Source organism: Mobula birostris, chromosome 2 (genome assembly GCF_030028105.1).
Source record: "Mobula birostris isolate sMobBir1 chromosome 2, sMobBir1.hap1, whole genome shotgun sequence".
NCBI lineage: Eukaryota > Metazoa > Chordata > Chondrichthyes > Myliobatiformes > Myliobatidae > Mobula > Mobula birostris.
This window is the reverse complement of record NC_092371.1, coordinates 37,650,695-37,722,783: the sequence shown is the minus strand read 5'-3', so window position 1 is coordinate 37,722,783 and position 72,089 is coordinate 37,650,695. Positions and strand designations below refer to the sequence as shown.

At 40.7% G+C, this 72,089-nt stretch overlaps 1 protein-coding gene across 1 annotated transcript; it reads left to right on the top strand.

Moving 5' to 3' along the window:
* The first annotated feature begins 32,934 nt into the window (after positions 1-32,934).
* On the top strand, positions 32,935-66,782 carry pfdn4 (prefoldin subunit 4). The gene is made up of 4 exons (XM_072239773.1): positions 32,935-33,032; positions 40,958-41,065; positions 44,068-44,208; positions 62,049-66,782. Exons 1-4 carry the CDS (start codon positions 33,009-33,011, stop codon positions 62,178-62,180), a joined length of 405 nt encoding a protein of 134 aa, XP_072095874.1. The 5' UTR covers positions 32,935-33,008; the 3' UTR covers positions 62,181-66,782.
* Positions 66,783-72,089: the final 5,307 nt, after the last annotated feature.

The following is a 72,089-nucleotide window of genomic DNA, read 5'->3' as shown; positions in this document are numbered from 1 at the left end:
TTGTATTGAGCAGTGGTGCCCTGGGGAAGAGGCGCTGGCTGTCCACTCTATCTATTCCTCTCAATATCTTGTATACTTCTATCATGTCTCCTCTCATCCTCCTTCTCTTCAAAGAGTAAAGCCCTGACTCCCTTAATCTCTGATCATAATGCATACTCTCTAAACCAGGCAGCATCCTGGTAAATCTCCTCTGTACCCTTTCCAATGTTTCCACATCCTTCCTATAGTGAGGTGACCAGAACTGGACACAGTACTCCAAGTGTGGCCTAACCAGGGTTTTATAGAGCTGCATCTTTACCTCGTGACTCTTAAACTCTATCCATCGACTTATGAAAGCTAACATCCCATAAGCTTTCTTAACTACCCTATCTACCTGCGAGACAACTTTCAGGGATTTGTGAACATGTACCCCTAGATCCCTCTGCTCCTCCACACTACCAAGTATCCTGCCATTTACTTTGTACTCTGCTTGGAGTTTGTCCTTCCAAAGTGTACCACCTCACACTTCTCCGAGTTGAACTCCATCTGCCACTTCTCAGCCCACTTCTGCATCCTATCAATGTCACTCTGCAATCTTCAACAATCCTCTATACTATCCACAACACCACCAACATTTGTGTCATCTGCAAACTTGCCAACCCACCCTTCTACCCCCACATCCAGGTCGTTAATAAAAATCACGAAAAGTAGAGGTCCCAGACCCGATCCTTTTGGGACACCACTAGTCACAACAATCCAATCTGAATGTACTCCCTCCACCACGTCCCTCTGCTTTCTGCAGGCAAGCCAATTCTGAATCCACCTGGCCAAACTTCCCCAGATCCCATGCCTTCTGGCTTTCTGAGTAAGCCTACCGTGTGGAACTTTGTTACCTGACCTGTTGAATATCTCTGTCTTATTTCAAAGCTCCATGGTCTACGTTCCCTTCCATCTGAAGTACAAATGTTATTTATTTGGATGAGTCCCACTCTGGGAACTAGAACTTGGCTATATAATAACTTTATTTTCATGGCAATTTTGAGTGGAATAAAACTGTCATCATCTATAATGGTGTAATAGAAACATGAATATGGATGTAGGCATCAATACATTGATGTACAGGCCAAAATATCACTTACAATCATCAATCAAATATTAGATCAGGGTTAAGGTTGCTTTTTTTTTTACAATGAGCTGGGAATGACCAGTTATGTCTTAAAGAATGACGAAGTTCAGACATGAATCCATAAGAACACAAAAATCAGATACTGATTAAAGGCAGAAAATTATGATAATTGTCAGCAGGTCAGACAGCATGCATGCAGAGTGGAATAAAGTTAAAGTATCAACTCCATGATAATCAGATTAAAGGTCAATGACCTGAAACGTTAACAACGTTTTCTTTCTACAGATGCTGCCTGGCCTGCTGAGTATTTCTAGCATTTTCTCTTCTTGGTGCAATTATGCATCTATTTACATTCAATGATTCTAATCCACTGATGATTGTGGGACCAGATTCTGGTAAAACCTAATATACAAGTTTGAAGATGATACCACTGTAGCGTACCAACTCTCAGATAATGATGAATCAGAGTACAAGATGACAGCGAGCTTAGTAATATGGTGCCATGACAACAACTTCATTCTTGATGTCAACAAAAGAGTGGTGATTGATTTTAGGAAGGGGGTGGTGTACATGTCCTTCTCTTTATTAACACTGTTAAGGTTGACAGGGTTGAGAGCTTCAAGTTCCTAGGTAGGAGTGAATATCAGCAATAGCCTGTTCTGGATGCCATGGCCAAGGAAGCTCATCAATGCTTCTGCTTCTTCAATGGATAGAGAATTTTGACATTTCTCTGTAGACCATTACCAATTTTTATCGATGCTCATTAGAAAGCATCCTATCTGGTTGCATAAAACACACACAAAATGCTGGAGGATCTCAGCAGGCCAGGCAACATCTATGGAAAAGAGTAATCAGTCGACAACTTGGGCTGAGACCCTTCATCAGGACCGGAAAAAAAAAGATTCGATGTGCGTTGCTTGGATTTCCAGCATCTGCAGATTTTCTCATATTTCTACCATCCTGGTGCATAATGGCTTGGTATGGCAACTGCTCTGCATGTGATCATAAGAAACTTCAGGGAGTTGTGCCACAGCTCAGCATATCAAGGAAATGAACCTATCCTCTATAGACTCTGTCTATACACTCAGTAGCCACTTTATTGGGTACACCTGTACACCGGCTCCTTAAAGCAAATATCTAATCAGCCAATCATGTAGCATCAACAGAATGCAAAAACATGCAGACACAGTTCAGAGGTTCAGTTGTTGTTCAGACCAAACATTAGAATGGGGAAGAAATGTGATCTAAGTGACTTTGATCGTGGAACGATTGTTGGTGCCAGTAGGGGTGATTTAAGTATATCAGAAAATGCTTCTCCTGGAATTTTCACGCATAACAAACTCTGGAGTTTACAGAGAATGTTGCAAAAAAAAAACTCAAAAAGTCCAGAGAGCAAAATTTTGTGGACTATAATGCCTTGTGAGTGAGAAAGGTCAGAGGAGAATGGCCAGATGGGTTAAAGCTGACAGGAAGTTTTTACAATTACCTTGTTAAGAATTTAAACATTATTGTTTACCTGTACTTCACTTTCTCTGTAGCTGTTACACTTTATTATGCATTGGTATTGTTTTACTTTGTTGTACCTTAATGCACTACAAATAATTTGACCTGTATGAATAGTATGTAAGACAAGCTTTCACTCTTCCTCAGTACACGTGACAATAACAAACCAATTCCAATTCTATTTTAACAATCCGATTCAGGTTTTGGTCTTCTTTATACATGTCATCTCAACATAAAGTTATCAGAGAAAACTGTGACAGAATTCACAAGATGTAGCGGAGCAACTCACCAAGAATTCTTTGATAGTTCTACGCTAACCTACTTGTCTGACCACATTGAAGATCAAGGGTAGCAGCTAAATTGAAATACATCTACCTCCAGGTTATTGTTTCACATATCATACACTACCCTGATCTGGAAATATCTTGTCATTCCTTCAGGGTCAGGGCTAAAACGTTTGAATTCCTTACCTTGAAGCATTTCCCTTCAAATCAAAGGCCTTAGTGCCTTGAAGTGGTGACTCTCAAGAGTGATAAGGGATCAGCAATAAATGCTATCCTTGACAGAGGGGCCTGCATTTTTTAAAATGTAAGAACAATGTACTTCATAAAACAATACAGCCAAGATCCTTAAACGGTGGTATGTTCTGAAGTATGAGTGTGATACTTTTATAAAAAGGATGCCTATCCAGTGTTACTATCAGAAATCATTGGAAGCTTAATAGCTTGTTTCACACCCTTCAGATTAATGCATGGAGGAGTGTGAGCTAAGTGAATAAATAAAAGTGAAATAGGCAAAGATGAGGACAAGCAGCCAAATAAAATATCACCAACACAGACCATGGTTCCTCCAGTCTTCTGAAGATTTAAGTTACAAGTACATTTACAACATATTAACTACATAAATGATACTTTGAAAAATTGTAGTGGTGAGTATTATAATGGACCTTCTCTGTGTGGATATTCCAATCAGTCAGCTGAGGCATAAAATAACGGCCTGCCAAATGCCAGTGACAAGCTATAATTATTTAATTGCAGACTGAATAACACAGATACCTACCTACAACTGACACCTTACCAATGTGACAAGGCAAGTGATTAACAGAGAAACACAAGATCTGCCCACCCCACAGCCTCAGCATGGCTGCTCATTTTTCAAACCTGGATGTTAAGGTACTGTGCTGCCATCTCGTGTAGCTAAAAAGAAACAACTGAGACCAAAAGCAAATGACAAGAACTGAACTTTCAAATGAAGCTGCATCCGTAAGCTGAACACTAAATGTTCTTCCCTATATTTCCTCAGCATGACCTTCTTTAATAGCCCGCACACCAAATCATACTGACATTACTTAAAGGCCTGGATTTTACCAATGGACTAATTGTAGTGAAACTACAGGATCTCTGCAATTTTAAAAGAAAATCCTAAAGTTGCTGGCAGTTATTCCTGTATCCTCCACAGACAATGGTTTACAGCCTTTTTCTAGAAAAAGAGAAATCAAGGACCTGTTGATTTCAGGCATTTATGAACACCTCTAGCAACAAAATGCTTAAAAATGTTACAGTTCATTACAGGATGCAGATGGTGTTTTACTATTTTATTAAAGCATAACAACTTCTAAGCAACATCTCTGACCCAAAATACTGTTCATTTACATAGAATGTGATTCCATCAAAAATGTTTGTAGATATAATGGAATTTAAAATATATTATTTCTTCATTCGCAAGATATCTTTATAATATTTCAGCTTCTCCAAAATTCTGCGAGAATACCCCAATGTAGATTCAGGTTTCTGTAAAATATTTAAGTATGAGCAGGAATTTTATTCATTTTGCAGGAAGGCTTTTTCACTGTGAGAATGCTTCTGCCCATCTGATTTAATTTCATTGTTATGTTTCAACATCTTGGACTAATTCTGATATCTAATATAAACACCTATTATATTTTAACAAGATAGCACATGGTACAGCCTGAGTTGCTTCCTTTGGGAAGTCTATTTTTGTTCCATTCGAGTGCACGTATCTTCAAATGAAGATCTTCCAATGATCAACCAAAATGTTGTCTTCCAAAGATCTAAACAGTGACAAAAAGTAATTTACCAAAAGCTCCATGGTTCTTCCTGGCTTGAAAGAAACTATCAACAATATCAGCACATAAGTCATACACAACACTACATTATTACCCATCCCTGCAAACTAATTCAATGTTACTTTTCAGGTTTTTCAAATACACTGGAGATTTCCTCATTCTGGTAGAATATCTAATGATCCTCCCCCTCCCCCACTTCCCACTCCCTATCATCCTAGACATACAAGGCAGAACAGATCAATTGTCATCTACTTTGCTGTGGAAAACATTAATGACCCAGCCATTTCAGAAGATGTTGTTTCCAGGATAATCAGATAATTGACCCATCCTAAAGATACAGGGGATTAGAAATAGATAGAACAGAATTTTGTCCCCGGAGATTTGTGTTAAAGCTGAATAATAAATTGCAGCTTCGTGACCTTTACCATATGCAGCCAGTACAATAGACAATATTGTAGCAACTTGTGGTGGTTGCTGTTTAGAACCAAAAGTTGTATGTAGCAGATGACGCAGTTGAAGATATCTCCAAAATTGTGACCTAGAAATTTCATACTGTTGGATTAATTGATTAAAAGATTTTAAACTATCACCATTATAAAGGTCTCCCAATTTAATTATACCTTTCCCTTGCCATTCTCTCCAGAAGAAAGGGGACTTATCAATACACAACTTTGGTTTCATCCAGATACCCAAGGCTTCATTCAAATATGGATTAAATTAAAAAATCTGGCTAGTTTATTCCAGAACAAATGCATATGTGATATAATTGGGTGCGACCTTGCCTCAGGAGGTAACTTGATAGACAAAACATTGTAATGGAGGGATGGGAGGAAGAGCAGAACACTCAATACAATACCAAGGAGGCGCTCTCTCCGGAGGGAGAGACCAATGTGTTAAATGTTTAAGATTAAAGGCATAGTAATAATATATTAACTTTGGCAAACCTAAGCCCCCCCATCCCCTTCAACTGGCAATTGTAATTTGTTAAATTTTAAGTGTGGGCGTTTACCATTCCAAATAAGAGCCTTAGTTATTTTATCAAACTGCTTAAAATATGTTAATGAGATTTGCACTGGTAATGATTGGAACAGATAATTAATCTTTGGAATGCTATTCATCTTTAAGACATTTACTTTTCCTGACATTGACAAATACAATGATGACCATCTGTCTACATCACTTGAAATCCTCTGCAATAATGGATCAAATTTTACCAAATTCTGTTGGGTCTTAAAGGAGCATGGGAAAAAGAACTGAGTGTGACTTTTGAGACAAAAGAGTGGGACAAAATTTGCAAAAGTGTCAAAACAATGTCAAGAGACCTGAGAGTGTGCCTTATTCAGTTTAAGATTCTACACTGTTTTTATTGGACTCCAGCAAGGTTACATAGATTAGGGTTGAAAAACACCCCGAATGCTGGCGCTATGAGGCAGATATAGGGGACTCAGTACATGCTCTCTGGTCCTGTCCCAGAATTCAAGAATTTTGGATTATGATACATAAGTATATTGGTGAAGTTTTGGATATTCAACTCCCTTTCTGTCCCAGACTTCTTGTCTTGGGAGATACACTTGGGTTACTTGGGGATAAACACTCTCAAAATTGGATCCAGACAAGTATAATGGTAGGAAGACAAATTATACTTAGAGGGTGGAGGAGCTTGGGGGGGACCATCATTTCAGGACTGGGCCACAGAAATAGCCAAAGTGGCAGTTTTTGAACGTCTTACAAACAGTTTGATAGATTGGACATCTGTATACAAAAATGGGGCAAATATTTAGGTTTCCTGGGTGGTGAATGTGTGGTGAAGCATATTGCTGAATGGCAGCCTTTTCTGTTATCAGAGGTCTAAATAGACCCACATGATTAGTATATTGATATTTATTTCTGCCATGTTTGTTTTTATTTTATGGATAATTTTATGCTTTGTAAGCTATGATTTACATAATTCCAACACTGACTCAAGGGTTCTAGGTTAAAAACTTTTCTAGAAATAAAATTTGAAAAGAAAAAGAAATAGATAGAACATAGAGCACTAAAGCACAGTATAGCCCCTTGGCCTACAATGCTGTGCCAACATTTTAACCTCTGCTAAGATTGATCTAATCCATCCCTGTAACACAGCCCTCTATTTTCTATCATCCATGTGCCTATCTAGAGTTTCTTAAATGTCCCTAATGATTCTGCTTCAACCCACATTCTTGCAGAACATTCCACACACCCTCCACTCTTTGTGTAAAAAAATAACTCTATCATCACCCCGACACTTTCCTCCTATCACCTTAAATTTATGTCTATGCTGGTATTAGCAATTTCTGCCTGGGAAAAATGACTCTGGCTATCCATTCAATATATGCCTCATTATCTTGTACACCTCTGTTAGGTCACCTTTTATCCTCTTTCCCTCTAAGGGAAGAAGCCCTTGCTTACTCAATTTATTGACATGAGACATGCTCTCTAATTCAGGCAGCAACCTGGTAAGTCTCCTCTGCACCCTCTCTGAAGTTTCCACATCCTTCCTATAATGATGTGACGAGAACAGAACACAACATTCCAAGTGTGATCTAACCAGGATTTTATAAAACTTCAACATTATTTCACAGTTCTTGAACTCAATCCCCAATGAATGAAGTCCAACACACCATACGCCTTCATAACAACTCTATCAATTTGTACATTTTTATTTTGTTGTAATTGCAGGTTTTTGCTTTGAGCATTTGGTGTAAGACTGCACTTTCTATACTACACCAAGAGACCATATTGGGTCACTACATGAAGTATCTCAAGGTTCAAGTTCAAGTTTAATTATCATTCAACTATATGTGAATACCCATTGATACAGCCAAACAAACCAGCGTTCCTCTGGGGCCAAGGTGCAATACACAGCACCAACAGTCACACACAGCACAAGGCACATAAAGTACGTAGTAGTAAACATACAGTCACACAAAACATAATATAGTGCAAGTCCTTGAGTGACATGTCCTATAAATTGTTGGCTCTTGGCTGTGCAAGAACAAGCCTTTAGCAGCCCGTAGATGAACACGTGCATGCATTCCATCTTGTCTTCCACTGAGTGAACACTGGAGGGCAGCACTGATGGGAGGGGCCAGTCTCAAATACAGCAAGGATGCCATAATATACACCTTTGAAGTCTCCCCTCCTGAGCGGCTGCAACAGGCAAGCCCACAGCTTGAGGCCTAATCCATGCCACAACTGATGCCATATAGTTCCCTCACCATCAGTCTCATCAATAAACTGGTGAAACAGACTTCCAGTATTCTACATTACCAATGTCCAACAGTGTCTTGCAATCACAGAGGAGCACTCAAGACAGTCACTTGCCGTTATACTGTACACCAGCTTTGCGCTCCAACTCTGACACCTTTCTGTAGCAGGTAGCAACGTGGTCCGCACCAAGTCCAGCTCCTCCACCAATGAGCAACTTGCTGCTGTTGCACAGCTTACGTTACAGAGCTTACTTCAAGTTCTTAATATCCAGCAGTGACTTGTGATTGTACAAAGGGTGTTTAAAAAAGTCAGTAACACCTTTAGTTGGCTCTGGGGAGGCTGCTGCATATGAGTGCACTACCATATTACCGGAATGGAAAATTAGCTAAGCCCTTCATCCTGGACACAGCTAAGATGGTTATTTCAGAAGCAGTTCCAGCGTCATGGAGGAATGACAACTCTATCTTCTATGGATCCATACCTCTCACTTAGTTCTTCATTCCAGCAATGGTCAGGTAGTAGCACTGGTTGTTTCTGTAAACCACCCTTTCAAACCCTACCTGAGGCTGCAGAGGATCTTTTGCTGGTACCTGTTTAGCTTCCATCAAACTCACAGGAATAGAGTCCCCTCTAGTGCAAGTTCCAATGGTGGTGGAACATGACGGAGGGCAGTTGCATTTCCATGCATTTCCTCTGTTTTGAAAACATTCATATTCTCTCAAGGTCAAAGCCTATCTTCAAAAGAAGATTTTTTTAAAAAATCTGTACTAAAGTACTGATGTGTGAACTATAGGTAGGACAACAAGGAGTGCAGTTACATGACCACTCCAGTGATCCAGGTTCAATTCCGACCTTAGGTGCTGTCTGTGTGAATTCTGCATGATCTTCCTGTGGCTACATGGATTTCTTCTGGGTTTTCCAGTTGACTTCCATGTGCCAAAGACATGCTGGTTGTTAATTGGCTGCTCTAATGGGCAGTGTGATATTTTCTGTATTGTCCTCATTGGCCAATGAGTGCAATAGCACAACAAAACAAATCACTGCCATCTTATCAAAAACAACTAAAGAAGAATATTGAATACTCTCTTGCCAGCAATGTCACATCTTATAAATTACTTTTTTTTAAATGGAGGCATTTCCAATAAGGTTTCAGGTCCATGGTTTGCCCCAAGACGTTGACCGTTGGGATTTTACTGTGGTTATAGTACTGGATGCCAATGACAGATATTTGGGCTTTCTTTCACTGGTAATAGTCATTGAAATGACACTTGAATATCATGACAATTATTTGGCATTTATCTGACCAGGTCTGAATGTTGTCCAATTCTCGCAGTTTACATGAATTTATTAATCCAATTTGTTGTCATTATATCTAATTAGAAACTTATGTTTGATTTCGATAGCAATGGTATGATCATCTTTATGGAATTGGTGAAAGCAGAATTTTTCATTACATTTCTATACACTGAAAAGCAAAGGAGAAGAGATTCAGTGCATTTAAATGAAGAGTCAGTCAAGATAGTCAAAATAGAAATTATAATGATCACAATGAAGGTTATGAAAAAGCACGTTACTTTTCTCTGGAACAGAATATTTTCCTATTTAAAGCATATAATTTGAAGTCTTTGTATGGAAAAATTGTAAAACAAATTGCTCATACTGACTTTGATCAGGCCACTGAGAAAGGTTATCTTGAATCATTAAGTTTTAAAGCATTTAGTGATGGACAGGTGCCTGAAAATATAAAATTCTATCCAATTCAAAATAATGTCATTTTATAATTGAACGAGGTATTTTAATGGTTGCTTTCAGTGCCACTATAGGTTCAAAGAGGAGGCGACTAATTCTTTCACTGTTTACACCTAGAGAGGAAACCATTGTATGTGACTGGGATTAATTTGAAGGATATGACTTGAAATTTGTAACTAACCATCCCATGGCATTTTGCTAGAAAACTGTTTGGGGAAACTGTTTTACTGGAACTTTGTTCTAGAAAATCCATTAATTAACTAACTTCCAAATCTTTAGCTAATAGTGACTGGAGGAGCAACCAGAAAGGTCACATGGAGTTGGCATTCAAATAATGGGAGAATTATTAAAAACTGTTGTCACCAAGAGACCAGTCAAAGCTGATCTACCTGCACATGAATTTGGTGCAGATCCTACATTCTTAGTTGATGAGATTACCGGTAAAACTACATTTTGATAACAGAATGGCAGTTACTGGAAGACTTAACTAAATAACAGACTCGGTCCTGGTTACAGAATCAAATGATTATCCACAGGTCTAGCAGTAAATCCCAATTTTCTTTACAACAATGGGTGCATGCTATAACATAATGAGTGAAGTTCCTGAAACTTGGTTGTCATCACTGTTACATTCCATGTTTCTCAAAGATTAAAGTTCAAAGTTCAAAATAAAATGTATTATCGGAGTACATACATGTCACCATACACAGCCCTGAGATTTTTTTTTCCCTGTGGGCATACTTAACAAACCTATAAAACAGTAAATGTCAGACAGGATCAATGAACAACAAACTGAGTAAATGCAAATATAAATAAATAGCAATAAATAATGAGTATGAAACAATATGAAATAAAAAAGCATGAAATAACAAGATAAAGAGTCCTTAAAGTGAGACCATTGGTTGAGAGACCAGCAGAAATAAAATGAGGGAAGTTATCCCCATTTGTTCAATAGCCTGATGATTGAGGGGTGGTAACTGTTCTTGAACCTGGTGACATGGGTCCTGTGGCACTTGTATTTCTACCTGATGGCAGCAGTGAGAAAAGAACATGGCCTGGGTGGTGAGGATCTTTGATGATGGAGGCTGCTTTTCTATGTTTCTACATTTGTCTGCAATTCCCTGTTACCTCACTAGCACAATCCACATCTCTACTTACTAATTGTTAGCCCTCATAATTCTTTCCCCTACAACAGTGATGATGATATTTATTCCAAATAATCATTGTTCCATGTAACTGGAGCAATAGAAATGTTAGAATTACTGTATGTGTAATAGTTACCTTTCTTTCACTGTTCTGCATAATATTTTGTTGGTTCTCTGCTGAGTAATCCAAGCAATAGTCAGAGTGATGCTGGAGTCTTACAGTATCCACTAGTCAGGTTCTTATTACTTACAGGACCTCCAAATTGCAACTTTGAGCGATAATGGAGTAAATTATATAACTTGTGCCAGTTAAAAAAGGCAGTGAATAGGAAATCATTTTAAAAGCATAATGAAATAGTTAGTTTTGTCGGACTAAGAGAAGCAAAGTAAGGATGCATGGGGCACTGTCAATACATATTCTGAGTGCCCCACCTTTTTCACTCCTCCAACAGAGTTACCTACCTTCTAATTGGGTTGAACTTCATCAGTCAATATTGTGTAACCCTATGTTGACAAACTGTTTTTGGGCAGCCATTTAGGACTGCAGCTCATTCATGTCACAATAATCTGTCTTGCCCCTCTGGCAGAATGTTTCGTGCATTACATTAAAATCTTCCCTGAGCTCTCTAATAATGTAATAATGAAAGTGAAAGATGACAAATAATTGGACCAAAAATAACTCAGATGGGAATCATTTAATCTCTGCTACATGAACAATTGTTTTAAGATCCATGGTGATCCTACAGTGAAGTTAATTTCTTTGACTTTTGTTATATATTTGACTCTAATGGTGTGTAATAGACACAAAACCAGTGCCATATCTCCACAGCACAGGGATCAGAAGATACAGGAAAGCATCTTGAAGAAACATGATCCTATAAATATTAAACATCAGAATCAAAATAACAGATTTCTTTACGTATGGTGTAAATTTGTCTGTTACAATTTGAACACTTCAGACAATGCAACAAATAGATATTCAATAAAATGAACTGTTAATTCAAGAGGGAGTTTTCAGTCAAGAGACTTCAATTCCTAGAACCATAAATTGCAAACATGGCCATGTTGCCCAATGGAAAAGTCAGCAGAGACATAGACACAGTTATTTATTGCAATGTGAATGTTTGCAATGCAGCTTCTATTTAATTTGCACTGACATTATAACCAAAATAAATAATAGGAACTGATATAATCAGTGTCAGGATTATACAATCCCATCCATGGTTCAATTTCACATTCTTGCATACATAAATATGATAAAATGTCTTGAAATTACTGTACAATAATAAATTACTTCAAATTCTTTTTCATTATTTGTGTATAGATCACACTGACAATCAAAATGGTGCAGATATGTATTATAATATATGGCTCAAATTGTGTATTATGTTTTACTTCATTTCTGAACTTTATTCCCTTTGTGTATTACTCACTGATTGTTACACCCCTGATAGTTAGGGCAATGGCAAAGCTTTTCTACCTCTGCGCATTGCTGGAAATCATTATGTATTTCACTGCCATGCATCTAATGATCATTATCAATTTATACTGTGAAAAGGAAACTGCTGATGAATATTGTACAGTATGGCGACTATCATCCTGTAGCCCCATCTGCAATTCTATGACTAGAATTATGAGCTCACAATCTGACAAGCTGGGCACAGGCTCAAGTTGTTTCATTCATTGCACAGAACAAATAGGCTCCAAGGCATTGTGTCACTAAGATATTCTGTATCAACACTGTAAATGTTTTTAAAGTAATAGAAACGTCTAAACATATCATTCCTTCACTGTCTTAGATAGTTTGAGAGTGTGTTCATTCTCAAAGACCAACACTAAATGGGTATTCCAGGCATTTTTTTAAGACTTCAAACAGCATTTAATGGTTTTGATTTAAGCAATGAATCACTGAGGCATCTTGGTTGACAATTGACAACAATATGGCAGATGTACTGTTCTCTCCAGCTAGCCATTTCTTCAGTTTTTGAGCTTCTTCGGCACACAACAATTGTCCTTGTAGTTCTGAGTGTTTATGCTAGAAAATAAATTTAAAATAGCCTGTATCAAACAAGGATACCAGAAACTAAACTTCCAATTAGAAAAATATGCAGTTTGTCCAGAATCATTAATCTATTAACCTTTGATAGTGTCAAGTGGTCACAAGATCTGCATGTATCAAAAAAAGCAACACACATAAAAGTTGCTGGTGTCACAGCAGGCCATACAGCATCTCTAGGAAGAGGTACAGTCGAAGTTTTGGACCGAGACCCTTCGTCAGGATGAAGGGTCTCGGCCCAAAATGTCGACTGTTATGTGTGTTGCTTGAAATTCCAGCATCTGCAGATTTCCTTGTGTTTGTGTATCAAAGAAATCTGGGTTATAGATGTTATCATTATTGTATCATTTAAACTTTGTAAATTTTTTCATCATTTCATCCTGGAATTTTCACTTCTTACCTATCCCAGAATAGCTGAGAATTGAAGGATATATCAACTTGGCTGTGGCAAATCCAATCTCCTAGATATTGGTAATTGCTTCATTGAAATAATTCCAGTCTTCAATCATGTCAAATGGAAATGAATCTCAATGAAGATTCATTGTGTAGTTTCGTATGCAAATATAATATGTTTAAGATTGTCATCACAAATCGAAGAAAACCATTTAAGGCTCTCGATGCATGGCAGAAATAATATTGTATTTACCTTCTTTAAATAAAAGGTTCTCCTAAAGTACTGGTGCTTTACAGTAAACTGGTCTGTTTAACCAATGGTCTTCGCACTTTTGTTCAATATTTGTAATAAGGTAGTAATTCCTGGATCAAATCAAACTTGGTTGCCAGCAGAATGTATTTCCTCAGTTCTCCTTCCCAACAAGTTTTACTCACAACTGTTCAAGTTCAAGTTCAAACTTGTCATCATATATACAACCAAATGAAACAATATTCCTCCGGACCACAAAACAGATCACACACAACACATATAAAACAAAATATTACCACAAATAAAGTAATAAAATTCAAATATAGTTCAAAGTATAAACAGCTCTCAGCACAAGTAAACAGTAAATCATACAGTGAACGGTAAACAGCTTGCTGTCCTAGTAACGACACCCCAGTGGTGGTAGGGTATTCATCAGTCTCACTGCTGAGGAAAGAAGCTGTTACCCACTCTGACAGTCCTAGTCCTAATCCTTCTGTACCTCCTTTCTGAAGGTAGTGGGTCAAGGAAATTGTGGATGGATGTTAGGGATCCTTTGTATATAATGTTCCTGGTAAATGTCGCAAATAGGAGAAGGGAGACCCCGGTGATCCTCTTGACATTTTTTATTATCCTCTGTAGGGTCTTACGGTTCAATGCCTTACAGCTTTCGTACCACACAATGATGCAGCCAGACAGGACACTCTCGATGGTCCTCCTGTAAAATGTTGTTAAAATGAGGATGAGGAGACTTGCACTCCTCAAACTCCTCAGAAAGTGTCGATACTCCTGTGCCTTCTTGATTATTGAGGAGGTGTGTGTGTCCAGGTTAAATCATCAATAATGTGCACATCAAGGAACTTTGTGCACTTTCCTGCCTCCAAGCTAAGCCACATATGAAGGGCATGAGCTGGACTTGGTTGCCGGAGGCTATTTGAGATGCACGCCATTGCAAGTACTTACAGGTAGTGGGAGCTTAATCTCACTACCTCCCCACCTATGACAACTGTAAGGGACTACTGTTGCAATGTGTGGTTATTTGAGTTTCTATCCTTCCTATCAAAGGAGTAAATAAAAGTACAGAAGGAACGAGCAGAGCGGCCATTTTTGGAGTGGCTAATGTTGAAAGTTTCTGTTAAGTTTCCTTTTTTTCATACTGTGTCAGGAGTACTTATTGTAATTTAAATGACCATTGCGTGTTCTTCAAGCCAGATGTTGGAGTCCTGGGAGACCCAGAGACTTTCAGGGAACTAAATCTGTGTGAAGTGCATCCCGTTGCAGCTGCTTGAAGACCATTGTAGGGATCTGAAGCAGCAGCTGAATGACCTTTGGCTTCTATGAGAGAGTGAGGAGATCATCGATCGGAGTTACAGGAAGTAGTCACCTCTAAGTTGCATGAGGTGCTTAGCTGGGTGACTGTCAAGAGAAGGAATGTCCAGATGGTGAATAGACAGTTAGCACAGAATACCCCGTGGCCATTCCCCTCAATAATAAGTAAACCGTTTTGGATACCATTGCGGGGGATGAACTCCCAGTGAAATGCCATGGAGACCAGGTTACTGGCACTGAGCATGGGTCTGTGGCACAGAAGTAAAGAGGGGAAAGAGGTAGTGATAAGGGAGTCAATAATCAGAGGTACTAAAGACTTGTGCTGATCAACTGGTTTGTGTGTTCACTGAGATACCTAACCTCTTGCTTCGGCAGTCTGAGGTACCGACGTGCTTCAAGCAGGCTTCAGTTATACTGGTGCCTAGGAAGAGCATGGTGACCTGCCTCAGTGACTATCCTCCAGTAGCACTTACTGTACATCCAAGTGTTTTGAAATGTGTTCAGAGGTTGGTGATGAAACATATCAATTTCTGCCTGAGAAGCGACTTAGATCCACTTCAATTTACCTACCAGAGCAATAGGTCCGCAGCAGATGCCACCTCATTGATTCTTCGCTGAACTCTGGAACATCAGGACAGCAAAGATGCAAACATCAGGATGCTCTTTATTGACTACAGCTTAGCGTTCCATAACATCATCCCCTCAGAACTAATTAATCAGCTCCAAGACCTTGTCCTCAATATCTGCTCGTGCAATTAGATCCTGGATTTCCTCAGTTGCAGAAACCAGTCAGCTCAATTGGCAACAATATCTCCTCCACATTCTCCATCACTGCCTGGGATGGAAACGGCAATGCCCTTGGAGGAAAAATAAGTGGTGGATAAAGTGGTGGATATCATGGGTAAAGCCCTCCCCACCATTGAGCGCATCTGCATGGAGCATTGTCACAGGAAAGCAGCATCAATAATCAGAGACTCCTTCCACCCAGAAATGCTCTCTTCTCACTGCTGCCATTAGGAAGAAGGTACAAGAGCCTTAGGACTCACACCACCAAATTCAGGAACAGTTATTACCCCTCAACCATCAGGATCTTGGTGTTGCAAAGTGTTACATTAACTACTACACTACTTGCCACCCAGAAGCCATGCTTATGGCTCTGTTATAGTTCTTATATTTTTCTTTAATCATCATTGAAGGATGAAAATAATTTTGTGTATGAAGTGCATTAATGATCTGGAGACTAATAAATCATACGCAAAGATTCTCAATTGTAAATTATTAAATTCTAAGTCACAAAGATGACTTCTTTTATCACTTTCCTTTTGCTGAAGTTATCAATGCATGTTGGAACACGATTCTACCAGAATATTAAAACATTGAGCATTTCATTCAAGTGTCCATTGTGATAGATAACACTCAAAAAGTTTCAATTTTTATTTTGCTTTATCAATCTTGCCAGATATACCCTAATGAGCTTCACATCCAATGAATCATATTGAATTCGCAAGATGTAGATTTGTTTCACAATATTATTCCTAAATGTCACTGAACTAAGGATGCAGTCCCATTGTCTGAGGCCTTGATAAACCAAATCAGATAATAGTGTCAGATATCTTTCTCTGAAGGACATTAATGAATCAGATGAGTATTTACAACAATCCAGTAGTTTCATGGTTACCATTACTGAACTATCTTTAGTTCCGTTTACATCATTACTTGCATTTCATTTTCCCAGCTGCCAAGTCTCTGGATCAATGATCCAGAATCGAAACAGCTGGTCCAGTAACTTAACCACTCCACTACCATGCCCATCATCATTATGCAGGAAATTAAAATGTTTTGGCTCAATGAATAGTGTGTTTTATTGCAGCCACTAGCACATTTAAATATGTAGATGGATGAAAAAATAACTCTAAGTTAAGGCTTTATACAACAACCACCATAATTACTGAAAATGCATTTATGCAATATTTGTAAATTTAGGTTGCTTCTGTGAGAAACAGCTCTAAAACCAATCAACTTTCACTGTGAAGTAGATGTGTATGAATGAACCTTCAAATTAGATATGGGGAACTGTGATGGCTTTCCTTCCTTTACCAATCAATTTGTCATTACCATCAATGTACAAGAAGCATGGGGCATAAAATTTGTGGGATGCAATTTACTTTAATTCAAAAGCAGATACAAATTATGTATAATGTGGGTATCCTGATTTCCATTCACAATCAAGAGTGCTGTTGGAAAAGTAAGTATCCAATCACAGATCCCTCAATGACTTCCTGTAGTAGTTGCTGATAGAATGGAGATGTTTATCTGCTAATAATTTCCCAGATATATAAGCTATTTTTTCAGTTGCCTCCTACACAGACACACACACGCACGCACGCACGCACGCACACAGTTCTTGATGTAGGCACAATAGTAATCAGATGCAAGTAAACTCAGTAAAGCAGATGGAGTACTGCTTACAACTCTGGTCGTCATTCTAAAGGAAAGATCTGATTACACTGCAGAGGTGCAGAGAGATTTATCAGAAACTTACCTGGGTTGAGGCTTTTCAGTTTTAAGCAGAGTCACCCATGACTGTGTGGCTAGGCATAGCCCAAATAGCATCTATTTGCTGATGATACAGCATCTATTTGCTGATGATACAGCCATTGTTGGTAGAATCTCAGGTGGAGATGAGAGGGCGCACAGGAGCGAGATATACCAACTTGTGGAGTGGTGTCACAGCAACAAGCTTGTACTCAACGTCAGTAAGATGAAAGAGCTGATTGTGGACTTCAGGAAGGGTAAGATGAAAGAACACATACCAATCCTCATAGAGGGATGGGAAATGGAGAGAGTGAGCAGTTTCAAGTTCCTGGGTGTCAAGATCTCTGAAGACCTTATCTGGTCCCAACATATTGATACAGCTATAAAGAAGGCAAGACAGTGGCTATACTTTAATATAAATTTGAAGAAATTTGGTATGTCAACAAATACACCCCAAAACTTCTATAGATGTCCTGTGTAGAGCATTCTGACAGGCTGCATCACTGTCTGGTATGGGTTGGGGGGGGCGGGGGCTACTGCACAGGACCGAAAGAAGCTGCAGCAGCTCCATCTTGGGTACTAGCCTGCAAAGTACCCAGGACATCTTTAGGAAGCGGTGTCTCAGCAAGGCAACATCCATTATTAAGGACCTCCAGCACCCAGGGCATGCCCTTTCTCACTGTTATCATCAGGTAGGTGGTACAGAGGCCTGAAGGTACACACTCAGTGATTCAGGAACAGCTTCTTCCGCTCTGCCATCTGATTCCTAAGTGGACGTTGAAACCATGAAACTATCTCTCTTTTTAAATATATAGACGTTATTTCTGTTTTTTGCATGATTTTTAATCTATTCAATATACATATATTGTAATTTATTTATTTATTTATTCTTTTCTTTATTCTTCTTCTTCTTCTATGTTATGTATTGCATTGAACTGCTGCTGCTGTTAACAAATTTCACGACACATGCCAGCGATAATAAACCTGATTCTGATTCTGATTTATTGGGTAGATTTGCTTTCTTTGCAGCAGACATTGTGAGATGGAAGGTAACAAAGTTATGGGGGGTATAGATAGTGTAGACAGCAGGAATTTTTACAAAGTTATGGGGGGTATAGATAGTGTAGACAGCAGAAATTTGGTTTTATTTAAAACAAGATGGCGTAACAAAATGAAAGAGTTTGATGTTTTGGAAAGGGCATGAGAAAGAACATTTTTAGCCAGAGAGTGAATGGCATCTGAAATGTATTATTTAAAAGGATACTGACATCAGGCACTCACACATCTAAGAAGTATTTGGACAAGCATTTCAATTGCCAGGGCACAGCAGGCTATGGACTATGTGCTGAAAAAACAGACTAGTGTAGATTGGCAGACACGAGGAAATCTGCAGATGCTGGAAATTCAAGCAACTCACACAAAAAATGCTGGTGAACGCAGCAGGCCAGGCAGCATCTATAGGACGAGGTACAGTCGACGTTTCAGGCCGGTACCCTTCGTCAGGACTAGACTTCTTTCCTTTCACCACCAGACCAGATTTCTGCATTCTTCATAAACCAATGAACTCTACCTAACTATTCCTTTCTTTTTGGATTATTTATTTAATTGATTGTATGTTTATTTTTGTAAATTATTGTAATTCTCAAATTTCTAAAACAACAAATTTCTCAACATACGATAGTGATAATAAGCCACTAGTAGTAGTGTGATCAATTCAGTCGAATAAAATATTCTCCTATTGGTTCATCCTCTGGTGATTGTAGAGGCTGATCCAGGATCCACATATGGATCTTAATATCCACACCTTAATGGAGAGTGCCTGTTCGTGGCATTGTTTAATGCGGGAGGGGTTGATGCATGGGCATCCACCACACAGTCCTTGACAGATTGGAGTTGGGTCCAGTGGCATGGAATCCAAGACAACTGGAGACCCTTCACAGGTGGTCTTCACTGCCATTGTGATGTGTCATCATCTCCACCGTTGAGGACTTGGATGAGTCGATCTTTGTCTGGAACCTCCTTGACTTTGTCATGGGTGAACCTACAGGGAGCTAAGCACAAGATGGCTAAACTCCAGATGGCTTAGATCTTGGGACCTCAGGAACACACAAGCGTTTCGTGACAAGGGACAGTCCCCAGAGAACAGGATGTGCACGCATATTCAGATTTGTTCTTTTAGGGTGTAGAATTGTTATTGTTTTAGTATTTTCATTGTAGTTTAACTTTCCTAAGCTTGCTTACATTTAGAAAAATAATTTAAATAATCAAAGGTCAAACCTGTGATCAACGTCCTGGGGTGAAGTCCAAAGCTGGAGGCCCAAGAATCTGGGAGTAAGGTCTGGAGGCCCAGAGATGGCCTATCCTGAGGTTTGAGGCCTGACTGGGTGTGTGAGTGAGTGGGTGGATGGGAGGGTTGGGAAAGAAGCCCGCCCTTCTGCTGTTCATATTGTTACCTGCATTGCTCTGCGAAACATCATGGGCGCCAATATGTGCAGTGACACTCATGGTGATATATTCAGGTGTGCTGGTTGCCACTGCAAACAAGGCACTTCACTGTATCTGATGACTAAACCTGAACCTGAATTCACCAATAAGCATGTAATTGTTCAGAAAATCTTCCAGTAGTTGTAGTATAGCTGATTTCGTATTTTTCTAGAAGTTCCTCAGTTTCTCTGCAGCAGATGTCACGTCACTTAAACAGTCTGTTTTATAAGTTAATTGCTTATCTCTAGTCTGAGTATGAGATGACCATGACTTCTTTTTCTTTGTCCTTTTTTTTGCTTACACTTTGTTCTCATAGCACTTACTGAAGTGGATGTAATCAGTAAGTTTTATGCTTCATTCTTGACATCAGAGAATCTCAAATCAATATCACCGGATCCAACAGACTCTAAACCTTCATGAACATGATCTTGTCAATTTTTCTGAATAAACCTGATTCTGGTGGTTCTTATCTCATTCTTGAGCACAGACATCCTAAAAGTGGGGAGAGGATTAGGAAATGTAAGGACATTTGCCCCCTTTTGACGGGTTTCTGCTATGCCTTATGAAAGCCAACTTATACAACCAGAGACTCGGCCCAAAACGTTGACTGTACTTTTTTCCATAGATGCTGCCTGGCCTGCTGAGTTCCTCCAGCATTCTGTATGTGTTGTTTGGATTTCTGGCATCTGCAGATTTTCTCTTGTTAGAAGCAATTTATCTGTTAGCATCATGAAATGGCTATGTTATTTTGGCTGCCTCAAAGCCGCATGGCGGTATCTGTGAAGGCTGTAAGTTGTAGATGAGATGCTTGCAGCAGCACGTTAAGTTTGTGAGGATGCTGTAGAGTGTAACTGTAAGATATGAGTCTTCATTGATAGAGATTGTTGCGAGCTGGTTAAGAGGAGCAATACATTGATCAGTTGTGACATCAGTAAGTTACGGAACTTCAAAGTGACCTTGACTACTTTTGTAAGCTTATTTAATTCCTGAAGAAAAACACCCAGAAAGGTCAGGTGAGTCATTGCCCCTGCTACTTTCTGAGTACAAGCCAGAGGTGTTCTGGACACAGTTACACTAAACTATATTTTCCAACTTTCTAACTACTACACTTAAGCCCCTAGTTTGAAAAATATGGAACTTCATTTTGCCCATATTTCAACTTTCTTTGCATTTCCCTGGGCTATTGTTACTTGTAAAGTTTCTAACAGTACCTGTATCACCTTCAGTGTATATTCCCTTTGTGACTTTAACTTTATCCAGGATGAAATGCCCAGCCAATGAACAAAAGTTAATGTGGATTAATTGGTGAAGTCATCATAATTACCAAGTGGCATGTAAGTTACAAGCTTTCCTGCTCATCATCGAACTTATCAATTGATTTAATTTAATTCTGTTTACCTCTTGCTTATAAAGAAGCCATGTTTTGAATGTTGCTAAGTCCCCACATAATATCCACGTAGCAAACACAAAATGCTGAACGAACTATTCAGGTCAGGCAGTATCAATGGAAAAGAGTAAACAGTTAACGTTTCCGGCTGAGGACCGTCATCAGAACAATCTTTGCACTTTTCCATGGATACTGCCTGGCCTGCAGAGTTCTTCCTGCATTTTGTGTGTGGTGCTTGGATTTCCAACATCCGCAGATTTTCTCTTGTTTGTAGTATTCACATAATGTGTTTTTGGTCCAATTTTCCTGAAGGACTATTAGTTGGTTTATATTGAGGACAGAAAACTGAAGCAGTCTGCTTTTTCTGTGTAATCTGTCTGATTCCTTCTTCAGCATTTCTCTTAGCCCACACAACATTCAGCAGCTGACAATAAGGATTTAGTTTCCTGGTAAAAATAGGTGCTACAGATTATGTTAAATTTTATATTTTGTTAGAACATAATTATCTGAATTATTTTATTATTTTATTTTATAACTGAGATGTTGAAGGAAAAGTTATGGCATATTTTAAAGGGTTATGCATGCTAAGAAGCAGAGGATTTGCCTTATTCTAGTACAAAGAAATACCGTACGTCACATGGCTGCAGTTCTATGTATTAGAGGGCCCCCTGGTGTTAGAGAGATTACTATTCATGTCTTAATGCAAGAGTACAAGAGTGTTGACATTCTCTTGTCTCCACTGTAGTCTATGACGTGCAGGTATTCTTGTTGAGTAACTTAGACTAGCATAATCAGAATGCAGCTAAGTGCCAGGGGATAAGTGAATTCTGTGATGATCAATAGGGATGATAATAGCAACTAATGCTAAAGTTAGTACATGAGAATTCATACATATCCATGCCACTATTGGCTTTTTAAGCAGCAATCAGCTTGTCAGTCCATCTGTCAGCTTGTCAGCATTTTTCTAGAAAAGACAGTTTTTCTCCAGGATTGGAGCCTGTCAGCATGATCAACAGATCAGTTGAAAGCACAACTGAGCGGTAGACTGAACCAATCAGATCAGTTATAGACAGAACTAAGATAAAGTAGAACAATTTTATGCTGCATTGGCCATGCATAAATTTGAAGCTGAAAGGTTTAAGGTGATTTCTGAGAATGAGTATGTAGACTTAATTGGTGTTCTTCAAAAAAAAATCAAATTGCTAAAATACAAACTTTGAAACATTTTATTTACAAACCAATTTTCCAGGAGATGCAAGATTATAGTATCAAACATTTACTTTCATTGAGACTAATTGCAACTGCTTTTTAAGACAATGGTGATGTCCTTGATGCAAGTAAATGGACAGGTTATTGTGCAAACCTATCACTCTAAGGAGGGAGTTACAGTACTTGAGCTTAAATTTATATCATGGGGTCAGAAGGAGAAAATAGAGAAAAAAAGCATGATTTCCAATTTTGTATTTTATCACAGTGAAAATGTAGACTTTTGCTTGTGGGAGTGCTAGATGTAATATTCAGTTAATATGGCCACTGCAAGCAATTTAGCAGTGCTTCCAAGGACATAAATACAGTATACCATATGCTATTAATTAAATAACATACAAATCCAAAGTAAGATTTGAAAAAAATGAGTTTTTGTTCTTTAAATTTAAGAAGTTTAATAAAGATAATGAAATTTAAAATTTTAAAGAAATGGGGCAGTCGGAATCGAAAACAAAATCGTCCCAGGTTAGAAAGATAGGATTGTCATTATATGATTGACTATAACAGATTTATGATGGTTAGCAAGTCAGAAAGAATGTAGAGCTGTAACAGACCTATTCTGTCAAGGATTGGAAATATTTAAGTATATGCAAAATACAGAAAGAAAAACAAAATGGGTAAGATATCAAGTGGGCATGTACAATGAAGCTCATTGTTTGTCAGGGATATACACTTAATGACCACTTTCTTAGGTACAGAAGTGGAACCAAGCATGGTCCTCTGCTGCTGTAGACCATCCACTCCACGGTTCAGCGTACTGTGCGTTCAGAGATGCTCTTCTGAACAGCACTGTTGTAATGTGCAGTTATTTGAGTCACTGTTGCCTTCCTGTCAGCTCTTACCAGTCTGGTCATTCTCCTCTGATCTCTCTCTTTAACAAGGTATTTACATCCACAGAACTGCCACTCATAGAATGCTTTTTGTTTTACCTACCATTCTCTGTAAACTGCAGAGAATGCAGTGCATGAAAATCCCAGGAGATCAGCATCTCCTGAGATATTTTAAACCATCCTGTCTGGCACAAACAATCATTCAATGGTCAGTGTCACTTAGATCACATTTCTTCCCAACAGCTGAACCGCTTGATCATGTCTCCATGCTTTTTATACATTGAGTTGCTGCCACATGATTAGCTGATTAGATATTTGCATTCATGAGTAGCGTACTGGTGTAACTAATAAAGTTGCCACTGAATGTATATTTAGGATCAGATGGCTAAATACTCTGTCGCTATATTTTGCATTTCATGTAATGAAAGTTATTTTTTTCTCTCCTACTGTCAACATTATGTGTGAAAAGAGATTTGTAACCATCATAAGGAAAATGATTTTGACATCATAACAACAGAATCACTTAGTGTGAAGCAACATGCTCTTTAACCAACAACACAATAGGTCATCTTAGATTTAAAAAAATCTAAACAGCTTAACTTTGGGTAAACATTGATCAAAATGTGGTGATTGAGAGAAATTAAAATCCCAAACAGCTATTGGGAATTCTGTTTAAGATGAGATTGGTCTCAGCCTCATGTTAAATAAACTGCCCATGGTAAATTGACAAATATGTCAATAGGTGAAGTGAAAAATGAACAGTGGGGAGTGGTGATGAAAACTTTTAGTATAGTTCAAGACCCGTTTAAACATTTAAAAGGAATGATTTTTCTATTTTCTGGGTAGACCTAAATAATAATGAGAATTGTTTCTTGAGACTGGAAAATTGTACATGTCACACTATCATTTAAGAAAGCACAGAGAGGAATAAACATGAATTGTAAATATGTTTGGCTAACATCTATTTGCTGGAAATTACTAGCATGTGGGAGAGATCACATCATGAGCAGTGAAATAATACTATAATGAAAATATTCAAGTGAATTGTGTTTTATCTAGATGGAAAGGGTAGGAAGTGAAATGACACTGCCAATGCAGTCACAGACACTAGAGGTACACCAAAGAGATTCTTGTATCACGAGAGATTAAACAAACAGAACCTACTGTACAGTGGCATGCAGAAGTTTGGGCACCCCTGGTCAAAATTTCTGTTACTGTGAATAGCTAAGCGAGTAAAAGATGAACCGATTTCCAAAAGGCGTAAAGTTAAAGGTGATACATTTCTTTAATATTTTAAGCAAGATTACTTTTTTATTTCCATCTTTTATTGTTTCAAAATAACAAAAAAAGGAAAAGAGCCCAAAGCAAAAGTTTGGGCACCCTGCATGGTCAGTAGCAACATCCCCTTTGGCAAGTATCACAGCTTGTAAACGCTTTCTGCAGCCAGCTGAGAGTCTTTCAATTTTTGTTTGGGGGATTTTCACCCATTCTTCCTTGCAAAAGGCTTCTAGTTCTGTGAGATTCTTGGGCCGTCTTGCATGCACTGCTCTCTTGAGGTCTATCCATAGATTTTCAATGTTTAGGTCAGGGGACTGTGAGGGCCATGGCAAAACCTTCAGCTTGTGCCTCTTGAGGTAGTCCATTGTGGATTTTAAGTTATGTTTAGGATCATTATCCTGTTGTAGAAGCCATCCTCTTTTCATCTTCAGCTTTTTTTACAGACGGTGTGATGTTTTCTTCCAGAATTTGCTGGTATTTAATTGAATTCATTCTTCCCTCTACCAGTAAATGTTCCCTGTGCCGCAGGCTGCAACACAATCCCAAAGCATGATCGATCCATCCCCGTGCTTAACAGTTGGAGAGGTGTCCTTTTCATGAAGTTCTGCACCCTTTTTTCTCTAAACATACCTTTGCTCATTGCGGCCAAAAAGTTCTATTTTATCTTCATCAGTCCACAGGACTTGTTTTCAAAATGCATCAGGCTTGTTTAGATGTTTTCCTTTGCAAACTTCTGACACTGAATTTTGTGGTGAGGACACAGGAAAGGTTTTCTTCTGATGACTCTTCCATGAAGGTCATATTTTTGCAGGAGTCACTGCACAGTGGAGCAGTGCACCACCATTCCAGAGTCTGCTAAATCTTCCTGAAAGTCTTTTGCAGTCAAATGGGGCTTTTGATTTGCCTTTCTAGCAATCCTATGAGCAGTTCTCTTGGAAAGTTTTCTTAGTCTTCCAGACTAACTTGACCTCCACCGTTCCTGTTAACTGCCATTTGTTAATTACTTTACAAGCTGAAAAAATGGCTACCAGAAAACATCTTGCTATCTTCCTATAGCCTTCTCCTGCTTTGTGGGCATCATTTATTTTAATTTTCAGAGTGCTAGGCAGCTGCTTAGAGGAGCCCATGGCTACTGATTGTTGGGACAAGCTTTGAGGGGTCAGGGTATTTATAAAGCTTTGAAATTTGCATCACCTGGCCTTTCCTAACAATGACTGTGAACAAGCCATAACCCTAACATACTAATTAAGTTCTGAGACCTTGGTAAAAGTTATCTGAGAGCTCAAATCTTTTGGGGTGCCCAAACCTTTGCATGGTGCTCCTTTCCTTTCTTTCACTCTAAAATTGTACAAAACAAAAATAATATACTAACCTTGCTTAAAATGTTGAAAAGAATGTTTCAGCTTTAACTTTATGACTTCTGGAGATCAGTTCATCTTCTACTCACTTAACTATTCACAGTAACAGAAATTTTGACCAGGGTGCCCAAACCTTTGCATGCCTCTGTATATCGCTTGAGGTTACAAGAATGGCAATCTCATTTAAACAAATAAACTTCTTCTAGGCCTTGACAGGTTTGCTGCAGGATTAAGATTTCTCACATCTAGGTCCTCCAGATCCATGGATTACAATCTTAAAGTTAGGAGACAATTTCTATGGGACTGAAATACAAAGACATTTCTTCAACCAAAAACAATAAAACCATAAAATATACAAGTGGAGATAGGGCATTTGACCCATTGAGTCTGCACCACCATTTCGACATAGCCGATCCAATTTTCTTCTCAGCACAATCTACTGCCCTCTCCCTATATCCTTTCATGCCCTGGCTAATGTAGAATCTATCAATGTCTGCCTTAAATATACATAAATACTTGGCCTCCACAACTGCTTGTGGCAAAGAATCTCACAGATTCACAATGCTCTGCCTAAAGAAATTCCTCCTCATCTCTGTTCTAAAAAGATGTCCCTCTATTCTGAGGGTCTATCTTCTGATCTTAGACTCTCCCACCATAGGAAACATCCTCTCCACATCCACTCCATTAAGGCCTCTCACCATTCGATAGGTTTCAATGGATTCACCCCTCATTGTGAGTACAGGCCCAGAGCAATCAAACACTTTTCATATGACAAGCCATTCAATCCTGGAATCATTTTTGTAAACCTCCTTTGAACCCTCTCCTGTTTCAGTACATTCTTTCTAAGATAAGGGGCCCAAAGCTGCTTAAAATACTCCAATGAAATCTCACCAGTGCATTATAAAGTTTCAACATTACATCCTTGCTTTTATGTTCTAGTCCTCTTGAAATGAATGCTAACATTGCATTTGCCTTCCTCACCACAGACTCAACCTGCAAATTAATCTTTAGGAAATTCTGCACAAGGACTCCTAAGTCCTTTGGTGCGTCAGTTTTTTTTTTGTATTTTTTTCTCCATTTAGCAAATAGTCAACCCTTCCATTTCTTCCACCAAAGTGCATGACTATACACTTTCCAACACTGTATTCCATCTGCTATTTCTTTGCCCATTTGCCTAAACTGTGAAATCCTTCTGTAGCCTCTCTACTTGCTCAAAGCTACCTGCCCTTCCACCTGTCATCATATAGTCCGTAAACTTTGCCAAAAAAAGCCATTGATTCCATCATCCAAGTCATTGACGTATAAGGTAAAAAAACAAGTGATTCCAACAGAGACACCTGTGGAACAGAACTGGTCATTGGCAGATAGCCAGAAAAGGCTTCCCTTATTCCCACACTTTGCCTCCTGCTAATCAGCCACTGTTTTAATCTCTCTCTCCCCTCCACCCACCTTTTAAATCGCTGCTGCTTCACCTATCACCTTGTGTTTCTCTCTTCCGTCCCCCTACCTTTTAAATCTACTCCTCAGCTTTTCTCTCCAGTCCTTCCGAAGGGTTTCGGCCGGAAGTGTCGACTGTACTCTTTTCCTAGATGCTGCCTGGCCTGGTAAGTTCCTCTACCATTTTGTGTGTGTTGCTCAGATTTCCAGTACCTGCAGTTTGTCTCTTGTTTGTTATTGGATTACTACTCTGTGAAGTCTCTTCCACGGATGCCTATCCTGAAGAAGTTTAAATCTTCCCTTCGACGGGTGTTCAGTGAAACCCTCTCTCACTGCTTTCCCGCTGTGATCCCTGCTGCTTCTCCAATCACCTTCTGTTTCTCTCTTCCCTTCCCTCACCTTTTATATTCACTCCTCAGAATTTTTCTCCAATCCTTCTGAAGGGTTTCAGCCCGAAATGTTGACTGTACTCTTTTCCTAAATGCTGCCTGCCCTGCTGAGTTCCTCCAGTATTTTGTGTCTTTTGCACCGCTTTATCCATGCTAGAATCTTTTCTGTAATATCATGGGCTCATAGCTTGTTAAGCAACCTTATGTGTGGCACTTTGTCAAAGGCCCTCTGAATATCCAAGTTCTCAACATCAACTGATTCCTCTTTGTCTATCCTGCTTGTTATTTCTTCAAAGCGTTCCAACAGATTTGTCAGGCAAGACTTTCCTTGAGGAAACCATGCTGACTATGGCCTGTTTTATCATGTGTCTCGAAGTACCCTGAGACCTCATCCTTAATAATCGATTCCAACATCTTCCCAACCACAGAGGTCGAACTAATTGGCCTATTACTTCATTTCTTCTGCCACTCTCCCTTCTTGAAGAGTGGAGAGAAATTTGCAATTTTCCAGTCTTCTGGAAACATTCCAGGATGTAGTGATTCTTGAAACATCATTACTAATGCCTTCATGGTATCTTCAGCCACCTCCTTCAGAATTCTTGGGCATACACCATTTGGTCCAGGTGGCTTTATCTACTGTCAAATCATTCAGTTTCCCAAGAACCTTCTCTCTAGTTATGGTAACATACACTTCATGCCCCGACACTTGGAACTTCCACCATACTGTTAGCATCTTCCACATTGAAGACTGGTACAAAATACTTATTCAGTTCAACTGCTATTTTGTTGTCCCCATTTGCTACCTCTCCAGCATTGTTTTCTAGCCGTCCACTCTTGCCTGTCTTTTATACTTTATATATCTGAAGAAACTTTTGATATTCTCTGTAATATTATTGGCTAACTTCCTTTCATATTCCATCTTTCCCTTCTTAATGACTTCTACTATATGCCTTCTCTTTGGCTTTTGCATTGGCTTTGAGTTCTCTTGTCTCATGCCTCTGCAATTCCCTTTGCTCCACTGTAAATCTGATACATCTAACTTTAGCTTCTCCTTCTCAAATTTCAGGGTGAATTTGATCATATTATGATTACTTTTCCCCTAACGATTCTTTTACCTAAAGATATCCAATCAATTCTAATTCATTGCAGACACCTAATCCAGAATAGTTGGTCCCCTAGTGAGCTCTACCATGAGCTGCTGTAAAAACCTTCTCATAGGCACTCTCAAAATTCCCTCTCCTGGAATCCAGCACCAGCAACCTGATTTTTCCAATCTACCTACATATTGAAGTCCCCCATGACTATTGTAACATTGCCCTTTTGGCATGCATTTTCTATCTCCCGTTGTAATTTGTAAACCACATCCTCACTACTGTTTGGGGGGTCTATATTCCACTCCCATCAGGGTCTTTTTACCCTTGCAGTTCCTTAGCTCTACCTGCAGTGATTCAACACCTTCCAACCCTATGTCACCTCTTTCTAATCATTTGATTTAATTTTTTACCAAAAGAGAAACATTGACCCCTCTGCCTTCCTGCTTATCTTTTTGATATAATGCATATCCTTGGACATTAAGCTCCCAGCTGTAATCTTCTTTCAGCCATGATTCAGTGATACCTCCAACATCATACCGGCCAATCTGCAACTGTGCTACAAGTTCATCTATCTTATTCTCTGAACTGCATGCATTCAGATACAACACCTTCAATCCTGTATTCACCCTTTTTCAATTTTGTTCGTCTTTTACATTGTAACTCATCCTGTTGACAGCAATTCTGCTTTATCAACAGCCTCTCCTCACTACACATTGCCTCTGTTCATAAACCAGCTACCTCATATTCCGCAATATTATCTGTTTTTCCTACAACACGTCTTACGTTTAAATATAGGCAGCTCAGGACACTAGTCACACCATGGTCAGCCTTTTGATTCTTAAATTTGTCTGAGGTCTTACTAAGATCTGCCCCCACAACATCTCCACTAACTGTTCTGGCACTCTGGTTCCCATCCCCGTGCAACCCTAGTCTAAACCCCACTGTGTAACGTTAATAAACCTTCCCTCTAGGATGTTAGTTCCCCTCCAGTTCAGGTGCAAACACATCCCACTTTCCATGGAAGAGAGCCCAAAAAAGCTTGTGCCCTCCCTCCTACACCAACTCCTGAGCCACGTATGAGATTGTATAATCTTCCTAGTTCTGGCCTCACTAGTGCATAGCGCAGGTAGCAGTCCTGAGATCACAACCCTGGAGGTCCTGCCCTTTAACTTAACACCTAACTCCCTGCACTCCCTATGCAGAACCTTGTCACATGTCCTAACCATGTCATTGGTACCAACGTGGACCACAACTTCTGGCTGTTCGCCCTCCCACTTAAGAATGCTGAGGACTCAGTCCAAGATATCCAGGATCCTGGCACCCAGGAAGCAACATACCATCCTGGAATCCTGTCCTTGCCCATAGAACCTCCTGTTCATTCCCCTAACTAATGAATCCCCTATCACCACAGCGTGCCTCTTCTCCCCCCTTCCGTTCTGAGTTACAGAGGCAGACTCAGTGCCGGAGATCCAATCACTGTGAATTTCCTCTGTTAGGTTATCCCCCACCTCCCCCTCCCCCCCCCCACTGACAATATCTAAAGTGATATACCTGTTGTTGAGGGGGATTGAATTTTTATAGTTCTCTACCCAAGGGGACTATTTTTCACCCAGTCACTGAGTATGTTGAAGACAAAGGTCAAGAGGATTACCAATCATGGATATTAGTGCTGGAAAGTTACACTAAAATAAAAGATTTTGAGTGGATCAATGTTTATTGTGAGTGGATCCTGATGCAAGAATTCTACTTGAAGTATTGACAAATCTGTTCCTCCATCAGATGTTGCTTGAGCCACTGGGTTCTTCCAGCAGATTGTTTCTTTTGCAAAGCTCACTGAGAGATCTGCAATCTCATTACTGCAATCAGAGGATCCCACCTGCTTGAGAAGGGTGATAATCATACCGTTGCCCAAGAAGAGCAGGGTGAGCTGCCTCAATGGCTATCGGACAGTTGCACTCACATGTGCTGTATTGAAGTGTTTTGAGAGGCTGGTCATGGCCAGAATCAGCCTCTACTAAGCTAGGACCCGTGCCTGTTGCAATTTGCCTTTCCGCATAATAGTTCTACAGTGGATGCAACCTCACTGACTCTCCACTCACCTTGGACCATCTGAAAATTAGCAATAACTATTTCTGTTTATTAACTACAGCTCAGCATTCAACATCATTATCTTTGGGCATCTATTAGTCTCATGAGACCATAGATTTGCACCTTAGAAGGTTTCCAGGGCGCAGGCCTGGGCAAGGTTGTATGGAAGACCAGCAGTTGCCCATGCTGCAAGTTTCCCCTCTCCATGCCACCGACGTTGTCCAAGGGAAGGGCACTAGGACCTATAAAGATTGGCACCAGTGTCGTCGCAGAGCAATGTGTGGTGAAGTGTCTTGCTCAAGGACACACATGCTACCTCAGCCAAGGCTCAAACTAGTGACCTTCAAATCACTAGACGAACGCCTTAACCACTTGGCCACGCGCCAACACCATTATACCCTCAGCACTACTCAACAAGCTCCAGTACCTGGGCCTCTTTACCTCCCTCTGCAGCTGGATTCTTGACTTCCTCCTCAGGAGACCACATTCAGTGGATTAAAAGTAACATCTTCAATGATGTGTGCTTAGTCCACTGCTTTACTCTCTCTACACCCATAGCTGTGCAGCTAAGCACAGCTCAAGCACCATATATAAATTTGCCAATGGCACTACTATTGTTGGCAGAATTTTGGTGAGGAAGAGGTGTGCAGGAATAAGATAGATCAGCTGGTTGAGTAGTGTCACAACAACAATCTTGTATTCAACATCAGTAAGACCAAGGGATTGATTGTGGACTTTAGGAAGGGCATGTCAAGGAAATGCACACCAGTGCTCAATGAAGGATCAGCAATAGAAAGGATGAGCAGTTTCAAGTTCCTGAGTGTCAACATTTCTGAAGATCTATCCTGGGCCCAATATATTGGTGCAATTACAAAGAAGGCACAACAGTGGCTGTATTTCATTAGGAGTTTGAGGAGATTTGGTATGTCCGTAAAGACTCGAGTAAATTTTGACAGATATACTGTGGAGAGCATTCTGACTGATTGCATCACTGTCTGGTATTGAGGTTCCAATGCACAGGCTCCAAAGAAAGCTGTAGACTCAGCCAAATTCATTATGGCACTCACCTCCCCACCAGGTGGTGGCTCAAGAAGGTGGTATCCATCATTAAGGACTATCACATTTAGTATATTCTTCCTTCTCATTACTAACACCAGGGAGGATGTACAGGAGGCAGAAAATGTAGACTCAACATTTTAGGAACAGCTTCTTCCCCTCTGCCATCATATTTCTGAATGGTCTATGAACCTATGAACATTACCTCACTATTTTTCTAGATTTTTGCATTATTTATTTATTTTGAACCAATTTATTATTGCAGCCTATGGTAGGTTCTTTTATATATTGCACTGTTTTCCTGCTGCAATACATCAGTTTTCATACATGTCAGTAATAATAAACAATTTTGATTCTGATTCTGAAGTAAGACGCAAATGAAACTTGTAATAATTAAAGATTAGGAGTTGTTCTAATTTGGTTTTATTCGAGTAAATAGCTGCACTGGTAGCTGCTAATGTAATTTTAACTTGAGTTGCTTTGATAAATGCAAAAGAACAAAATCGCAGAATGGAGTTACAGGGAATACAAATTAGCTCTTTGATGAACTTTAGATCCGAAATGATAGATGAAATTACCTAAATTATTTATTGCTTGTGTCATGGTCAAACAAAGAAGCATTTAAAAGTCCAATAATATCTAAGAGATGAGAAATTTGATGATCAATATCCAACAACTCTACTGCTGTTATTGTTGAAAGTGGCCTGGAGCGGCGCTGTGAGGCCCAATTTATATCGTCATAAATACCCCTTAAATGGCGATCCCTTTAAGTGGAATATACCATTTTTTATTATGAAGTAAAATTTAAGTTTCGTTTTGTTTTCGGGGGGCTTCACTGCAGATTTACCTGCCACCTTTTTAAAACATAAATTTTTTCCGGGAGTTAGAAGTTGGTCTCGGGGCAGTAGCGGGACTGCCGGAGTGAAGTGAAGGGAAAGGGGTAGAAATGGTAGAGTCCGGAGATGGCCGCCACCATGAAGAGAACGGTGAGTCTGTTCTGGGAAGGAAGAAGAGACATGAGGAGAACGGGGAAGGAGAAGAGGGAAAGAGAAGGGAAATAAGAAGAAAGGGAAGAAAACGGGTCATGAAGGAGAGGAGGGGCGAAGGGAGAGACACGAGGGGCAGAATGGGGTTTAGAGAGAGAGAGAGAGGGGAGATGGGGAGGAACACGGAGGGAGAAGTAGGGAGGAAAGCAGAAGAACACGGGGAAGGGAGAATGGCAAGTGGGAACACGAGGGAGTGAAAAAACACAAACTGAGGGGGTAGAATGAGTGGAGGGGCATGGGGAGGGAGTAGAGGGAGAGAGAGAATAGGGGAGGGGAAATGAATGAGAGAAATGGAAGGGGAAGTAGAGGGAAGACGAGAGGTAGGGTAGGAGAGACAAAATTATGGTAAGAGGTGAAGAGAGAGGGATAGAGGGATTAGGAATTTGCCAAGGCTAGTGCAGAGCGGATGATGCAGTCACTCAGTACTGAAGTGGTGGGTTCAGTGGCCTGCGTTCATGCTGCTGATCGAGCCACAGCAACTGCATCATCTGCCTTGCTTGCCGTACACTCGCTTTTGCAGACAGCCTCTGTAAACTTCTGCATTGGTTCACTCCACACCAAGTCGTTTGGCATTGAAATCACCTTTTCCTTGCTCCATCAGGAACAGGTTCCTGGCACACTACTGAATATCTTGAAATGGAAGTCTGTTTTAAGTACAGCAGGACATTCATCTCTGAGTGTTTAGGCTCCAGGATCAAGAGCACCATGACAAAATGGAGATCTGGGATAGCACACTAATGGCATATCACTGTGTCTAATGAAAAAGAGTTTAAACAAAATGAAAACTGCAAGTTATCGGATAGAGTCACACTACACAGAAATAGGATTTTAAATCTATTAGGTACATATTAACCATCAAACAGCTTGTAACACGAATCCTACAGGAATGGCATTTTTCTTCTCCATACATTCTGATCAATGTCTCCCATACTCTACCACTCAATTTTAAATGAAGCTTCTACAGAACAATTATTTGCACTGACATTGGAATGACAGTTTTTGATCTCAGACGTTGCAGATGGAAGTGAGAGGTTGAATTTAAACCAGAAACCTTCATTATGTCAATTGCTGATGAAGTACTGTTGCAGTAAGTCACAATCTTACCTGTTCATTGAAAGGCACTCCCATGTGCTAGCTAGTAATTGGCCCATTTAAGGGGCATTGTAGCCCTTCCACTGGCTGTTCTTTGGCACCACAGTGGCGTATAAATCTTGTTTCCTGAAAGCACCTGCTCTCTTTTGTTTCAGGAGCTAACTGATGGACTGGGAGTTGCGACTAGTGTCGCGAGAACGGTGAAAGTGCGCTCAGTGAGAGAGAGCCTGAGTGCACATTTTAAATAAGTATTTGTAACTGGGTGTAACTGAATATTTAGTGTCTGCTGTCTTGTCCTGTAAATAAATGGTTAACTTACCTACCGGTAATGAGCATCTTCCGTCCCCATTAACCAGACCCGTGAACCTGATTTCATGCAACAATTAGCACTGTGAGCAGGGTTTGGTGATTGAACCGGAGATTAAGATGCTTAAAGGCAGAAATAGGAGAGAAAACACCCCATGTGAGGAGTGCCAAATCCTGGGGCGGACCAGCGGCAATGCGGGATTTGAGAGTCTCGCCAACCTTTTGACGGGCCATGGTCCACCAGTAGACTGGTCAGACAAAAAGGGACTCCCATGGGGTGAAAATTAGACACCTCATAATTTCTATAGTTAATGAGGTAGGGGAACCAGAGGAGTGTTTTCTGGATGTTGGCAGCCACAGTAAACACCACCAGGTTCAGGAACAGTTATAACCCCTCAGTTGTCAGACCCTTGAGCCAGTGGGAATAACTTCATTTGCCCCATCTCTGAACTGTTTCTACAACCACTTTCAAGGACTTTCCTCATATTCTCAATTTTATTTATTTATTATTATTAATTTTTCTTTAGTATTTGCACAGTTTGTTGTCCTTTTGCACACTGGTTGTTTATCGGTTCTGTTGGGTGCTGCTTTCATTGATTCTATTATATTTTGTGGGTTTACTGTGTATGCCCGCGAGGAAACAAATCTCAGGGTTGTATACGGTGAATTATATGTACTTTGACAATAAATTTACTTTGAACTTTTTGAGACAGTCTTGCAGAAGGAGAATAAGGTGGAAAGCTTGGGCATGGGGCAGGCAGCCTAGTCAGTACAGGTCTGAGCTAAAGAGTTGGAGAATAGGAGTACAGAGTTGGCCTCTTGCCGGGTAAAGGTGCAGCAATTAGTGGCTGCCTGCAGAGCTAACCAGTCTTGATGTTGCAGAGAGGTGACCCCGACATAGGGACGGGGACTTTTGCTGAGATGGGGATGATGGGGAAGAGATAACCTCAGGGATGTCTCTCTAAGTGAGCACCCTTCCTCCTTTGCAGCTGTACCTGTATAGGCCAGATCTACTGAGGGGTTGCCAGCTCATAGCCCCTCCGGCCTCCATGGAGCCGGGTGGGGAAGAGCAGCAGGCTGAGAGAGAGGGACCTGGGGAGCATGGCATAATGAGTCTCACCAAAACTACTACCATCTGGGAGTTTTTTGCTAAGAAACTGGTGGAGTTGGGAGACAGGTACAGGCAGAATCCAGGTGAGCCTCGGCTCACATAGTTGCTAAGGATTTGCAATATGGGGGATGCTGGAATGAGTTTATCCAACAGGGGGATGGGTGTCCTGACGGGGTTTGTCGTCTCACCACGCAATTAAAATGCCCTGAGAGCACCACCTGATTCCCACAGGAGTGGTGAATTGCTACAAAGCAGAGTCAAGGGGTGATTAAGGTCACTGTTTAAGTGGGATTTGAAGCCCTGGGAGGTGTGGACCACAGTGGAGGAAGGGACTAGAGCTCTTCGCCAGTCGGCCCTGATCACAGGGATCATTCATTGCAGCAACAACCCGCTGGAGCGACATAAATTAACATCAGCCATTGTGGGGGTTTAGTTAAAGCAGCAGCTCTCCTTCAAAGGGAGTGGCTCTCCTCTTATTGGGACTGACAATAGGGTGTGTTGTAGATGCCGCCATCAGATCATTTGAGGGATTAGAGTATGTGTGAATAGGTCTCTGCATTTGGGGGCGCAAGTCAGCCTGGGGGTGGACGGCCAAAGGAAATGTTTTTGGCATTGCTGAGAGCCGGGGTCCTAAGGGAGAAGGTAGGTCAGGTTCTTTCCCATCCTCCATGCCTTATGGAGGCAGCAGCGTCAAGGGAAGAGGTGTAAGGAGGCCCTGAAGAGAGACGCCCTCCCCTGATAAGGGTTCGTTCTGTCCTCCACAGGATTCCTCACATTCCACTTAAGTTCCTTGTGTCCTTGGCTGGAGGTTCTGTAAAAGGCACTGGCGGACCTTGATCAGCAGCAAGGGTCAGGTGGAAGGTGTTGGCCCCCCCACCCACTCGCATAGGGATGAGGTCAGGTCTCCCGGTAGGCTTGCTTGGTGGCCCTTTCCCAGTCAAGGGACACAAGGCCTTATTACTACCCATTGCAGTACATTGGGGAAAAGGGAATATGCAGTGATGGGTGGCACTGGTGGATACCAGTGCCAAGCACACTGTCATTCTGGGTAAACCTGATAGCTAGTGGGGTTCCAGGGTTATCATTGAGGGGTTAGGGGGCACACTTCTCTAAGGAAGATTACCTTGCTGGTGGACATTGAACCCATGACTTAGCAGCCTCCCATAAATACATTCTGGGCATGAATATACTGAGGAATAGACCCCTGCAGGCAAGTAAGGGTTGTTTTGCCTTTAGAGCGGCATGGGTAAAGGTATTACTGGGATTGGCCATGTGGAAGCCTTTGGTGACCCCCACCATCCAACAAGGTAGTTAACAAGAAGCAGTACAGGATCCTGGGAGGCACCAAGGGAAACAATGGAGGCCCTGTTGTAGGAGGGGATCATCTACCCTGCAACCTCCCTGTACAATAGCCATGTGTGGAAAGGAGATGGCACCTGGCATATGACCATTGGCTGTAGACAGTTGAACAAGCATGCACTGCCCCTCACGGCAGCTGTTCTGGATGTACTGACCCTTACTGAGGACAGGGGTAAGGAGGGGAAGCATTGGTAAGCAGTATCGGATTTGGCCAATGACCTCTTCTGCAACGGCCTAAGTCCGGAGTCACCATACCAGTTCGCTTTTACTTTGGAGAGTCAACAGTTCACCTTTTGCTGCCTTTTGGCCCCAGCTTGTGCAATGACATGTTTGTCTGAGACCTGCAGGGGATACAGATTGACCCCACTGTCTATCCCTCTACGTAGACGATGTATTGTCAGAGTGAATTTTTTTGGGTAGATGATTTGTTTACTCTTAAATGACTTTGGCCACCAGACTTCTATTTGACAAAGTACTGTGGATTGAGTCCACAACAATGCGCTTCCTAAAAAGGTGTGAATACCAGATGCTTCTGGTGCCGTAGTTTGACCTGATGCTGTAGTTTCGAAGACAGTATTGTCTATACTTTATAAATATTAATTGTCTTCTATGTTAGCACGGGAAATGCCAAATAAATGTATCATGGCCTTAACTTGCTTGCTAAAGGCTGGATACCAACCCAGATAAGTTGGCATCGGAAGGAAAGGATGCAGTGATATTTTGTATGTAGCTTCAATAGGAAGCATTGTCTATAGCTTTTTAAGTAGCGACTGCCTTTGTGTTTAGCATACAAATATCAAGCCCACATTGAGCAAGCAGACCTTTCTCCCGAAAGTGCCTCTGTCCGTATGATGCCTGCTTATTGTGTCGAATAAAGAAGCTGCTTTGTATCTACCAGTGACTCTGTCTCTCTGGTAATTTCATCCACGCTACAACATGCTACTACAGGGACCCTTGCAGGAAGTAGTGAGACAGGCTCTGGATAAGGTAGTCACCTCTTTGCAGTGAAAAAGGTTGGTCCATCAACCCTGGTAAGATACAGGGTCCCAACAACAACCCCAAATAAAAGGTGTCCTGTCATTTTGGGGGGAAATGAAACAGGAACCATGTTAAAAAGTATTAAAAAAATTCCTTTTCTCTGTTGATATGGTGGGGAAAAAATAAATAAAAGTAGCCAAAATATGTTGAAGAATAATAATATTTAAATGAAGCACACTTATTTGCACAAATGGGCAATCAACTGTGCAGCTGTATAATATTTTAGTTAGACCATATTTGGACTACTGCGTGCTTTTCTGCACAGGAAGAATGTGAATGCTTTAAAGTAAGTGTAGATGAGACTCACCTTGATGTTGCCTGGGTTACAGAGTGTTAGCTATAGGGGGAGGTTGGACAAAGTTGGATTGTTTCTCTAAAGTGTCGGAGGCTGAGGGCAACTTGATAGAAGTATATAAAGTTATGAAAAGCACAGGTAACATAGGTATAGTCTTATTTTTCCCAGGGTGAAACTGTGGAGTTCTGGAGGGCATAGATTTAAGGTGAGAAAGGAGATTTCCAAGGCAGGTTTTTATAGAGAGTGATAGGTGCCTCAGAAGGTGATGGGAGCAAATATGATAGAAACTTGAAAGAGACATTCAGAACTTTCAAGGAATGGAGGAATATAGATCATGTGGAGGTAGATGGGTTCGGCTAAATTAGCATTATGGTGAGTACAGTCATCATGAGTTAAAGGGCCAGTTTATTACGGTGTACCGTTAAATGTTCAAACATGCTGCTGTCTTTGTGTATTAAATGCTTATTAAGCATATCACAGAGAAAGATCCATTAAGTAACAACCCAAAGACTCCTAAGAACATTGTTAGTCATGGTCAGTGAATCATTTGATCCATAAAATAAACACTAAGTAGTAGAATCTCATGCTAATAAATTGGAGGAGCTTTTTGCTCAAAAAGTTTTAAATTACTGTTTTTTTTTCATTTTCACACTCTCTATTGTTCATTTTCCTTCTCGAAGGGAAAAATATTGGGATGGTTTTCATTAAATTGGAATACAAAATGAAGAAATTTTCCAGAGCTGTATTTGCTTCTGTTAGGAAGTGTGAAGAGGATTGCACATTGTGGTAGAGTCAGGACTCATGCCTCAGTAGAATGTGGGGAGGAAAGGATAATGATTGGGGCTTAGTTGGGAAGTGGAGAAAATTCACAGTGGCAAGATGCAATTAATGAAAAATGTTAACCAGGCATTGCACTGATAGTTCTCTGAGATTGCTGTCTTGGAAATTGGAATATATTCTTTCATTTCCAAGTTCCAGATCAATATTATGTAAGCTCTTGGTTCCGATAGTAGTACTGAACTTTTATCAATCTGGTATAGACCCAGAAGTATTGTTTGGTCTGCATTTACAAGAATTCAGCTTCAGATCCATTTCAAAAGTGATTTATTTTTCACATTTTACATCGTAAATGAATGCTTTTAAGATGCAGTGTCTAGTTTCTAGGAAGATCCTCCACTTTTACAGCAATAGATGAATTTTAGAATTATGTAAACTTAATTCAGTAACTAAATTTACCGATGCATTAACTACTTTGCAGAGTAGACAAGACCTCAAAATTACTAACTGGACATAATTTTTTGAGAGCTAATTGGTACCATGTTGGTGGCACAGGTTGCTGTCATTAAAGTTACAGTGAAATAAGCATGATGTATTATACTGCAGATCGAGAATCTTTAAACTCCTTAGTCAACTTTATGTGTGGCACCGTGATGCAACAGGTAGTGCTACTGCTTCCCAGCACCAGTGATCCAGAAAGCATGGAATTTGTTCTGCTTATGACCCTTTGGGCTTCCTTTACGTGTTCAGGTTTTTTCCCGTGACAAAGACATATAAGTTGGTTTGTTAATTGACTACTGAAACTTACCAGTAGTGCTGCTAGGTGATAGATGTATTTGAGAGGATTTCATGAATATCTGAGAGAGAATAACTTGCAGGGAAATAAGTAGAGGAATGGGATTTATGATATTTCTCTGAGAGCTGGCATGGATTGATGGGCTGAATGTCCTGCTTTGTTGTTTGGAAGTAATGAGAATTTCCATGGTCCATGTTTCAATTTCTCTAACTTATTGAATATCCATCTGACTTTTTGCAAGATTAAAAATCTTACTTACAACATCACATAACTGTGCAGTTTGCAAACACCATTCTCATCTTGACTGAAGTAATCTAGTCCCTACCTCAAAAATAGTCAATTGTATTTATACTTAAGGTATTTGTAATTGTGTTACAAATGGTTTTGGCTTCATTACTATGCTGAAAATGTTTCTGTTGACTGTCTGCAAGACCAAGGTTTAAGGATTTTCCATTGCCTGTAAATTTTCAGTTTCAAGTAACTGACCCTTTCACTTGCAGTGAGCAATTGGATGTTCCACAGTGTACAACAGAAACAATCTCTGCAAAAAGCATGCATATTGGATGTGGAAGCTCCTGCGGCTTGAAATAATGAAAGCTTGTGATACTCTGGTTTTAGTAATTAAAGAAGAATTTAGTTTTAAGGCTCCTTCAGTTTGTAGGTCATATGATTTCACACTAGCACGAAAGTGGAGAGATGCTGTAAGTAATCCAACATTGCAAATGTATATTTTTGACAATTCAAAGTTGCTGGTGAACGCAGCAGGCCAAGCAGCATCTGTAGGAAGAGGTGCAGTCGACGTTTCAGGCCGAGACCGTGTCGGCCTGAAACGTCGACTACACCTCTTCCTACAGATGCTGCTTGGCCTGCTGCGTTCACCAGCAACTTTGATGTGTGTTGCTTGAATTTCCAGCAGCTGCAGAATTCCTGTTGTTTTTTGACAATTCATTGGTTTGCCTTAAGATTAAACTTGACAGATATTTCCCAATAAATACTGGTATAGTAGTTTAGATCTCCTGGTTACTTAAATTTAGAATAATGTTTAAGTTAAACATGTATAAATTAACCATGAAAATACATTTTATTTATAGGCAGTAGAAGATGTTAATGTTACATTTGAAGACCAACAGAAGATTAACAAATTTGCAAGAAATAATAACAAGCTCATAGAACTTAGGGAAGAAATAGAACTGAAAAAGGTAAACGTGGAGTTTCATTATATTCAACTATGAAGATAATTAAAATACTGCTGTAGATGTATTGCCTCAGTCTTTGTTATTTGGCTCAAGCATTCCAGCTGAATTGTGCTGAGTACCTTTGTGTGTGATACTATAAGACCATAAGACATAGGAGCTGAATTAGGCCATTTGGCTCATTGAGTCTGCTCTGTCAATTCATCATGACTTATGCATTTCCCTCTCAGCCCCAGTCTCCTGCCTTAACCCCATATCCCTTCATAGCCTGACTAATCAAGAATCTATTGACCTCCAGCTTAATATACCTTGTGACTTGGTCTCCACAGTCGCCTCAGAATTACCACTCTTTGGCTAAAGGGATTCCTCCTCATCTTTGATCTAAATGAAAGTCCCTCTATTTTGAGGCTGTGTCCTCTGGTCTTAGAATTTCTTTACTATAGGAAACATCCACTCTATTGAGGCCTTTCAGCATTCGATAGATTTCAGTGAAATCCCCCTCATTCTTCTGAATGCCATTGAGTACTGGCCCAGAGCCATCAAATGCACCTCCTTTGATAAGCCTTTCAATCTTGGAATCGTTTTGTGAACCTCCTTGGAACCCTCTCCAATGTGAGCACATCATTCCTTAGATAAGGGGACCAAAACTGTTCATAATACTTCAGCTGAGGCCTCACCAGTGCCTTATAAAACCTCAACATTATATCCTTGCTTTTATAGTCTAGCCCTCTTGAAATGAATGCTAACATTGCAGTTGCCTTCCTCACCACCTGTAAATTAACTTTTAGGGAATCCTGCATGAGGACTCCCAAGTTCCTTGCACCTCATATCTTTGAATTTTCTCTCAATTTCGAAAATAGTCTATGCTTTTATTTCTTCTAGCAAAGGCTGTGACCATACACTTCCTGACACTGTTTTCCGTCTGTCAGTTCCGTGCCCATTCTCCAAATCTGTCTTAAGTCCTTCTGTAGCCTCTCTGCTTCTCCAACACTACCTGCCTCTCCACCTATTTTCTTCTCATCCACAAACTTAGCCACAAAGCCATCAATTCCATCAAGCAAATCATTAACATATAACATAAAAAGAAGCGGTCCCAACACAGATCCCTGTGGAACACCACCAGTCACTGCCAGTCACCAGAAAAGGCTCTCTTTATTCCCATTCTTTGCCCCCTGCCAATCAGTCAATGCTCTATCCATGCTAGTATCTTCCCTGTGATAACACGGGCTCTTAATTGAGAAACAGCCTTGTATGGCACCTTGTCAAAGGCCTTCTGAAAATCCCTATACACTACATCTCCTTTGCCTATCCTGCTTGTCACTCTTCAAAAAATTCCAACAGATTTCTCAGGCAAGATTTTCCCTTAAGGAAACCATGCTGACTTCGGCCTCTAAGTACCCTCGGACCACATCCTTAACAATCGATTGCAACGTCTTCTCAACCACTGAGGTCAGACTAACTGGCTTCTAATTTCCTTTCTTTTGCTCCTCTCCCTTCTTAAAGAGTGATGTGACATTTTTGCAGTTTTCCAGGCCTCCAGAACCATGCCAGGATCCACTGGTTCTTGAAAGATCATTACTAATGCCTCCATATTCTTTCAGCCTCCCCTTTCAGAACCCTAGGTGCACACCATCTGGTACAGGTGACTTACCTACTTTCAGACCTTTCTGTTTCCCAAGCACCTTCTCCCTAGTAATGGCAATATCACTCACTTCTGCCCCCTGACACTTTCGAACTTCCAGCGCATTGCTAGTGTTTTCCACGGTGAAGAATGATGCAAAATACTTATTCAGTTCGTTTGCCATTTCCTTGTCTCATTACTACCTCTCCAGCATCATTTTCCAGTGGTCCGATATCTACTCGCCTCTTTTACTCTTTACGTATCTGAAGAAACTGCTGGTATCCTCTAGCTTACCTTTGTATTCCATCTTTTCCTTCTTTATGACTTTGTCAGTTGCCAATCCTCTAACTTCCCACTAACTTCTTGCTCTATTATATGCCCTTTCTTTGGCATTTCTGTATATTGAAATTTCCCCATGACTATTATAATATTGACCTTTTAACGTGCATTTTCTATCTCCTGTTGTAATTTGTAGACCATATCTTTGCTGCTATTTGGAGGTCTGTATACAATTCCCATGAGGGTCTTTTTACCCTTGCAGTTTCTTAGCTCTACCCACGAGTCTACACCTTTCAGTCCTATGTTGGCGTAACTATATTGATTTCTGTCTATAAAACTATAGTGGAAACTACAAAATGAATTGCATTTGGGAACTTGAAACATTAATTTTTAACTCAAAACCTGAACTTTCAGTCAAGGAGGGGTGGGGGTGTGTGGAGTGGGGTTGGGAGGTATAATTGGGTCCAATGACCTACCATCCAGGTCATTGAATTGTATCATTGAGTTTTATTGAAGGAGGCATCTAATGGCAATGCCCAATATGCAGTTGAGAATTGCATTCATTTTCATGTGAGCTTGCAAGTGGCATTGACAAATGCCTGTATTCAGCCTCCTTCATTTGTGGTGTGATATAGTGAATTTGGAAGAATGCGCCAGAAGGAACACAAAAAGTGCTTGTGTTACTTTTATTTAAAGAAGAATCTTCTCCTCCACATTTGTCTCCCCTATACTAGGTCAGGATCACTTGATTCTCACTTGATAACAAGTAAGGTGACTATAAATAATTAAAATTATCTTTGGACTTGGATAGAATTTATCATTTCAAAGTGTATGCTGTATTTTTTCTCTGTAATTGTTTTTCCACTAGAAAGGGTAGCTCAGCTGCCTGACCTAAGCTGCAGATTTTTCTAATTGTATGCCGCTGCACTGATAAATTTGCAAAAAGAAATCAAATGTGCCTTAAATATCCATGAATTATTTTGAGGCAAGATTTAATGCAAAGAAAATACTTTTGAAATACATTCATGCCTTCAGTACTCCAGATATGCAATGATTGTACATGTTTTATTTTAATTGCCACTAATCCTTCTTTTTGTGATTAAATTAGAAACAGTTACAGAATCTAGAAGATGCTTCGGATGATATCATGATGCTTGATGAAGATGCTGTGTTGGTGCCTTATCAAATTGGAGAAGTATTTATTAGCCACTCCCAGGATGAAACACAGGAAATGCTGGAAGCTGCAAAGGTAATAAATATTCCAGAGGTCTCAATCTTACTGCATTTGGACTGAAGGTAAAATTAATGCCTTTCTGTAATTATTGTGAATCTATAATACAACAAGGCTGAACTAGAGGAGTGCTTAAATTTGCAGTTAAAGTTAGACTGAGTTTCAGATGTTTTTTCTGAAAGTTTTCATAAAACATTTTTTAATAGCTAGACTACATGTTCACCTTCATTTTAGACCATAGCTTAAGAGAAAAATAAGGATAAGAAAAAGATAGGCATTTTATCTAAACTTCTCAAAGTGGTTCATGTATCTACTTAAAATGCTGCTGGTATTGTGATGCGGGCAAATAAGATAGCTGTTTAATAGGTACAAATAAATTGCAGTGAAATGAGTGGAGATCTCCTGCCTCAGTGCAAAGGACTTGCCTAGAAATCCCCAGAGAAGTTCCAGTCTCTAGCATTAATGATTTAAGTCTGGCAACCCAGGCCTGTACCAGAAAACCAAGTATGATTTGCGGAGGGCTATTTCAAGGGCGAAAGCACAATTTTGAATGAGGTTGGAGGCGATATCAGATGCACAGCAACTCTGGAAGGGTCTGTAAGACATTACTTCCTACAAAACGAAACCTAATAGTATGAATGGTAGCGATGTTTCACTACCAGATGAGCTCAACACCTTCTATGCACGCTTTGAAAAGGAGAACACAACTAAAGCTGTGAAGATTCCTGCTACACCTGATGACCCTGTGATCTCTGTCTCAGAGGCTGATGTTAGATTGTCATTAAAGGGAGTGAACCCTCACAAGGCAGAAGGTCCCAATAGAGTGCCTGGTAAGGCTCTGAAAACCTGTGCCGACCAACTAGCGGGACATTTTCAATCTCTCACTGCTATGGGCAGAAATTCCCACTTGCTACAAAAGCAACAATTATACCAGTGCCTAAGAAGAATAATGTGAGCTGCCTTAATGACTATTGCCCAGTAGCACTTACATCAACAATGATGAAATGCTTTGAGAGGCTGGTTATGACTAGACTGAACTCCTGTCTCAGCAAGGACCTCAACTCATTGCAATTTGCCTATTGCCCCTTTTCTTTCTCCCTAGGCCTCCTGTCCCATGATCCTCTCATATCCCTTTTGCCAATCAACTGTCCAGCTCTTGGCTCCATCCCTCCCCCTCCTGTCTTCTCTTATCATTTTGGATCTCCCCCTCCCCCTCTCACTTTCAAATCTCTTACTAGCTCTTCTTTCAGTTAGTCCTGACAAAGGGTCTCGGCCCGAAATGTCGACTGTACCTCTTCGTAGAGATGCTGCCTGGCCTGATGCGTTCACCAGCAACTTTTATGTGTGTTGCTTGAAATTCCAGCATCTGCAGATTCCCTCATGTTTGCCTATTGCCACAATAGGTCAACGGCAGATGTAATCTCAATGACTCTCCACATGGCTTTAGACCACCTAGACAACACAACCACCTACATCAGGATGCTGTTCATTGACTATAGCTCAGCATTTAATACCATCCTGATCCACAATCCTGATTGAGAAGTTGCTGAACCTGAGCCTCTGTGCCTCCCTCTGCAATTGGATTCTCGACTTCCTAACCGGAAGACCTCAGTCTGTGTGGATTGGTGATAACATATCCTCCTCGCTGACGATCAACACTGGCGTACCTCAGGGGTGTGTGCTTAGCCCACTGCTCTAATCTCTGTATACAGATGACTGTGTGGCTAGGTATAGCTCAAGTTCCATCTGCAAACTTTCTGACCGATACAACCATTGTTGGTAGAATCTCAGGTGGTGATGAGAGGGCGTACAGGAGTGAGATACGCCAACTAGTGGTATGGTGTCGCAGCAACAACCTGTCATTCATCGTCAGTAAGACAAAAGAGCTGATTGTGGACTCAGGAAGGGTAAGATGAAGGAACCAATCCTCATAGAGGGATCAGAAGTGGAGAGAGTGAGCAGTTTCAAGTTCCTCAATGTCAATATCTCTGGTCCCAAAATCTCGATGTAGTCATAAGGAAGCAAGACAGCGGCTATACTTTATTAGGAGTTTGAAGAGATTTGTCATGTCAACAATTACACTCAAAGGCTTATATAGTTGTACCGCGAAGAGCATTCTGACAGGCTGCATCACTGTCTGGTATTGGGGGGAGGTGGAGAGTGTGAGGGGGAGGTGTACTGCACAGGACCAAAAAAAGCTGCAGAGGGTTGTAAATGTAGTCAGCTCCATCTTGGGGACTAGCCTACAAGGTACCCAGGACATCTTCAGGGAGTGGTGTCTCAGAAAGGCAGCGTCCATTATTAAGGACCTCCAGCACCCAGGGCATGCCCTTTTCTCACTGCTACCATCAGGAAGAAGATACAGAAGGCTGAAGACACACACTCAGCAATTCAGGGACAGCTTCTTCCCCTCTGCCATTCGATTCCTAAATGGATATCGAAGCTTTGGACACTACCTAACTATTTTTTAAGATAACAGTATTACTGTTTTTTGCACATTTTAAAAAATCTATTCAATATACGTAATTGATTTACTTGTTTATTTTTTTAAATTTTATTTATTATTACTTTTTTTCTCTCTCTGCTAGGTTATGTATTGCATTGAACTGCTTCTGCTAAGTTAACAAATTTCACATCACATGCCAGTGATAATAAACCTGATTCTGATTCTGATTAAGTTGGTGGCAGCATCTTGCTTACTCTTGATGCTGCTTATGGTATATTTTCCTCTGGTTAGTGAATTGTGCAGTGCAAAAAGACAGCAAAATCCTACTTAGGCTTCCCAACTCCCAAGCATGGAAGCCAACCTACTGAGCCAATGCTTGCTTAAATTTGGAATGAGCACAGCAGTGCCCATTCGAATAAGTGAGAGATATTGGTGTCTGTCAGGAAGATGAAAATTTTATTTGTTTGTTTGTTTCAATATTGTAGATTTATTTTGTGTTTGAATATGTTTTGTGGTGTTTTAAATACATCTTTAAAATTGTTTGTCCTAGGTGTTTGTGTAAGTAATATGTTTTCAACATAAGCATTCAATGACCTTGATTACTCTGACAGCTTTGACATACGGTGACCCTGAGGGTGCAGAGTCACACTTGCTGTCTCTATGTCGAGCCTGTGCTGAGGCAGCCTATTCTGCTGCACTGATTCACGTCAATGGGCCAGCAGTGAAATATTATACCAGTGTACCAAAGCAGTAGAGCAGTTAGCCAGTGATTATGGGGCAAAAAAATCTGATCTAATTACGTGTTTTTAAATCTTAGACATAATCAAAGGAGACAGGTTGGCTTTATCCCTCAAAATCTACCACTGAACAGTTAGAGAATTATTTGAACTAGCAAAAATTAGAGTTGTAAGCTTTTTGAACATTTCGAGAGAACATCGATCCTGGCAATAGAGATTTTTTTACACTGGACTGTCAGATTGTTTTTTGTATGAGAGAACATGCAGTATCTATAAAAAGTATTCACCCCCCCCCCCCCCCCACCCCGGAAGTTTTCATGTTTTATTGTTTTCCAACATTGAATCACAGTGGACATGATTTGGCTTTTTTGACACTGATCAACAAAAAAAGACTTTCGTGTCAAAGTGAAATCAGATCTCTATAAAGTGATCTAAATTAATTACAAATATAATACAAAAAATAATTGATTGCATAGTATTCAGTCACCTTTAATATGACACACTAAATCATTACGGGTGCAACCAATTGGCGTCAGAAGTCACATAATTAGTTAAATAGAGATCTGTTTTTGGAGACCTGTGGACAGTCAAGGTGTTTCGACTGGTTATAGTAAAAATACACCTGTATCTGGAAGGTCCAACTTCTGGTGAGTCAGCATCCTGGCAAAAACTACAGCATAAAGACAAAAGAGCACGCCAAGCAACTTCGTGATAAGGTTATTGAAAAGCACAAGTTAGGAGATGGATACAAGAAAATTTCCAAGTCACTAGGGTACCGTTAAGTCAATCATCAAGAAATGGAAAGAATTTGGCACAGCTGTAAATCTGCTTAGAGCAGGCCATCCTCAAAAACTGAGTGACCCTGCAAGAAATGATCTAGTGAGGGAGGCCACCAAGAGACCTATAACAGCTCTGGAGGAGTTACAAGCTTCAATGGCTGAAGTAGGAGAGACTGTGTATACAGCAACTGTTGCCTGGGTGCTTCATCAGTCACAGTTTTATGGGAGAGTGGCAAAGAGAAAGCCACTGTTGAAAAAAAACCTCACATGAAATCTCAGCTAGGGTTTGCTAGAAGGCATGTGGGAGACTGAAGTCTGGTGGAAAAAAGATCTTATGGTCTGATGAAACCAAAATTCAGCTTTTTGGCCACCAGAGTAAACACTGTGTTTGACATAAGCCAAACACTGCACATCATCAAAAACGCACCATCCCTACCATGAAGCATGGTGGTGGCTGCATCATGTGGTGTGGTTGCTTCACTGCAGCAGGCCCTGGAAGGCTTATGAAGGTAGAGGGTAAAATGAATGCAGCAATCCTCGAGGAAAACCTGATGTAGTCTGCAAGAGAACTGCGACTTGGGGGAAGATTTGTTTATCAGTATAAAGCCAAAGCTACACAAGAATAGCTTAAAAGCAACAAAGTTAATGTCCTAGAGTGGCCAAGTCAGAGTCCAGACCTCAATCCAATTGAGTATTTGTGGCTGGACTTGAAAAGAGCTGTTCGCTCATGTTCCCCATACAACCTGACAGAGCTTGAGCACTTTTGTAAAGAATGGGGAAAAGTTGTAGTGTCCAGATGTGCAAAGCTGATACAGGTGTCCCCCGCTTTTCAAACGTTCGCTTTCTGAAATCTCACTGTTACGAAAGACCTACATTAGTTCCCTGTTTTCCCTAACGGAAGGTGTTTTCACTGTTGCGAAAAAAGCAGCACACGAATAAGATCAGCGTGCGATAAAAGGCAGTGTGTGCCCCGAGCAGCCGCTCTTCCCCGGATTGGGAACAGCATTCTCCCCAGCACTGCTTAACCACGTGCCTGTGAGCAGCCGTTAGCAAGATGAGCTCTATGGTATCGGAAGAGCCTGAAAGAGCTCGTAAGGGTGTTACACAGCGTAAAACTAGACATAATTAAGCGTCTTGATCATGGTGAACGAAGTAAGGACAAAGTGAACTTGGCTTGTGGAAGCTGACGAAGATGATGTTGAAGAGGTTTTGGCATCCCATGACCAAGAACTGATAGATGAAGCGCTGACACTCACAACACGCTGGAGGAACTCAGCAGGTCGGGCAGCATCCGTGGAAACGATCAGTCGACGTTTCAGGCCAGAACCCTTCGTCAGGACTGTAGAGGGAAGGGGCAGAGGCCCTATAAGGAAGGTGGGAGGGTGGGAAGGAGAAGGCTGGTAGGTTCCAGGTGAAAAACCAGTAAGGGGAAAGATAAAGGGGTGGGCAAGGGGAAGCAGGGAGGTGATAGGCAGGAAAGGTGAAGAAAGAATAGGAGAAAACACAATGGGTAATAGAAGGAGGCGGAACCATGAGAGAGGTGGTAGGCAGCTGGGGGATGGGGCAGAGTGACATAGGAATAGGGGAAGGGGAGGGAATTACCGGAAATTGGAGAATTCTATGTTCATACCAAGGGGCTGGAGGCTACCTAGATGGTATATGAGGTGTTGCATCCCTATGTCACTCTGCCCCCTCCCCCAACTGCCTACCACCTCTCTCATGGTTCTGCCCCCTTCTACTACCCATTGTGTTTTCCCCTATTCCTTCTTCACCTTTCCTGCCTATCACCTCCCTGCTTCCCCTCGCCCACCCCTTTATCTTTCCCCTTACTAGTTTTTCACCTGGAACCTACCAGCCTTCTCCTTCCCACCCTCCCCCCACCTTCTTTATAGGGCCTCTGCCCCTTCCCCCTACAGTCCTGACGAAGGTTTCTGGCCCGAAACGTTGACTGATCGTTTCCATGGATGCTGCCCGACCTGCTGAGTTCCTCCAGCGTGTTGTGAGTGTTGCTTTGACCCCAGCATCTGCAGATTATTTTGTGTAGATGAAGAGCTGATGCAGTTGGAAGAGGAAAGGATAACAATCGAAACCAAATGAGCAATGATAAAGTACCACTTTAATTTTGAAAGGGTACGTCAGTTTAGGGGATATTTGCAGAATGGTTTGAGTGCTTACAAAGAACTGTATGACAGAAAAATGTGCGAGGCTCAGCAGTCAAGCAAGCCTTCCACGTCAGCCACAGCAGACGATGAACCTCGACCTTTGACATTGAGGCGGGCAGTCATAGGAGAAGATGAGCTGCCTGCTCTAATGGAAACAGGCAACGATGAGATGACACCCCAGTGTCCCACCAACCCAACCCCCAGGCCACGGACAGATACCGATTCGCGGAGAATGCAGCAGTAGCCGGGAGGCACACAGCACATCTTTAAGAAAAAAGCCGAAATAAGCATGCTAATTAATTAGGTGCCGCCCGACACGTAATTGTCGGCCCAGATCAGAGGCGATGCAATTGGCAATTGGCACTGATCTGGGCCGACAATTAGGTGCCGGGCGGCACCTAATTAATAAGCATGTTTATTTCGGCTTTTTTCTTAGAGATGTGCTGTGTGCTTCCCGGCTACCACTGTACCCCTGCATGCTTCGTGGATCGGTATCAGTTCGCTGCCCGGAGGGTGGGGGCCACTGTACCACCCAAACTCCAACGACTCAGTCTAACACACCACCATCAGTGTGCTCGGCAAGCTGTCTTCCGGATTCCCGTAAGTGATACTACACTGTACATACATTATTTCTACTTTATATCGGCTGTGTATTTTTACGTGTTATTTGGTATGATTTGGCAGCTTCATAGCTTAAAGGTTACTGGAGAGCGCTTGCGCCGTGTTTTTGCCGACAGCGCTTGCGTGAGATTTTCGCTACAGAGAACAGTTCAGGCAATGATTGTGGAAAAGTATTTCTACTTTATATAAGCTATGTATTAATCATATCATTCCTGCTTTTACTGTATGTTACTGTTATTTTAGGTTTTATGTGTTATTTGGCATGATTTGGTAGGTAATTTTTGGGTCTGCGAACGCTTACAAAATTTTCCCATATAAATAAATGGTAATTGCTTCTTCGCTTTACGACATTCCGGCTTATGAACCGATTCATAGGAACGCTCTACCTTCGGATGGCGGGGGAAACCTGTAGAGACCTACCCACGTATAGTTGCTGCCAAAAGTGCATTTACTAAATACTGACTTGAAAAGAAACAATACTTCTGTAATGAATTATTTTCACTTTTATATTTGTAAGTAATTTAGATCACTTTGTAGAGATCTGTTTTGACTTTGCCACGAAAGAGTCTTTTTCTGTTGAACAGTGTCAAAATAGTCAAATTAAATCTACTGTGATTCAGTGTTGTAAAACAAAACATGAAAATGTCCAAGGGGAGGTGAATACTTTTTATAGGCACTGTAATTGCAAAATGAACTACTCTTAGTGAAAATGAAGTTAGAAGGATTATACATATGGAACAGGCTAAAAAATTGATGGTGGGCTGAATGACATCTTTTATAAAGTTTTAAGTATAGACTTGAAATTTTATCAAGCTGTTTATGTAATTGAAAATAAATATCTCTGAAATATTGTACCAAATAAGTAATTTTCTGTTGCAGTTATTTTCATATTGCATGGGAAAATTAGATTGATATTTTTTGTTTTGGGGAACATTAGGCTTGTTTGATTTCAAGATGATGCATTTATATTTCTGCAGCTGTAGGTTTTCTCAGTTACCTACTCAGCTTTGAAATCATCAGTGCTTCTTAGCATTATCTTTCAAATGTGTCTCTGTCTTCAAGCTCAAAGGACAGAATCTGATGTTGAATTCAGAGTGTGTGTGGGATTTGGGATTTGGAACTGGATCAAAAAATAGCATTGTGTGAATAGTGTGATTAGTGAAGTGTCTTATCGAATGAAATTTAAATTTTAATTGTACGGTTTCAGCTTCTCCACATGAAACTGTTACCTTTTTTTGTGCTTTAAAAATATTTATAATTTCTTTAACAATCATCCTGGGTTGGCTTTCTTCAATCTAAACCTCATAAATTTGCTTTATTACGTTTTCATTTATTTCTAATATCAACGTGAACGAGTGGTGGATTTGTTTACCATTAAGATGAGCGATCTACTCAGTTGGTTTTGCTTAGGGTTCTGCTTCTCGTTTGTTTTCTGTTCCCACCTTTCTTCCCTCCTGGCCATTTGATTTGATGAATTCCGCTGTTTGATACCTTTTAAGATAATTGATAGCCATTTTTTCAACGACTTTATCTTCTATCCAGTATTGTTAACCATATAACATATAACAATTACAACACGGAAACAGGCCATCTCGGTCTTCTAGTCCGTGCCGAAGTCCTACTCTCACCTAGTCCCACCAACCTGCACTCGGTCCATAACCCTCCATTCCCTTCCTGTCCGTATATCTATCCAATTTAACTTTAAGTGACAACATCGAATCTGCCTCAACCACTTCTGCTGGAAACTCGTTCCACACAGCCACCACTTTCTGAGTAAAGAAGTTCCCTCTCATATTACCCCTAAACTTTTGCCCTTTAACTCTCAACTCATGTCCTCTTGTTTAAATCTCCCCCACTCTCAATGGAAAAAGCCTATCCACGTCAACTCTATCAATCCCCCTCATAATTTTAAACACCTCTATCAAGTCCCCTCTCAACCTTCTACGCTCCAAAGAATAAAGACCTAACTTGTTCAATCTTTCTCTGTAACTTAGGAGATGAAACCCAGGCAACATTTTAGTAAACCTCCTCTGTACTCTCTCAATTTTATTGATATCTTTCGTATAATTCGGTGACCAGAACTGTACACAATACTCCAAATTTGGCCTTACCAATGCCTTATACAATTTCAACATTACATCCCAACTCCTATACTCAATGCTCTGATTTATAAAGGCCAGCATACCAAAAGCTTTCTTCACTACCCTATGCACATGAGATCCCACCTTCAGGGAACTATGCACCATTATTCTTAGATCCCCGTGTTCTACAGCACTCTTCAATGCTCTACCATTTACCCTGTATGTCCTATTTTGATTAGTCCTACCAAAATGTAGCACCTCACATTTTTCAGCATTAAACTCCATCTGCCATCTTTCAGCCCACTCTTCTGACTGGCCGAAATCTCTCTGCAAGCTTTGAAAACCTACTTCGCCACAACGCCACCTATCTTAGTATCATCTGCATACTTACTAATCCAATTTACCACCCCATCATCCAGATCATTAATATATATGACAAACAACATTGGACCCAGTACAGATCGCTGAGGCACACCGCTACACACCGTCCTCCAATCTGACACACAGTTATCCACCACTGCTCTCTGGCGTCTCCCATCCAGCCATTGCTGAATCCATTTTACTACTTCGATATTAATGCCTAACGATTGAACCTTCCTAACTAACCTTCCGTGTGGAACCTTGTCAAAGGTGTTACTGAAGTCCATATAGACAACATCCACTGCTTTACCCTCGTCAACTTTCCTAGTAACCTCATCAAAAAATTCAATAACATTTGTCAAACATGACCTTCCACGCACAAATCCATGTTGACTGTTCTTAATCAGACCCTGTCTATCCAGATAATTATATATACCATCTCTAAGAATACTTCCTATCAATTTACCCACCACTGACGTCAAACTCACAGGCCGATAATTGCTAGGTTTACTCTTAGAACCCTTTTTAAACAATGGAACCACATGAGCAATACGCCAATCCTCCGGCACCATCCCCGTTTCTAATGACATTTGAAATATTTCTGTCAGAGCCCCTGCTATTTCCACACTACCTTCCCTCAAGGTCCTAGGGAATATCTTGTCCGGACCCGGAGACTTATCCACTTTTATATTCCTTAAAAGCACCAGTACTTCCTCTTCTTTAATCGTCATACTTTCCATAACTACCTTTCTTGTTTCCTTTACCTTACGCAATTCAATATCCTTCTCCTTAGTGAATACTGAAGAAAAGAAACCTTCCTAACTATCCTTCCGTGTGGAACCTTGTCAAAGGCCTTACTGAAGTCCATATAGACAACATCCACCGCTTTACCCTCATCAACTTTCCTAGTAACCTCATCAAAAAATTCAATAAGATTTGTCAAACATGACCTTCCACAATCCTTAAATTGTCTCTTTTTACTCAGTTCTTATGTATTCAACGCCGACCAACATTTCTAGCAATATCTTTTTTTTCCACTTATGTGCATTTTTCTGGATTCATCCAAGGGCCGTCCTTGCATTCTATTCTTTTTGTTACATTGTTCTTATTTAGTGGATACTTCACTGGAAAGCTTACTTTCATTTTCATTCTGTCCAAGCGTATTTACAACATACAGGTTTCTCCCACCATCCGAAGATGGAGCGTTCCTATGAAACGGTTCGTAAGCCGAAATGTCATAAAGCGAAGAAGCAATTACCATTTATTTATATTGGAAAATTTTGTGAGTGTTCGCAGACTCAAAAATATCCTACCAAATCATGCCAAATAACACATAAAACCTAAAATAACAGTAACATATAGTAAAAGCAGGAATGATATGATAAATGCACAGCCTATATAAAGTAGAAATACTTTTCCACAATCATTACTGCACTGTTCTCCATAGTGAAAATCTCATGCAAGTGCTGTTGGCAAAAACACTCTCTCCAGTAACCTTTAAGCTACGAAGCTGCCAAATCATACCAAATAACACGTAAAAATACACAGCCAATATAAAGTAGAAATAATGTATGTACAGTGTATTATCACTTACTGGAATCGGGACAGCGCCGAGCACACTGATGATGGTGTGTTAGGCTGAGTTGTCGCAGGTTTGGGTGGTGCAGTGGCCCCCACCCTCCGGGCCACCAACCGATACCGATCCACGAAGCATGCCCGAGTGCAGTGGTAGCCGGGAGGCACACAGCACATCTTTAAGAAAAAAAGCTGAAACAAACATGCTAATTAATTAGGTGCCGCCAGGCACGTAATTGTCGGCCCAGATCAGTGCCGATTTCCGATTGCGTCGTCTCTGATCTGGGCTGACAATTACGTGTCAGGCAGCACCTAATTAATTAGCATGTTTATTTCTGCTTTTTTCTTAAAGATGTGCTGTGTGTCTTCCAGCTGCATTCTCCGCGAATCGGTATCTGTCCGTGGTCTGGGGGTTGGGGTGGTGGGACACTGGGGTGTCATCTTGTCCTTGTCTGTTTCCATTAGGGCAGGCGGGTCATCTTTGATCTCTGCCAGCCTCGATGTCGAAGGTCGGGGTTCATTGTCTGCTGTGGCTGATGTGGAAGGCTTGCTTGACTGCTGAGCCTTGCACATTTTTCTATCACACAGTTCTTTGTAAGGACTCAAACCATCTTGCAAATATCCCCTAAACCTACGTATCCTTTCAAAATTAAAGTCGTACTTTATCATTGCAGCGAAAATCTCACGCTGTTGCTTCACGTTCAGTTTGCTACTGCATTCAGTTTTGATTGTTATCCTTTTTTCTTCCAATTGCATCAGCTCTTCATCTAATAGATCTTGGTCATGCGATGCCAAAACCTCTTCAACATCATGTTCATCAGCTTCCACAAGCCAAGCTCACTTTGTCCTTATTTCGTTCACCACGATTGAAACGCTTAATTATGTCTAGTTTTATGCTAAGTGTAACACCCTTATGAGCTCTTTCAGGCTTTTCCGATATCATGGAACTCATCTTGCAAATGACTGCTCACAGGCACGTGTTTAAGCAATGCCAGCTGGAATGCAGTTCTGAATCCGGGGGAGAGCGGCTGCTCGGTGCTGATTTTTTTCGCGCGCTGCTTTTTTTTCATAACAGTGAAAACACCTTCTGAAAGCGAAAACAGGGTACTAATGTAGGTCTTTCGTAACAGTGAGGTTTCGTAAAGCGAACGTTCAAAAAGTGGGGGACACCTGTATGCCCTATCTATCGCCCTCTCAGACCATTGAGTGTGCTCCACCAATCCATCATGGCTGATCCCAGATCCCCCTCAACCCCAAACACCTGCCTTGTCGCCATATCCTTTGATGCCCTGACCAATCAGGAAATTATCAACTTCCTATTTAAATATACCCACGGATTTGGCCTGCACTGCAGTTTTTGGCAGACCATTCCGCAGGTTACTACTCTATGGCAAAAAAAAATCCTCCTTATATCTGTTTTAAAAGGTCAGCCCTCAATTTTGAGGCTGTGTTCTCTAGTTCTGGATAACCCACCAGAGGAAGCATCCTTTCTACATCCACCTTCTCTAGTCCTTTCAACATTCGGTAGGTTTTAATGAGATCCCCCTGCATTCTCTAAATTCCAGAGAGTACAGGCCCAAAACTGTCAAATGCTCCTAATATGTTAATCCCTTCATTCCCAGAATCATTCTTGTGGACCTCCTGTGGACTCTCTATAATGAAAACACATCCTTTCTGAGATATGGGGCTCCAATCTGTTGACAATACTCCAAGTGCAGCCTGAGCAGTGTCTTATAAAGGCTCAGCATTATCTCCTTGCTTTTACAGTCTATTCCCCTTGAAATAAATGCCAACGTTGCATTTGCCTTCTTACCACAGAATCAACCTATAAATTAATCTTATGAGGGTCTTGTATGAGGATGCCTAAATCCCTCTACACCTCTGATGTTTGAACCTTCTCCCCATTTAGATAATAGTCTGCACCATTATTTCTTTTACCAAAATGCATTATCATACATTTCCGAACACTGTATTCCATCTGCTACGTTTTTGTTCATTCTTCCAATTTGTCAAATTCCTGCTCTAATCACATTGCTTCCACAGCACTATCTACCCCTCTACCTATCTTCATATCATCTGCAAACTTTGCCACAAAGTCATCAATTCCATAATCCAAATCATTGACGAACAATGTGAAAGTAGTGGTCCCAATACTGAACCTTGAGGAACATCACTAGTCACTGGCAGCCAACCAGAAAAGGCCCCCTTTATTCCCACTCACTGCTTCTTACCTGTCAGTCATTTCTCTATCCATGCCAGTATCTTTCTTGTGATGCCTTTGGATTTTATCTTGTTAAACAGCTTCATGTGTGGCACCTTATCATACGCCTTCTGAAAATCCAAGTAAATGACATCTACTATATCTCTTTTGTCTACCCTGCTTGGTACTTCCTCAAAGAACTCTTAACAGATTTGTCAGGTAAGATTTCCCTTTACAGAAACCATGCTGACTTTGACTTATCATTAGCCTTCAAGCATCCTGAAACCTCATCCTTAATAATAGACTCCAACACTTTCTCAACCATTGAGGTTAGGCTAACTGGCCAATAATTTCCTTTCTTTTGCCTTTCTCCTTTCTTAAAGAGTAGAGTGACATTTGCAATTCTCCAGTCAACCGGGGCCATGTCAGAATCAACAGATTCTTGGAAGATCATGACCAATGTACCCATTACCTCTTCAGCGACCTCTCTCGGGACTCTGGGATGTCGTCAATCTGGTCCAAGTGACTTATCCACCTTAAGACCTTTGAGTTTGCCTACTGCTTATTCCTTTGTAATAGCAATACCACTCAACCCTGCTCCCTGACATGGACCTCTATCACACTGTTAGTGTCTTCCACGGTGAAGACTGATGCAAAGTACTCATTAGGTCCACCTGCGACTTCATTGTCCCCCCATTACTACCTCACCAGCATCATTTTCCAGTGGTCCAAAATCAACTCTCACCTCCCTTCTACTCTTTATATAACTGAAAAAACTTTCGGAATCTTGCTTTATTATATTGGTTAGTATATTTCATATTTCATCTTTTCCCTTCTTATAGCTTTTTTAGTTGCCTTTTGTTGGATCTTAAAGCTTCCCAATCATCCAACTTCCCACTCCCTTTTGCTACCTTATATGTCCTTTCTTTGGCTTTTATGCTGTCTTTAAATTCCCTTGTCAGCCATGGTTGCATACTCCTGCCATTTGAGAACTACCTCTTCTGTGGGACACGTATATTCTGTGCTTTGTGAACTATTTTCAGAAACTTCAGCCACCTCCGCTCTGCCCTCTTCCTCACCAGTATCCTCCTCCAATCCACCTGGACAAGCTCCTCGCTCATGCCCCTGTAATTCCCTTTATTCCATTGTGATCACTGTCATCTAAGAGTTCCTTTATATTAAGCTTCCTAATAAGATCTGGGTTGTTACACACCACCCAATCTAAGATAGCCTTTCCCCTATAAAGCTTGAGCACAAGCTGCCGTAAAAAGCCATCTCGTAGGCTTTCAACAAATTCCCTCTCTTGCAATCTGATACCAACCTGATTTTCAAATCCCCTTGCGTATTGAAGTCCCCCATTGCAATTGTGACATTGCCCTTATTACATGCTTTTTTTCAGCTCCCTTTGCAATATCAACCCAACATCTTGGCTACTATTTGGAGGCCTATATATGATTCCCAAGATTTTTTTTTAGCCTTGCAGTTTCTTAACTTCACACACAAATATTCAACATTTTCTGACCCAATGTCACCTCTTTCTAAAGAAGTAATTATATCTCTTACCAGCAGAGCCACACTGCCACCTATGCTTTCCTGCCTGTCCTTTTGATAGAAAGTATATTCTTTGATGTTAAGCTCCCAACTATGGCCTCTATGGCCTTTTCTCAGCCACGAGTTCATCCAGTTCCAGCTGCAACTCCTGAACATAGAGTGTCAGAAGCTGTAGCTGGATGCAGTTCTCACAAGGGAAGTCATCAGGGACACTGGGCAGCTCCCTGCCTTCCCAATTATTGCAAGAGGAACATTCAACTGTCCTGACTGGCATTCCCAGTGTGAAAAACAATTGGGGAGAAAAAAAATCTTACCAACAGCTTTTCCGCTTTCTCTCACACAAGGCTCTCTTCACTGATGCCTCGAAGAGCTAAAGCTGCAAATAACCATTCTAACACTGTCCACTTCAGCAATTATGGATTCCCCTATCACTTCTGCATTTTTCTCTCCCCTTCCATTCTGAGCCGCAGAGCCAGACTCGGTGCCAGAGACCTGTTCGGTGTGGCTTCCTCCAGTAAGTCCCCCCCACCCCCGCAACAATATTCAAAACAGTATACTTATTATTGAGTGGAACAGCCTTAAGGGTGCTCTGCACTGGCTGTGCATACCATTTTCCTCTCCTGACAGTCACCCAGGTACTTGTCTCCTGGAACTTAGGGGTGACTATTTCTTTTCTATTGCCTCTTCATTTTCCTGTATGAGCTGAAGGTCATCGAGCTGTAGCTTCAGTTCCTTAACATGGTTTTTAAGGAAGTACAGCTCAATTTGCTTCGTGCAGATGTAGTTATCAGGGAGACTGGAGGTCTTGCAAATCTACCGCATTTCATACAAGGAGCATTCTACTACCTCTGGATCCATTATCAATACACTGGCTATGTACTAACGGCGGGGGGGGGGGGGGAGGGGGGGAGCTAGAAACTTCCTTACTTACTTAGAACATCTACCTGTTAAATGATGACTTCTTGAGGACAGGCCAAATCTTTAGTATTCTTTGTACATTGATGTGTTTCCCAACTTCACCCCTGAAATTCCCAGGCAGATTTTGATGATGCCTGTTTTAATATTGTTACAAATATTAAATGAAGTGGAACTCTTCTTTCCTGAGCATTTCTTCAGCTGCATATTCATTTTGTTTATTTGTATTTCCTCACAATATTTTGCCTGGAGCTATAGTGATAATCAAGAATTTACTTCCTTGACTATTTAATTTACAATTTTAATTATGTTAAAATTGTTAATTGCTTTAAAACTGTAATAAATACAATGGGTTTTTTAGTTGGCTACTGAAATTGCTAACTGATGAACCAAATGCTTAGCCATAATTTGTACTCATCACCCCATTTGGTGTACTGGTTGTTGTCCTTTTGGAGTTTGTTTATGCTTTGTTTGTGCTTGCTTTTTAATTCAGTGTCCTATTCAATTTTTACCAGTTGTTCCCTTATACTCTTCTCAGTAATTTGAGAACTATAAGCCAGGAATAAAACAAGCTTTTGTCAGGTTTTCTGGGGGAGGATAGTTGGACATAACTGCGATGCTCTGTTGGTTGAGGTCAACCATGAATGTTGTGTCCTATTGGTCTTTGTGATGCTCAAGGCAGGCGAGTACGATTTGGTGAGCAAGCTGTTGCCCATGCAGCAGGCTCTCCTTCTCCATGAATCCAAAGCAAATGCAGAGACCAGTGTGGTTTGGCATCAGTGCTGTTGCCAGAGTTGTCAATCAGCATTGAACTCCATGTAGGAATGTCTTAGGAACTCCAACTTCGGATTTTTCCTCGGGGTCTACTCCCAAAGCCTTTCCCATGAGTAGGTACAGCTGCAGGGCAGTGGACGTTTGAGATCAATTTTCCTTCTCCTAGATAAGCTGCCAAACATGGCTGACGAGTCCCATCTACCCAAAGCAACTGGTTTTGAGGCGTCACTAACCCACCTTTGCCCCTCCTTCTGTCAATAGAAACTGTTCCACCAGGCCTAGTAGCTAAGCCACATGTGAAGGCCTGGTTGTTGGAGGCTGTTTGAGACGCACAGCATTAGGAGCATTTAATAGGTAGTGGGAGCTCATCCCCACAATCTCCCCTGGTTATGACAACCTTGAGGAATTGGATATAACAATGCAAATGAATGTACTTATTTCAATGTTGTTTTATTTGAACTAAGTCTGTATTTAAGCAAGTTCATTTGGGGGAGGTATGAATTTGGGAGATATCCAAACCTAAAGTGTGATTGAAAAGTAGCAATTTGCTGTGTGGCAAAAGGTTACCTATTTAAGACCAGGAGCAGATCATGAAACTGAGACGTGCATCCAAGCAGGAATAATATACTGGACAAGCAGTCTTTCTTGATGGAGGAAAACATCCAGCCAGAAACTAAGTTAGTGAAAGTCACAGAAGATCTCTCCTGCCTGGTCCTGTTTCTTTCATTCTGTCTAAAAAGGGCCAGATATTAAAAAAAGTTATTTTTGCAGCAGTGTTGTCTTAATGAGTATATAGTGCGATTTAAATGGTGATTTGTGACAGGAGGCTGAAGCAGGAAAGTGAAATGCTCTGCTAACTAGACATTACGTTCTGTGACAATTGCTTTCTGAGAAATGTACTTCCTTTCAGAGGCATTAGGAATTTTTGCAGTGTTGCACAAATTGTCCAAACTTCCTGAGGAGTGCTCACTGGGAGTTTCCTGACTTTGCATTGCTTTGTTGGAATGTGTAGGATCGTGAGGAAGAGTGCTAAATTCAAAGTAATATAATTAACTAAAAATATGTTAGTAACAAATATTAAGATAATTATATGCACATGTTTTAATAATAAGTTTGATTTTTAATAGTTTTGAACGTCAGTGAATGTTTATGAAAGTCAGATGGTTAGACTCTGGAATGTTCTGCCTGATGGGATGATGAAGGTGGGTACTCCAACAATATTTGAATATTTAGTTGAGCACCTAAATCAACAACATGACGAAGGCTATGGACCAAGTGCTGGTAAATGGGATTACTTGAAGTTCACAGACAGTGTAAACAGAAGTGCCTGTTTCTGCTATGTACATGACTATCTTGTCAATTCTTATTTTCTGTACACAGGCAAGATACCAGCAGAATGAAGCAGTGATGGTTTGAGGTGCTGACAGCTCATATCATGCAAAGGATGGTACTGCCTGGCCTGGCTAACAGAAAATCCACTTTGTCTTTGACCCCACTAGTGCATTTTGTTTGTTTTGATTGTAAAATGACTCAATACACCCAATGATAATAAATTGTCCAGTTTTGTTTCAGACTTTTAAATAATCCACAAATTAAATTATTATTGTATATCCATTAGCTTAACTGTACCCTGATAAGTTTCTACTTTGTTTTTCAGCAAAGTCTTCAAGATGAGATCCAGACTTTGCAGTCTCGTGTGGAAGCCATTCAGCAGGTGTTATCTGATCTTAAAGTTCAGCTCTATGCAAAATTCGGAAACAACATTAACCTTGAAGCAGATGACAACTGAGCTCCTTACTATCACAAGTCACGTCTCATTCAGTTGAATGATTAACTTTTCGGATGGTCAGCTGTGGCAGTTTGTTTTAGGAAATGCCAATTTAAGAAAAAAGTTATCATTTTGTTAATTATTATGGAACAATCTTTTAACATTTTTGATCTACGGCTCCATTTACTTGATGGAAAATCTTTTTATACTTGCTTGCACTTGTTATTTATTTGTTACAGTGATTTCACACTTTAATTTTTTAAATGTTTGTAAAACATTTAGATCCGAAATCCTGTATTACAAACAAAAACACAGAAGATTTATCCTTCACATTCAAATTCAAGTTTATTATTTTGAATGCATTATCATATGCTGACAGAGTCTTATCCTGGTCCACCTGCACAATCCCCATTCTCAATAAAAATACTAACTTATCACAATGCAAATGCCAGTGTGTTTTGAATATAACTGAACTCTTTGGTTTATTATAATATCAATGTTAAATGTATACTCTTAAAAAATATATATATTTATGATATACTGAGGGGAAAAAATAAGTTTTAATCTTGAGCATTACTGTTCATTCTGACATAGCCAATTAAATACTCTGAAGGAGCAGTTGTGCAAGTATTAAATTTAAAGTATAGTTTACTTGCCTTTCATTTTACTTTGTGAATAGAGAATTATATACATCTAATACTTGATCTATTAATAATCAAACTGTCATAAATAACTGGAAGTATTTACACACTGTATTGGCAGAATTGTATCCTATGGTTTTAAAGGGAAAATGCCACGTGAATATGGAATTGACAGGAAGGGTGAAAAGGTCCCAGCAGTGTTAACAGTAGTATATGAAAAAAAAAACACATACAAGCAAAATTAATGGGTGATTTAAATGAAATGCGTTTAAAGAAAATTGTCTTGTTAAAAGATGCAATGCCTTTTGTCTCAATTGTTCCCTTTGGCTCAACTTTCTGTGCTTTATATGTAGAAATTTCTCATTAACCCCTGCTTTGCATTCTTCACTTTATTACAGACAACTTAAAATTGAATACCTACACAACTCACTTCCCAACTGTGTCGAATTAGTCCTTCTCTATTTTCCTTCTAAGTTTTTCCTCTGAATTTCCTTCACTTGATACTCAAGCACGATTTCCTTTCAGCATTCTGTGTATCAGCAGAAAAGGAGCGAGATTTTTGAGAGCAAAACTTGCCTTCCAGAGTAGTACATTGTTAATGTGTGAACTGAGAGTCAGGTTTGATATAACAGGATGCCAATTTGCCATAGTTCCATTTTTAAGTTGGTAATGATTGGATTTTTTGTAAATCCCAAGCAAGTGAGAAAATAGTTTCACTCATAATTTGTAGGTTCACTGACACTATACGGCTATTGGCAATTCTTATTCATTGGAGCAATATTCTTTGTAAATAATTAATCTCGGTATGTGAACATTGCACTTCATTATGTTTTTCTAGATTGACTTTTTATCTGAGAAGTCCACAATACACCACAATGAATTTAAAATGTCTAATTTTTATTCAGTGTGATATATTGTGGATATCTCAAATGACTCTATTATGTGGAGAAATGTAAACAGTAGGTCATTCAGCCTTTCCGATTCATTAACTTGTTCCTTCTTTCACCCAATAGCACTTAATTTCTTTAGCCTTTAGAATTCTATCTACATTGAATGTTGGAAAATCCACAGATTCAGCAATCTCTGAATGAATGAAGAACATTTTCTTCATCTCAATCCTAAATGAGATTGAGGATCTTTGCCTTTAGCCTCACCCCAGACACCCATGTCACCCCCTTTGCCTACCTGGCTGTCCTTTTGATAAAATGTGTATCCTTGGACGTTAAGCTCACAGCTATAATCTTCTTTCAGCCACGATTCATTTGGTGATGCTCACAATGTCATACCTGCCAACCTGTAACTGTACTACAAGTTCATCTTCCTTATTCTGTATACTGTGTGCATTTAAATATAACACCTTCAGTCCTGTGTTCACCCTTTTTGATTTTAGCACCTTTAACATTACAACTCATTTTCTTGTCTGCAATTTTGCATTATCATTAGCCTTTCCTTGCTAGCGGTCTTACTACACACTGCCTCTGTTTGTAAACCAACTATCTCATCCTCAGCACTTTCAGTCCGGTTCCATTTCCCCATCCAAATTTGCTTAAACCCTCCCGAACAGCTTTGGCAGACCTGCCCTCAAGGATATTGATTTCCTTCCGGTTCAAGTGTAATCCGTCCCTTTGGTACAGGTCATACCTTCTCCAATGATCCAGAAATTGGAACCCCTGGCTCCTATACCAATTCCTCAGCCAAACATTCATCTGCCAAATCAGCCTACTTTCAACCTCAGTGGTGTGTGGCACAGGCAGCAATCCAGAGATTACTACTCTGGCGGTCCTGTTTTTCAGCTTTTTACCAAGCTCCCTAAAATCTCTCTTCAGGACCTCCTCACCTTTCCTACCTATGTCATTGGTGCCAATATGTACCAAGACTTCTAGCTGCTCCCCCTCCCCCTTAAGAATGGCACAGACCTAATCTGAGATATCCCTGACCCTGGCACCTGGGAGACAACATACCATCCGGGTGTCTATTGTGCTCACAGAATCTCATCTCTTCTTTTGACTATGGAATCTCCAATCACCACTGCAGTCTTCTTCACCTCTCTTCTCTTCTGAGCCATAGCATAAGACTCAGTGACAAAGACCTGGTCACTTCAGCTTCCCCAAAGTAGGTCACCCCCCCCCCCCCCCGCCCAACAGTATCCAAAGTAGTATACTTATTATTGAGGGGAATAGCAACAGGAATACTCTGCACTGGCTACCCATTTCCCATCCTTCTCCTGACAGTCACCCATTTACATTCCTCCTGAAACCTCAGGGTGACTACCTCCCTGTAGCTCCTATCTATAACCTCCTCATTCTCTTGTATGAGCCAAAGGTCTTCAAGCTGCAGTTCCAGTTCCTTAATATATTCTATGAGCAGCTGCACCTGTTGTGGCTGTGGTTATCGGGGAGAATGGGAAACTTACCAGATGCAGTGCCTATAAAAAGTATTCACTCCCTTGGAAGTTTTCATGTTTTATTGTTTTACAATATTAAATCACAATAGATTTAATTTGGCTTTTTTGACACTGAACAACAGAATATAGCTCTTTCAGGTCAAAGCGAAATAACTCTTTCTCTACAAAGTGATCTAAATTAATTACAAATATAAAAGAGAAAATAATTAATTGCATAAGTATTCATTCCCTTCACATCAGTATTAAGTAGTTGCCCCTTTGGTGGCAATGATAGACTTTAGTCTGTGTGGATAGGTCTCTATCAGCTTGGCACATCTGGACACTGCAATTTTTCCCCATTCTTCTTTACAAAGCTGCTCAAGCTCTGTCAGATTGCAAGGGGATCATGAGTGAACAACCCTTTTCAAGTCCACCCACAAATTCTTAGTTGGATTGAGGTCTGGACTGACTTGACCACTTCAGAACATTAACTTTGTTGTTTTTAAGCTATTCCTATGTAGCTTTGGTCATTGTCTTGCTGAAAAAACAAATCTTCATCCAGGTTGCAGTTCTCTTGCAAACAACATTGGGTTTTCCTCCAGGATTGTTGCATTCATTTTACCCTCTGCCTTCACAAGTCTTCCAGGCCTGCTGCAATGAGGCATCCCCAAGCATGATACAACCAGCACCATGCTTCACAGTAGGGATGGTATGTTTTTGATGATGTAAGGAGTTTGGCTTACGTCAAACATAGCATTTAGTTTGATGGCCAAAAACCTCAATTTTGTTTTCATCAGACCATAGAACCTTCATCCAGCTGACTTCAGAGTCTCCCACAGGCCTTCTGGCAAACTCTAGCCAAGATTTCATGAGTTTTTTTTCAATGGTGGCTTTCACTTTGCCACTCTCCCATAAAACTGCCACTGGTAAAGCACCTGGGCAACAGTTGCTGTATACACAGTCTCTCCTATCTCAGCCGCTGAAGCTTGTAGCTCCTCTAGAGTTGTCATAGGTCTCTTGGTGGCCTCCCTCACTAGTCCCCTTCTTGCAAGGTCACTCAGTTTTTGAGTATAACTTGCTGTAGGCAGATTTACAGCTGTGCCATATTCTTTCCATTTTTTGATGATTTACTTAACTGTATTCCAAGGACTAATCAGTGACTTGGAAATTCTCTTGTAACCATCTCCTGACTTGTGCATTTTAATAACCTTTTCGTAGAGTTGCTTGGAGTGCTCTTTTGTCTTTGTAGTGTTGAGTTTTTGCCAGGATACTGACTCACCAGAAGTTGGACCTCCCAGATACAGGTGTTATTTTACTACAATCAATTGAAACACCTTGACTGCACACAGGTCTCCAAAAACAGATCTCTATTTAACTTATTATGTGATTTCTAAAACTAAATTGGTTGCACCAGAGATGCTTTGGTGTGTCACATTAAAGGGGGTGAATACATATGCAATCAATTATTTTGTGTTTTATATTTTTAATTAATTTAGATCTCTTTGTAGAGATCTACTTTCATTTTGACATGAAAGAGTCTTTTTCTGTTGATCAGTGTAAAAAAAAGCCAAATTAAATCCACTGCGATTCTATATTGTAAAACAATAAAACATGAAAACTTCAAGGGGTGTGAATACTTTATTTAGGCACTGTACTTTCCTTGCCCATGCTTACTCTTGCCAAAGGCTGATGAGCCAAAGCCACTCCAAACACTGGCCCACTCAGAAAAATCACTGCTCTGCTTGCTCTCGCATTTATTTTTATTCACCCTTTCCGAAGATTCAACAGTCCCTGATTGTTCGCAGTTCAACTCCGAAAAACTGCCACAAAGTTCTGCCTTTTTAATCTTGAGTGAGAACCAGATTGAAAAGGTAGCTCTCTTCTTGTGCTCCCACTCAGTGATTGGTTGCAGTCCAACTCCTGCTCCTCCTGCAATCACGTCTGACTAATAGCCACAATATCATAATTCCATGTGCAGATTTATGCCCTAAACTCATCCACCTTTTGGATAATACTCCTTGCATTGAAATATATGCAGTTCAGAACATGCTTGACCTTTTGATTCCTGACTTTGTATGTACGTAGTCTTATCATCTCTCTCCACAACCACTCCATTGTCTGTTGTGCCACTCTAGTTCCCATCCCCCTGCTACTCTAATTTACCCTCCCCCCCCCCCCCCATACAGCACTAGTAAACATTCCCATTAGGGTATTAGTACCCCTGCAGTTCTGGTGTAAACTATCCCTTCATCCCTTCTATACAAGTCCTATCTTTCCTGGAAGAGAGCCTGATGATCCAAAAATTTGAAGCCCTTCCTCCTACACCAACTCCTTAGCCATATGTTAAACTGTATGATCTTGTTTATGGCTTCACTGGCACTTGGCATGAGTAGCAGACCGGAGATCACAGCCTTGGAGGTTCTATCCTTTAACTTAGCACGTAACTCCCAGAGCTCACTTTGTAGGACAACACCCATCCTACCCATGTCACTGGTACCGACGTCGACCACGACCTCTGGCTGCTCACCCTCCCCGCTTTGTGGACTTGATCTGAGATGTTCCAGAACTTGATACCCAGGAGCCAACAAACCATGTGGGAATCTCGTTCACAGAACCTCCTTTCTGTTCCTCTATCCAATGAATCTCCTATCACTACAGCTTGCCTTCTCTCCCCTTAGAGCCATAGAACCAGACTCAATGCCAGAGACCTGACAGGTGTGACTTTCCTCTGCAAGGTTATTCTTCCAAGCGTGCCCCCCGCACCCCCCTCCCACCAACAGTATCAAAATCTGTATACTTGTTAAGAGGAATTACCACAAGGGTATTCAGCACTGGCCATCTATTCGCTATCCCCCTCCTGACAGTTACCTGTATCCTGCACCTTGGGTATATTGTAACTCCATGTACGTTCTATCTATCAACCCCTCAGCCTCCTGAATGATCTGGAGTTCATCCATTTGCAGCTCCAACTCCTTTACATGGTCTGTTAGAAGATGCAGTTGGATGCACATCTTGCAGGTGTAGTCGTCAGGGAGACTGGAGGTCTCCCTGCCTTCGCACATCCTGATAGTAACTATCCTGCCTAGCATCCCCTCTGCTCTAAATGTGGAAACAAAAATCTTATGGCCCATGCCTCTGTAATGATCAGACCCAAACTATTCAACTGTACAGGAGATATGGTAATAAGCGTACAAGCACAGCAAAGTAACTTAAGCCTAGTTTATTATAAAATGGAAAGCACAATAAACCACACAAAATATCACATAGTAAATAAAAATATTTCGGGGCACATGATTCATAATCACCACTTGATTTTTGCTGTTGTCAGGGGAACTCTGAATTCTGACACGCTTATAAAACCATCCCTGGGCCCGAGGCGCTAATTATAATTTCTGGTCTGGGTGAAGTCCAACATAACCAGGATAGGCAGCTCAATATATTTACAAACTTCACAAGGCAGAGTCCCAGAAACAGAAATTCTTTGATTATTTGTTCTCATAGCATTAACTCAACCTGATTCCTTTCATTCAAACAACACATGTTCATTAACACAGTGTTCAGCATACCCTTAGAAATCAGACATTTTAGTGGTCACTTGTCATCTAATGTTCTGGACACAACATTCCTTTAGGCTCACAAAATAACATTAATATTACATACAAGCAATAAGCTTGAATCCAAAAAAAAAAGAATCCATCAAGCTAACTGACAGACATTCACAGTTTAATGGTTCTGGAACTAAGAAAGAATCCAACTGTTATCAGCAAACATTCTACAGACATTAACAGTGTTTACCTTGTAAAAGCACTCTACAAACATTACTCACTAACAGACATACAGACGCCACATGCTAAGGGTTCAGAAAGAGTTAGATTGTAATTATGAGCTGTTCAGACCTTTTACAAAATTTTACATGATACAATTGCTTCTTGAAGTAGCCTTGATGAGTCAAAGCCTCAACGTCCCACTCTAACACTGGCCCATTCACACAATGGCCTCTCCCACAATGGCTACTCTGCTTAAACCTATCTTCAAAGATTCAAAGGTCCAATTGAATGTCAGAGAAATATATACAATATAGATTCTGAAATGCTTTTTCTTCACAAACATCCACAAAATCAGAGAAGTGCCCCAAAGAATGAAAGACAGTTAAACGTAAGAACCCCAAAGTCCACCCCTCCAGCTCCCCTCCTTCCCGCGCGTAAGCAGCAGCAAGCAACAATTCCCCCTCCCACTACCAGCAAAAAACAGCAAGCATCAGCTTGCCACCGAACACTCAAATGCGAGCAAAGCAATAGCAAAGACACAGACTTGCAGTTACCCCCAAAGACTTAGCGTTTCACCTGGCATTGGACATACTACTGGTTCTCTCTCTCCCTAATAAGGGAGAAGGAGATGTCTCCATTTTCCCAGCGAGTGGGGAGACATCACAAACAGCTGGCTGGTTTACGATGTTAAAAGCCCATTACAACACTTTTTTTGAGCTCTGTTGCTGAAGATTGCAAAGATCCTGGGTCTTTGGGCACACAGCAGTAGATTTTTCGACTTCCCTGACGACACACGGGTCTTCTGCCATGATATCAACCCTCGATCCGCCCGTCTCCAGACCACTGAGATCCTAGGCTTCCAAATCCGAGCTGGACTCTCAGGCCAAACCCATGGCGTATCGAACAACGGCCAGTCCTGAAACCCCGAGAATGGGTCCCATTCCCGCAAAGAACCAGTCAGCGTGTAACTCCAGGTCAGGGTCTTCAAAAGAATCCTGAAAAGGAAAAAATAAAGATATTAAAGATGGAAATAGAGCAATTTCCAAGCAAAGATGCAAGCAAAGGAGTTGCCGTTTACCGCCATCTTAACTTTTATTGCTAAGGTCCTAATTATCCGCAATCCAATGTTGCCATGGGACTGTGACATGCAAAAGGCACTGGCTGTTTCTGCTTCTTTTAAACTCACTCTCTATCCAGCCCTTAAATTCGCTTGGTCCATTTCTGACACCTCTCTCAATCTCTCTGTCTCCATCTCTGGAGACAAACTGTCTACTGATATATTTTATAAACCTACCGATTCCCATGGTTATCTTAACTATTCCTCTTCCTACACTGCCTCCTGTAAAAATGCCATCCCCTTTTCTCAGTTCTTTCATCTCCACTGTATCTGTTCTCAGGATGAGGCTTTCCTTTCCAGGATAACAGAGATGTCCTCCATCTTCAATGCAAGAGGTTTTCCTACCTCCACTATTGATGCTGCCCTCACCCACATCCCCCACATTTCCTGAACATCCGTGCTCCCTCCATCTTCCCGCCACCTTAACAAGGATAGTGTACCTCTTGTCCTCACCTACCACCCCATGGTGCATCCAACACATCATTCTCTACAACTTCTGCCATCTTCAATGGGGTCCTACCAACAAACATCCCCTCCCCACTTTCCACTTTCTGCAGGGAATGCTCCCTCCATGATTCCGTTGTCCATTTGTTCCTCCCAACAAATCTCCCTCCTAGCACTTACCCCTGTTACATCTGCCCATTCACCTCCTTCCTTACCTCCATTCAGGGCCACAAACAGTCTTCCCAGGTGAAGTAACACTTCACCTGCAAATCTGTTGAGATTCTCTACTGTACCCGGTGTTCCTAATGTAGCCTTCTCTTTATTGGTGAGACCCAATTGGACAAACACTTTGCCAAGCACCTGCAAAATCATCATTTCCTGGTAGCCAACCATTTCAATTCTAATCCCCATTCTCATTCTGACATGTCAGTCCATGGCCTCCTATTCTGTCACTATGAGGCCACTCTCAGGCTGGAGGAGCAGCACCTCATATTCCATCTAGCTAGCCTTTAACCAGGTAGCATGAACACTGAATTCTCCAACTTCTGGTTTTTTTTTCTCTTTTCGCTTTCTCTTCTATTTTTACAGCTATTTTTTTGATTAGTCTTTTACCATTATTCTTCCCCCCACCCCCGTTTAGTCCATTAGTGCTCCTTCACTGAGTTCTAAACTATACCTAGCCCTCAAGTTTCCTATTTTTCAAGTTCCATTTGTCTCCTTGAATTCAATCACCTATGTTTAAAATTGTTACCTTTGTGCACATGCCTTTAATCCCACCATTATCAGCATTTTTGGAGGTTTGAATACAACTCCCACTAACATTACCCAATCATTAGTATTTCTTGAATCTCCCCATGCAGATCCCATACCATCAGAGATAATATCCCTCCTCTTTATTATGTTAATCTCTTTAACCAGCAACAGTGCCTTACCTTCATCAGAATCAGAATCAGCTTTACTATCCCTAACGTATGTTGTCTTGTGGCAGCAGTACAGTGCCATACATAAATAACTTAAAAATTACAATAAGAAATACAGATTGAAATTAAATAACTAGTACAAAATGAGAGCAAAAATAGTGAGGTAGGGTTCATGGGTTGGTTCATTGTCCATTCAGAAATCTGATGGCGGGGGGAAAGAACCTTCATTTTGCCTGCCCTATCAAGATAAAGATCATCCATCAATTTATTTCCCGTCTTGATCCCCCTGCAGAAAAGTCCACATCCTAAATATCAAACTGTTTTTGTCTATTTGCATGAGTATTTTAATTGCTTATTGTGAATGAATTGTGTTAAGACACAAAGGGTTTAGGCATGACTAATATGTTTCATCCCCTTAGCATTATTTTGCACTGTGACCCTGTTTGTTCTCAGCCTTGATATCTCTGCCATCCACTTTTCCCTTCCTGTCCTTTGTTTCAATCCTTATTTCCTTTTTGTCTGTCACCCGATATAGTTTCCCAAACCCCTAGTTTTAGTTTAAGCTGCCTCCAAAGTCACTAGCAAACACTCCTCCAAGGACACCAGCCCTGTCCTGTTCCATTGCAGCATGTCCAGCTTGTATAAACTTACCCCAGAA

What these genes read in the sequence shown, in the direction of transcription:
- pfdn4 (XM_072239773.1), top strand. Translation starts at nt 33,009, where the DNA reads ATGGCCGCCACCATGAAGAGAACG. An exon ending in CCGCCACCATGAAGAGAACG is followed by an intron (nt 33,033 to 40,957) that starts GTGAGTCTGTTC and finishes TTTTATTTATAG; the next exon opens with GCAGTAGAAGATGTTAATGT. An exon ending in AAGAAATAGAACTGAAAAAG is followed by an intron (nt 41,066 to 44,067) that starts GTAAACGTGGAG and finishes TGATTAAATTAG; the next exon opens with AAACAGTTACAGAATCTAGA.